The 72,089-nt window shown below is 43.3% G+C and overlaps 1 protein-coding gene across 3 annotated transcripts; it reads right to left on the bottom strand.

The window, feature by feature from the left end:
* Nucleotides 1–27,487: 27,487 nt before the first annotated feature.
* On the bottom strand, nt 27,488–58,172 carry ANP32E (acidic nuclear phosphoprotein 32 family member E). Of its 3 annotated transcripts, XM_056545428.1 has the most exons (8): nt 57,869–58,172; nt 39,074–39,223; nt 38,482–38,604; nt 32,558–32,720; nt 31,988–32,139; nt 29,792–29,861; nt 28,560–28,751; nt 27,488–28,483 (listed from the first exon to the last, which is right to left on the bottom strand). In XM_056545428.1, the coding sequence occupies exons 1-8, from the start codon at nt 57,920–57,922 to the stop codon at nt 28,407–28,409; spliced, it is 981 nt and encodes a 326-aa protein (XP_056401403.1). In that variant the 5' UTR covers nt 57,923–58,172; the 3' UTR covers nt 27,488–28,406. The 3 variants fall into 3 exon arrangements, with proteins under 3 accessions (XP_056401403.1, XP_056401402.1, XP_056401401.1); XM_056545427.1 differs by lacking the exon at nt 28,560–28,751 and having other exon boundaries at nt 27,489–28,480; nt 57,869–58,169; XM_056545426.1 differs by lacking the exon at nt 28,560–28,751 and having other exon boundaries at nt 27,490–28,483; nt 57,869–58,168.
* Nucleotides 58,173–72,089: the final 13,917 nt, after the last annotated feature.

Raw genomic sequence — 72,089 nt, 5'->3', positions numbered from 1 at the left:
AGTGACTCCACCCCTCATATTATATATACAGTATCTCCCATAAGTGAGTCCACCCCTCATATTATATATACAGTATCTCCCATAAGTGAGTCCACCCCTCACATTATATATACAGTATCTCCCATAAGTGAGTCCACCCCTCACATTTTATATACACAGTATCTCCCATAAGTGAGTCCACCCCTCACATTATATATACAGTATCTCCCATAAGTGAGTCCACCCCTCACATTATATATACAGTATCTGACATAAGTGAGTCCACCCCTCACATTATATATACAGTATCTCCCATAAGTGAGTCCACCCCTCACATTATATACAGTATCCCATAAGTGAGTCCACCCCTCACATTATATACAGTATCCCATAAGTGAGTTCACCCCTCACATTATATACAGTATCTCCCATAAGTGAGTCCACCCCTCACATTATATATACAATATCTCCCATAAGTGAGTCCACCCCTCACATTATATATACAATATCTCCCATAAGTGACTCCACCCCTCACATTATATACAGTATATCCCATAAGTGACTGCACCCCTCACATTATATACAGTATCTCCCATAAGTGACTCCACCCCTCACATTATATATACAGTATATCCCATAAGTGAGTCCACCCCTCACATTATATATACAGTATATCCCATAAGTGAGCCCACCCCTCACATTATATATACAGTATATCCCATAAGTGAGTCCACCCCTCACATTATATATACAATATCTCCCATAAGTGAGTCCACCCCTCACATTATATACAGTATATCCCATAAGTGACTGCACCCCTCACATTATATACAGTATCTCCCATAAGTGACTCCACCCCTCACATTATATATACAGTATCTGCCATAAGTGAGTCCACCCCTCACATTATATATACAGTATTTCCCATAAGTGAGTCCACCCCTCACATTATATATACAGTATATCCCATAAGTGACTCCACCCCTCACATTATATATACAATATCTCCCATAAGTGACTCCACCCCTCACATTATATATACAGTATATCCCATAAGTGACTGCACCCCTCACATTATATACAGTATCTCCCATAAGTGACTCCACCCCTCACATTATATACAGTATCTCCCATAAGTGAGTCCACCCCTCACATTATATATACAGTATATCCCATAAGTGAGTCCACCCCTCACATTATATATATACAGTATCTCCCATAAGTGAGTCCACCCCTCACATTATATATACAATATCTCCCATAAGTGACTCCACCCCTCACATTATATACAGTATATCCCATAAGTGACTGCACCCCTCACATTATATACAGTATCTCCCATAAGTGACTCCACCCCTCACATTATATACAGTATCTCCCATAAGTGAGTCCACCCCTCACATTATATACAGTATCTCCCATAAGTGACTCCACCCCTCACATTATATATACAGTATATCCCATAAGTGAGTCCACCCCTCACATTATATATATACAGTATCTCCCATAAGTGACTCCACCCCTCACATTATATATACAGTATATCCCATAAGTGAGTCCACCCCTCACATTATATATACAGTATCTCCCATAAGTGAGTCCACCCCTCACATTATATATACAGTATCTCCCGTAAGTGAGTCCACCCCTCACATTATATATACAGTATCTCCCATAAGTGAGTCCACCCCTCACATTATATATACAGTATATCCCATAAGTGAGTCCACCCCTCACATTATATATACAGTATCTCTCATAAGTGACTCCACCCCTCACATTATATATACAGTATCTCCCATAAGAGAGTCCACCCCTCACATTATATATACAGTATCTCCTATAAGTGATTCCACCCCTCACATTATATATACAGTATTTCCCATAAGTGAGTCCACCCCTCACATTATATACAGTATATCCCATAAGTGACTCCACCCCTCACATTATATACAGTATATCCCATAAGTGAGTCCACCCCTCACATTATATACAGTATCTCTCATAAGTGAGTCCACCCCTCACATTATATATACAGTATATCCCATAAGTGAGTCCACCCCTCACATTATATACAGTATCTCCCATAAGTGAGTCCACCCCATACATTATATATACAGTATCTCCCATAAGTGAGTCCACCCCTCACATTATATACAGTATATCCCATAAGTGAGTCCACCCCATACATTATATTTACAGTATCTCTCATAAGTGAGTCCACCCCTCACATTATATACAGTATCTCCCATAAGTGAGTCCACCCCATACATTATATATACAGTATATCCCATAAGTGAGTCCACCCCTCACATTATATATACAGTATATCCCATAAGTGAGTCCACCCCTCACATTATATACAGTATCTCTCATAAGTGAGTCCACCCCTCACATTATATACAGTATCTCCCATAAGTGAGTCCACCCCATACATTATATATACAGTATATCCCATAAGTGAGTCCACCCCTCACATTATATACAGTATATCCCATAAGTGAGTCCACCCCATACATTATATATACAGTATCTCTCATAAGTGAGTCCACCCGTCACATTATATACAGTATCTCCCATAAGTGAGTCCACCCCATACATTATATATACAGTATATCCCATAAGTGAGTCCACCCCTCACATTATATATACAGTATCTCCCATAAGTGAGTCCACCCCTCACATTATATATACAGTATCTCCTATAAGTGAGTCCACCCCTCACATTATATATACAGTATCTCCCATAAGTGAGTCCACCCCTCACATTATATATACAGTATATCCCATAAGTGAGTCCACCCCTCACATTATATATACAGTATATCCCATAAGTGAGTCCACCCCTCACATTATATACAGTATCTCCCATAAGTGAGTCCACCCCTCACATTATATACAGTATCTCCCATAAGTGACTCCACCCCTCACATTATATATACAGTATATCCCATAAGTGAGTCCACCCCTCACATTATATATACAGTATATCCCATAAGTGAGTCCACCCCTCACATTATATATACAGTATCTCCCATAAGTGACTCCACCCCTCACATTATATATACAGTATATCCCATAAGTGAGTCCACCCCTCACATTATATATACAGTATCTCCCATAAGTGACTCCACCCCTCACATTATATATACAGTATATCCCATAAGTGAGTCCACCCCTCACATTATATATACAGTATCTCCCATAAGTGAGTCCACCCCTCACATTATATACAGTATCTCCCATAAGTGAGTCCACCCCTCACATTATATATACAGTATCTCCCATAAGTGAGTCCACCCCTCACATTATATATACAGTATCTCCCATAAGTGAGTCCACCCCTCACATTATATACAGTATCTCCCATAAGTGACTCCACCCCTCACATTATATATACAGTATATCCCATAAGTGAGTCCACCCCTCACATTATATATACAGTATATCCCATAAGTGAGTCCACCCCTCACATTATATATACAGTATCTCCCATAAGTGAGTCCACCCCTCACATTATATATACAGTATCTCCCATAAGTGAGTCCACCCCTCACATTATATATACAGTATCTCCCATAAGAGACTCCACCCCTCACATTATATACAGTATATCCCATAAGTGAGTCCACCCCTCACATTATATATACAGTATCTCCCATAAGTGAGTCCACCCCTCACATTATATATACAGTATCTCCCATAAGTGAGTCCACCCCTCACATTATATATACAGTATCTCCCATAAGTGAGTCCACCCCTCACATTATATATACAGTATCTCCCATAAGTGAGTCCACCCCTCACATTATATACAGTATATCCCATAAGTGACTGCACCCCTCACATTATATACAGTATCTCCCATAAGTGACTCCACCACTCACATTACATATACAGTATCTCCCATAAGTGAGTCCACCCCTCATATTATATATACAGTATCTCCCATAAGTGAGTCCACCCCTCACATTATATATACAGTATATCCCATAAGTGAATCCACCCCTCACATTATATATACAGTATCTCCCATAAGTGAGTCCACCCCTCACATTATATATACAGTATCTCCCATAAGTGAGTCCACCCCTCACATTACATATACAGTATCTCCCATAAGTGAGTCCACCCCTCATATTATATATACAGTATCTCCCATAAGTGAGTCCACCCCTCACATTATATATACAGTATATCCCATAAGTGAATCCACCCCTCACATTATATATACAGTATCTCCCATAAGTGAGTCCACCCCTCACATTATATATACAGTATCTCCCATAAGTGAGTCCACCCCTCACATTATATACAGTATCTCCCATAAGTGAGTCCACCCCTCACATTATATATACAGTATATCCCATAAGTGAATCCACCCCTCACATTATATATACAGTATCTCCCATAAGTGAGTCCACCCCTCACATTATATATACAGTATCTCCCATAAGTGAGTCCACCCCTCACATTATATACAGTATCTCCCATAAGTGAGTCCACCCCTCACATTATATATACAGTATCTGACATAAGTGAGTCCACCCCTCACATTATAAACAGTATCTCCCATAAGTGAGTCCACCCCTCATATTATATATACAGTATCTCCCATAAGTGAGTCCACCCCTCATATTATATATACAGTATCTCCCATAAGTGAGTCCACCCCTCACATTATATATACAGTATCTCCCATAAGTGACTCCACCCCTCACATTATATATACAGTATATCCCATAAGTGATTCCACCCCTCACATTATATATACAGTATCTCCCATAAGTGAGTCCACCCCTCACATTTTATATACACAGTATCTCCCATAAGTGAGTCCACCCCTCACATTATATATACAGTATCTCCCATAAGTGAGTCCACCCCTCACATTATATACAGTATCTCCCATAAGTGAGTCCACCCCTCACATTATATACAGTATCTCCCATAAGTGACTCCACCCCTCACATTATATATACAGTATATCCCATAAGTGAGTCCACCCCTCACATTATATATACAGTATATCCCATAAGTGATTCCACCCCTCACATTATATATACAGTATATCCCATAAGTGAGTCCACCCCTCACATTATATATACAGTATCTCCCATAAGTGACTCCACCCCTCACATTATATATACAGTATATCCCATAAGTGAGTCCACCCCTCACATTATATATACAGTATATCCCATAAGTGAGTCCACCCCTCACATTATATATACAGTATCTCCCATAAGTGAGTCCACCCCTCACATTATATACAGTATCTCCCATAAGTGAGTCCACCCCTCACATTATATATACAGTATCTCCCATAAGTGAGTCCACCCCTCACATTATATATACAGTATCTCCCATAAGTGAGTCCACCCCTCACATTATATACAGTATCTCCCATAAGTGACTCCACCCCTCACATTATATATACAGTATATCCCATAAGTGAGTCCACCCCTCACATTATATATACAGTATCTCCCATAAGTGAGTCCACCCCTCACATTATATATACAGTATCTCCCATAAGTGAGTCCACCCCTCACATTATATATACAGTATCTCCCATAAGTGAGTCCACCCCTCACATTATATATACAGTATCTCCCATAAGTGAGTCCACCCCTCACATTATATACAGTATATCCCATAAGTGACTGCACCCCTCACATTATATACAGTATCTCCCATAAGTGACTCCACCACTCACATTACATATACAGTATCTCCCATAAGTGAGTCCACCCCTCATATTATATATACAGTATCTCCCATAAGTGAGTCCACCCCTCACATTATATATACAGTATATCCCATAAGTGAGTCCACCCCTCACATTATATATACAGTATCTCCCATAAGTGAGTCCACCCCTCACATTATATACAGTATATCCCATAAGTGAGTCCTCCCCTCACATTATATATACAGTATCTCCCATAAGTGACTCCACCCCTCCCATTATATATACAGTATCTCCCATAAGTGAGTCCACCCCTCACATTATATATACAGTATCTGACATAAGTGAGTCCACCCCTCACATTATATACAGTATCTCCCATAAGTGAGTCCACCCCTCACATTATATATACAGTATCTCCCATAAGTGAGTCCACCCCTCACATTATATACAGTATCTCCCATAAGTGACTCCACCCCTCACATTATATATACAGTATATCCCATAAGTGAGTCCACCCCTCACATTATATATACAGTATCTCCCATAAGTGAGTCCACCCCTCACATTATATATACAGTATCTCCCATAAGTGAGTCCACCCCTCACATTATATATACAGTATCTCCCATAAGTGAGTCCACCCCTCACATTATATATACAGTATCTCCCATAAGTGAGTCCACCCCTCACATTATATACAGTATATCCCATAAGTGACTGCACCCCTCACATTATATACAGTATCTCCCATAAGTGACTCCACCACTCACATTACATATACAGTATCTCCCATAAGTGAGTCCACCCCTCATATTATATATACAGTATCTCCCATAAGTGAGTCCACCCCTCACATTATATATACAGTATATCCCATAAGTGAGTCCACCCCTCACATTATATATACAGTATCTCCCATAAGTGAGTCCACCCCTCACATTATATACAGTATATCCCATAAGTGAGTCCTCCCCTCACATTATATATACAGTATCTCCCATAAGTGACTCCACCCCTCCCATTATATATACAGTATCTCCCATAAGTGAGTCCACCCCTCACATTATATATACAGTATCTGACATAAGTGAGTCCACCCCTCACATTATATACAGTATCTCCCATAAGTGAGTCCACCCCTCATATTATATATACAGTATCTCCCATAAGTGAGTCCACCCCTCATATTATATATACAGTATCTCCCATAAGTGAGTCCACCCCTCACATTATATATACAGTATCTCCCATAAGTGAGTCCACCCCTCATATTATATATACAGTATCTCCCATAAGTGAGTCCACCCCTCACATTATATACAGCATCTCCCATAAGTGACTCCACCCCTCACATTATATATACAGTATATCCCATAAGTGACTCCACCCCTCACATTATATACAGTATCTCCCATAAGTGAGTCCACCCCTCACATTATATATACAGTATCTCCCATAAGTGAGTCCACCCCTCACATTATATACAGTATCTCCCATAAGTGAGTCCACCCCTCACATTATATACAGTATATCCCATAAGTGAGTCCACCCCTTACATTATATATACAGTATCTCCCATAAGTGAGTCCACCCCTCACATTTTATATACACAGTATCTCCCATAAGTGACTCCACCCCTCACATTATATACAGTATATCCCATAAGTGACTCCACCCCTCATATTATATATACAGTATCTCCCATAAGTGAGTCCACCCCTCATATTATATATACAGTATCTCCCATAAGTGAGTCCACCCCTCACATTATATATACAGTATCTCCCATAAGTGAGTCCACCCCTCACATTTTATATACACAGTATCTCCCATAAGTGAGTCCACCCCTCACATTATATATACAGTATCTCCCATAAGTGAGTCCACCCCTCACATTATATATACAGTATCTGACATAAGTGAGTCCACCCCTCACATTATATATACAGTATCTCCCATAAGTGAGTCCACCCCTCACATTATATACAGTATCCCATAAGTGAGTCCACCCCTCACATTATATACAGTATCCCATAAGTGAGTTCACCCCTCACATTATATACAGTATCTCCCATAAGTGAGTCCACCCCTCACATTATATATACAATATCTCCCATAAGTGAGTCCACCCCTCACATTATATATACAATATCTCCCATAAGTGACTCCACCCCTCACATTATATACAGTATATCCCATAAGTGACTGCACCCCTCACATTATATACAGTATCTCCCATAAGTGACTCCACCCCTCACATTATATATACAGTATATCCCATAAGTGAGTCCACCCCTCACATTATATATACAGTATATCCCATAAGTGAGCCCACCCCTCACATTATATATACAGTATATCCCATAAGTGAGTCCACCCCTCACATTATATATACAATATCTCCCATAAGTGAGTCCACCCCTCACATTATATATACAATATCTCCCATAAGTGACTCCACCCCTCACATTATATATACAGTATATCCCATAAGTGACTGCACCCCTCACATTATATACAGTATCTCCCATAAGTGACTCCACCCCTCACATTATATACAGTATCTCCCATAAGTGAGTCCACCCCTCACATTATATATACAGTATATCCCATAAGTGAGTCCACCCCTCACATTATATATATACAGTATCTCCCATAAGTGAGTCCACCCCTCACATTATATATACAATATCTCCCATAAGTGACTCCACCCCTCACATTATATACAGTATATCCCATAAGTGACTGCACCCCTCACATTATATACAGTATCTCCCATAAGTGACTCCACCCCTCACATTATATACAGTATCTCCCATAAGTGAGTCCACCCCTCACATTATATACAGTATCTCCCATAAGTGACTCCACCCCTCACATTATATATACAGTATATCCCATAAGTGAGTCCACCCCTCACATTATATATATACAGTATCTCCCATAAGTGACTCCACCCCTCACATTATATATACAGTATATCCCATAAGTGAGTCCACCCCTCACATTATATATACAGTATCTCCCATAAGTGAGTCCACCCCTCACATTATATATACAGTATATCCCATAAGTGAGTCCACCCCTCACATTATATATATACAGTATCTCCCATAAGTGACTCCACCCCTCACATTATATATACAGTATATCCCATAAGTGAGTCCACCCCTCACATTACATATACAGTATATCCTATAAGTGAGTCCACCCCTCACATTATATATACAGTATCTCCCATAAGTGACTCCACCACTCACATTACATATACAGTATATCCCATAAGTGAGTCCACCCCTCACATTACATATACAGTATCTCCACTCCTCACATTTTTGTAAATATTTTATTTAATATTTTTATGTGACAACACTGACGAAATGAGACTCTGCTACAATGTAAAGTAGTAAGTGCACAGTCTTTAGGAAACAGACATATGAGTGCTGCCAGCATTGTTATGGAGGTTAAGGGGGGTCAGCCTGTCAGTGCTCAGACCGTGCACCACACACTGCATCAAACTGGTCTTCATGGCTGTCGTCCCAGAAGGAAGCCTCTTCTAAAGATGAAGCACAAGAAAGCCTGTGAACAGTTTGCTGAAGACAAGCAGACTAAGGACATGGATTACTAAAGCCATGTCCTGTGGTCTAATAAGACCAAGATACATTTATTTGGTTCAGATGGTGTCAATCGTGTGTGGAGGCGACCAGGTGAAGACTGCAAAGACAACTGTATCTTGCCTCAGGGTATGTTCACACTACGGAATTCCGTGGTGTGAACGTAACATTAGTGTTAATAGGTCTCCGCGAGACCCGTTCACACTGCGGAATATCAGCGGCGGACAATTCCGCCTCGGAAAAGGTTCCGCGCAATAACATGTTCATTCATTGCACGGAAGTCCGCGAGCACTGCATAGCTGTCAATGGTGACGGCGCAGTGCCGTGCGGTCCTACTGCCGCTGCCGGCTGCTAGTCTGAATCTCCGCTCGCTGAATTCAGTGAGCGGAGATTCCGTTCACACTCTGTAGTGTGAATATACCCTAAGCATGGTGGTGAGTTGTCATGGTCTTAGCCTGCATGACTGCTGCTGGTACTGGGGAGCTACAGTTTATTGAGGGAACCATGAATTCCAACATATACTGTGACATACTGAACCAGAGCATGATCCTCTCCCTTCAGAGACAGGGCCTTCATGATACCATCCCCAAACACACCTCCAAGATGACCACTGCCTTGTTATAGAAGCTAAGGATAAATGTGTTGGACTGGACAAGCATGTCCCTACTGGTCATCTGTGGGGCATCCTCAAACAGAAGATGGGGGAGTGCAAGGTCTCTAATATCCACCACTTCCATTATGTTGTCAGGGAGAAGTGGAAGAGGTCTCCAGTGGAAACCTGTGAAGCTCTGGTGGACTCCATGTCCAAGGCTTAAAGGGGTTCTCCGGTGCTTAAACATCTTATCCCCTATCCAAAGGATAGGGGATAAGATGCCTCATCGCGGGAGTCCCGCTGCTGGGGACCCCCGGGATCATGCACGCGGCACCCCGTTTGTAATCAATCCCCGGAGCGTGTTCGCTCCGGGACTGATTACCGGCGACTACAGGGCAGGCGGCATGTGACGTCATGCCTGCGCTGGTGTGTGACGTTACGCTCCACCCCTCAATGCAAGCCCCTTCCCATAGGCTTGCATTGAGGGGTGGAGCGTGACATCACACGCCGACGCAGGCGTGACGTCACACGCCGCCTGCCCTGTAGTCGCCGGTAATCAGTCCCGGAGCGAGCACGCTCCGGGGACTGATTACAAACGGGGTGCCGCGTGCATGATCCCGGGGGTCCCCAGTGGCGGGACTCCCGCGATCAGGCATCTTATCCCCTATCCTTTAGATAGGGGATAAGATGTTTAAGCACTGGAGAACCCCTTTAAACGGGCCCTGTCAGGTGCAATAACTTTTGATATGTTATACAGTAAAGCATGCAAAAATATGTTTTGCAATTGGTTTTATCAGAAAATTTTCAGCATTTCATACTGAAAAAGTCAATCAGAAAAAAAGTGGCCACTAGGGGTCCTGCTGCCTCCTCGGACACATACCAGTCCTGATGTCGATGCCCAGTGGTCATCGACATGTCATGGACACCATGAGTGATTTACAGGGCTGCAGGCAGGTCCAGAGCTGCTGTGCTTGCCCTGGCTGTCTGTGAGTCAGAGAAGAGTGAGGGGGAGGAGTCATCAAAGTGAGGAGAAGAGAGGGACATGCCCCATGCCTCTGCATGGACAGAAACCTCATTGAGCAATGATTGTAAATAAAAGGTAATTCTGAGAGAAATATAGGTCGTAGACACAAAAATGTACATGATCAGGATGAGTTACTGAGCAACATATAACAGTTTTTTTTTTTTTTTGGAGGGGGATCTGACAGGTACACTTTAAAGGAAATCTATCACCAGTGTCAGATGACAACGGTACTGTCCTTGTCCCGTTCCGTGCAGGGGATCTCCGGTAACCTTCCCTGTTAGCTTCAGCCTCGGGCACCTGTCTTTGGGCATGGGCAGAGCTTAGTGATGTCACCGCTGCTGTTCCCAGGACCTGGGACCCAGCAGAGAGCAGCAGCTGTGATGTTACTAAACTCCACTAATGCCCCAAGCCGCTGCTGCTCTCTGCTGGGTCCCGCTGCTGGAGAACAGCAGCGATGATGTCACTAAGCTCCGCCCACACCCCAAGCCGTTAAATTTTGGCTACCGTTACATTCCTAATTATACCTATTCATGTCCTTAAAGGAGTACTCTGGTGGAAAACTTTTTTTTTTTAAATCAACTGGTGCCAGAAAGTTAAACAGATTTGTAAATTACTTACTTAAAAAATCTTAATCCTTCTAGTACTTATTAGCTGCTGAATACTACAGATGAAATGATTTTCTTTTTGGAACACTGTGCTCTCTGCTGACATCTCTGTCCATTTTAGGAACTGTCCAGGGTAGAAGAAAATCCCTAGCAAACATATGCTGCTCTGGACAGTTCCTAAAATGGGCAGAGATGTCAGCAGAGAGCATTGTGGTCATGATGTCAGCAGAGAGCTCTGTGTTCCAAAAAGAAAAGAATTTCCTCTGTAGTATTCAGCAGCTAATAAGTACTAGAAGGATTGAGATTTTTTAATAGAAGTAATTTACAAATCTGTTTAACTTCCTGGCACCAGTTGATTTAAAAAAAAAAAAATAAAGTTTTCCACCGGAGTACCCCTTTAAGTTTCTTACCTCTTCAATACTTTACATCTGTCATGTTGCATATATGAACATTTCAAGTCCCAGAATCTTTTTTTCCCAGTGAAATGACCTAGATGCTTTAATTAGTTCAGTTATTTGGATGGAACCAATGGGAGAAGGAAACAAATTAACTGAGGCTCTAGAATAAAATCCCAAATTGAAGTTCAGCTGCACAATATAATGAAGCCGTGATGTGCTGGGGGAAATTAATTTCCTGTGTGACACAGAACTTTGCTGATATCATAAGATCTCTTTTGATGCACCTACAAGCCACACTGAACATTGAATGCTACTAAACATTACATTAGGATTGGAATAATGATCTAGATATGTTTTTGCAAAACCAATATTTTATTAGTGCAACAGGGAGCATGAGGATCAAGGTGTTTCTGGTGACTTGATAGATTACATTCACTTGAACTGTATATAGACGTCCCTAGATTTGTGCACAGAGTGATTTCCCTTGCTGGTGTTATCTTGGAGATAAGTGAAGCAGAGAATCATTTATATTCTGAATTTATTGTAGACCACTACACATACTTGTTACCTTAGCTCTATTTACTACAAGTTCATTAACACTCCATAACTGACAAAAACAGCAGCAGCACAGCAAGGAAAGGCTTATAGTAAGCACCAAATTGCTGCTGATTTTGAGTTCATTAACACTCCGTAACTGACAAAAACAGCAGCAGCACAGCAAGGAAAGGCTTATAGTAAGCACCAAATTGCTGCTGATTTTGAGTTCATTAACACTCCATAACTGACAAAAACAGCAGCAGCACAGCAAGGAAAGGCTTATAGTAAGCACCAAATTGCTGCTGATTTTGAGTTCATTAACACTCCATAACTGACAAAAACAGCAGCAGCACAGCAAGGAAAGGTTTATAGTAAGCACCAAATTGCTGCTGATTTTGATAATGACAGCCTGCAGACTAAAAGGAAGGGGCAGGGATATAACGTTCAGGAGGCGGCACTATGTATGGCGGAATAAGTAAGCTGCCCCAGAACTTTATGCATGTTCAGAAAGGGAAGCCTTGATTTACCTTTCAGGCAGAGTGTTAACCCTCTAGAGGAGGCATGTTCTCGCTTTCTCACTAGCTAAGCCCAGCCGTTACTGCCTGTGTTCCATTTTGATCTTTCTGCAGCTAGAGATGGAATTCCCCTCACAACAGAAAGTAGACAGCAAATTGCAAAGAAGGGAGACACCTAGTGGCCTAGACATCAGAGCTTTTTTTTTTCTGGGGAAAAGGGTCATATTTGGTAAATAAAGTGATTTACATATGTTAGAAAGCACAAAGGCTAAGAAGGAGAGGGGGCTTGCTGAAATGACCATTTAATATCATTCCCTTCTCCTCCATATCTGATATGGCTGCTTGGACTGATAACCCAGATTGGTAATGAGAGTTGTAATTAAAAAAACATTTTTTATGTATGACATCTAAGGCACATCCATGCTACAGAATAAATGTCTGATATCAGAGGAATGGAAGTACCCTGATCTCTTGTTCTGTTTACCAGAAGAGATGATAGTTCAGAGGTGGTCATGTATGTGTCTGTGGTGTCCCGGTACTGGACCTGGTCCCGTACCTTAGTCGTGGGTCCCCATAGTCAGAGTTCCTCCGTGCCGATAGGGCTTTCTTGGTGGATTAACCTCTAGTCGCCTCCTAATGTCATTAAAACTGTATATATTTAATATATTTTATTATAGTGTAATTAATGTACAGGACCTTAGGTCATGTGATATTTAATAATTCTGTTATGCTAAGGTTAAGGACCTTTGGGTCATGTGATGTACCATAATGCTTTGTACTAGGACTGACAGGTTTGTGGAACCAGTAAGCTTTGATCCTGCCCCTTGAGATATAAGGGCGCTGTTAGCCAATGATCGCTCTCTTGTTTCCTGATCATCTCTAGAGAAAGCACAACTCCGTACAATTCTGCAAGAGAACTTAGGCCTGAAGCCTACCAATTCTGCATCCTACCAAATCCTACATGACTACTGAACCTAAACATACCCCTAAATTCAGTGGAACAGCGTACAAAAGGAATTAAAGCTTATTTCCTACAAAGTCCCAGCCAACCTGTGAGGAGCCTAAATCCCGGTCCTCTTGTAAAGACTGTTGTTAATTGCATCCTGCATAAAATCTGCAGTAAAGTTATTTCAAGTTTATTACAATTCCGGCTGTGGACAATTCTTTATTCCTCCCTATCGCTCTTGGGACGGGTGACGGTAGGACATATAGATACAGAGGAAGCCCTCACCCTGGCGTCACGACAATCAAGAGTTAAACCTATACTCAGCAACACTACATTGCAACACCCCTGTTCAACCCTACACCCCCCAAGCTACCACATGTCTATACCACTAGTCCATGTAAAGTTTAACACATGTGTGAGTTTGTGTAACTCCCTTTAGCTACAATGGAGGCAGACACACATATATGTATCTCCTCCGCTCCGGAGTGCTGAATGGGGTGGAGGTGGGGGTGTTCGGCTGTGATGTTCTGGGCAAGTGACTATGAGGCCTTTCACCCAGAAAAATGTGTACATCCCTTCTCTCTATTAAACAAAATAAGGTTACTCTCCAAAGAAAAAGTACCATAATTTGCTTAAAAAAAATGCCCACTGTATAAAGAATAATGTGTAGCGTTTATATTTGAACTTATGTATCAGCACAATATATATGTATAATCCACTGCTGTGGGAACCTATTGTATCCTCAATGGGTATTTATTCCTGTTCCCTGATAGGGAAGGTTAATGATACATTTCTGTCGTCGTTCCTAACTATCTAGCACCATCTACTGTACATTTACAATAATTGCTACTGTATATTTCCAAGAGCCAGGAAACTTTGCTCCAAACCAACTGGATGAATTCGTATTAAGCTCACACCTATACCTGTCCCATTTTCCGGTAACAGGTGCTAAAGTATAGAGAAAAAACATATAAGACATATATTTAGCAAGGTCTACAATGAGAGAAGTAGTCATTAAAGGGGTACTCCAGAGGGAAAAAAAAGGTTTTCAAATCAACTGGTGCCAGAAAGTTTCAGATTTGTAAGGATGCATTCACACTAAGTTTTGTCCATACGGGTACCGGATCCATATGGGTCATGGGAAAACCGGACACTCCCGTATCCCAGCCGGACCCGGCCCCCATCTGATTCATTTGAATGAACCGACCGTGGTCAAATAGTGACACTGGCCAACTCTTTTTTGCCCATATCCGGTTTTCTGGACTGACTGAAAACCGCAGCATACCATGGTTTTCAGTCCGGCCAGAAAACCGCATTAAAAGGCAAAAATGAGCTGACCAGAGACACAATTTGACTCTGGTCGGCTTATTAAAATGGTGGCCGGGTCCGACTGAGATAAGGGAGCGCCCGGTTTTCTCATCCCCAGCCGGATCCGGTCCCCGTATGGACAAAACATAGTGTGAACCCAGCATTAATTACTTCTGCTTAAAATATCAGCTGCTGTATGCTACAGAGGAAGTTGTTTTATTTTTTTCCAGTCTGATCACAGTGCTCTCTGTTGCCACCTCTGTCCATATTAGGAACTGTCCAGAACAGAAGCAAATCCCCATAGCAAACCTCTCCTGCTCCGGACAGTTCCTGATATTGACAGAGGTGTCAGCAGAGAGCACTGTGGTCAGACTGAAAAGAACTACACAACTTCCTGTGTAGTATACAGCAGCTGATAAGTACTGGTAGGATTAAGGCTTAATTTTTAAATAAAAGTCATTTACAAATCTGTATAACTTTCTGGTACTTTGTTCCCCTCTGGAGTACCCCTTTCATTTCATTATCTGTAGATGTATTGTCCAAGTGCTCTCACTAAGTGAATAATAGCTGAATATGTTTGGATTATCATTCTTCAGCAACAAGGCCAGGTTCAGACATGGACGTCAAGAATCTACAACAATTAACAGGATAATAAGTGTGAAAGGGAATTTCAAAATCAAGAAAGAATCTACTCAGATTACAGGACAAGGGGCAGATTTTTAACTCCATATCACTTTAACTACATTCACACTACAGAATACAGCTGCATAAATCTAACATCAATGTGAATGGCTTGTCTATAGACCCAGTCACACTGGGGAATTTACCGGCTGGGTGGAAATCTGCATGGACTGCATTGCCATCAATGGTGACGACGCAGGTCAGTGATTTTCCAGAGCCTATTGATTTCAGAGGTAGCCACTGCAGGTGGATATTCCGTAGTGTGAATGTAGCCTAACTATGGCACTGGTTTCACGCTTTGTAGTGCGCCCTCAATATGCCGCATTTACTGTATCTTCTGTTGACACTTTTGATGAAAAACTGTACGCAGAACATTGAGGGGTAGTAATACCCACTGATGTTTATAAAGTTATAGTGCCTTCTAGTATTGTTAGTCTCATTCTGACATGACAGATTCATTGCAGATTTTTCGTTTGAATTCTGCACCAAAAATCCATGTCAGAATACAGTTACAATGTTGTGGCTATAAACTCAACCTTTTTTTTTTTCTGGTCCATTCATCAGTATGGAAATCATTACCATAGCCCTACATGTTATCTAGATAACATATAGATGGGCCAATATTTGACTTCAAAGGTTGTGATGGGCTCCCTTACCTAACAGGGATGGGGAGCAGTCTTTAGAGGGTCGGCAAAGTGCATCCTCAATTGCTGCTCTGTTCAAATAGGGGACTCAAGACCCTTGTGATCAGCAGTGATCATACATTTATAACCTACTAGCTGAGTACCCGGCATTGCCCTGTTTTTCCTACCTAATCCTTGTGGGGGAGGAAAAGCAGCAAACAAGGAAGCTTTTGGTACAGATCCCCTTCTCATATTCCTACCCCAAATCCCCTCCTCATATTCCAACCTCATATCCCATCCTCACATCCCGCCCACATATCCCGACTTCTTATACCGAGGTCATATTCCGTACCTCATATCCCGTCCTCATGTCCCATCCTCATATCCTGACCTCATATTGTGACCTAATATTCCGTCCACATATCCCTTCCTCGTATCCATTCCCATATCCCGTCCCCATATCCTGTTCCCATATCAGATCCTCATACCCCATCCCCATATCCTGTCCTCATATCTAATCTTTATATCCCGTCCTCAGGTTAGGCTGAGTTGTGATGAAGATATTGTAGGACCTAAAATTGAAGGGGGCGTAGCTTTGTGGGAGTGGGCGTGATTTGCAAGCCAGACCGATACACAAAAAGGGTAGAAAATAAACTTGTGAACCGGGAGTCATTCTGGATACATAAGCTAGTAACTTTGGCTCCTCAGGGTTTAAAGGAGACCATTGAAAACGCATGATAGTATGTATTTTTAAACCGTGTGTTTTCCTCTTTATGCACCTGTATATGCGTCAGTCTGTATTTATTTAATCCCGAGCTCTTGATGGAGTCTTTTTACTGTATGGCCATTCTTGTTGTATTTCTGATGTGTTATATGCTACATATATGCTTAATTCTTTTAACATAGATTTTATATTATTCTTTCTTTTTTATAATATAGCGAGTGGTATTTTTTACTATGATATACTCACTGTGTAAGATGCCAGGGTGTTGCTAGCGTTCTTCAATTATGTTGTAATTAAAGGGGTATTCCAGGCCAAAATTTTTTTTTAGATAACAACTGGCTCCGGAAAGTTAAACAGATTTGTAAATTACTTCTATTAAAAAATCTTAATCCTTCCAATAGTTATTAGCTTCTGAAGTTGAGTTGCTGTTTTCTGTCTAACTGCTCTCTGATGACTCACGTCCCAGAAGCTGTGCAGTTCCTATGGGGATATTCTCCCATCATGCACAGCTCCCGGGATGTGACATCATCATTGAGCAGTTAGACAGAAAACTTCAGAAGCTAATAACTATTGGAAGGATTAAGATTTTTTAATGGAAGTAATTTACAAATCTGTTTAACTTTCCAGAGCCAGTTGATATATATATATATATATATATCCTTGTGCTGGCAGTGTGCTGCTGCATTCTTCTGTTGCTGTATATCTAGCCTAGTAGCGTGCACCTGTAGGCCAGGTCCATATAATAGTTTGGTATCAACTAAAGTGCTGGCTGACTTATTCTTTGTCTGTATTGCACATACGGGGGAGTGGCTACCTCCATGTTGGCCTTGCACCCCACCCACCTCTATCAGGTGTGTATATAAGGTGTCTTGGATGTTCCAGACCCTGCCATGCTTACTGAATTGTTCACACAGAGGCATATTCACAGTGTAGGGTCCGTCCCAATGAGGCCACCTTATCGCGGTGGGATGGTCCAAGCTATTTGACCGCCGGCGGAGACAAATTTGCGAGCTAAGTGCCTCACTATTTCATAGTTTCACATTTGCATCTATTACACCATAGCTGTATAGCTCTCCATGTTTTAACTGCATCTTCATGTTTCACCTATATCCTTGTGCTGGCAGTGTGCTGCTGCATTCTTCTGTTGCTATATATATATATATATATATATATATATATATATAAAGGTTTTGCCTGGAATACCCCTTTAACTTTCTATGTAAGGGTTAAGCCCATCTGGTTTATAACCAAGTGTGCTTGATCTCTTTGACATGCCTGATGAAGCTGCGAATGCGCAGCGAAACTTGTTGCATTCTGGACCATTAAAGCTACTTACCTGAAGGATTGGTGTCCTGCTTCTCCTGTTCTGGCCAGCGCCGAGTTCTTGTAACTCCTTGAAGTCTTCTCTAGCCATAGACTTGTATGGGACTTTAAACAGAAACCAAGACCCTCACAAATGGGGGTGAGTAAGGGTTAAATCACCTATCCTATGTTTGTTGTTGACATATAAGTAACATGTGTACCAAGTTTCATGTTAATATCCATTTGGACGTGATGCTGGAGCATACACACACATATACAAACACTGGGGGACATTTATTATTGGCTTTACACCACTTCAATGTTCTAAATGTCCCTGCAAATTTTGCGCGATTGCATTTTCGGTAGAACATCTTTCAAAGTTATCTACTGTTTGGTGCACCGTACACCACTTTATGCAGTGGAGCTGTATTTATTATTTGTGCAAATTACATTTAGTGTTTTTTTTTTTTTTTTTTTTGGTGCAAAGCCTACTTTTTATGTGCAAACCTACACCACCTAATAGGACACGAACAAAAGTGTCAGATGCCAGAGCACAAAGCTTAAACCAATTTCTGCAGTCCACTGGTTTCTATAATTGCACAAAATTTATAGAGAGAGAGAGAGAGAGAGAGGGAGAGAGGTGGAGAGAGAGAGGGAGAGAGGGGGAGAGAGAGAGGGAGAGAGAGGGGGAGAGAGAGAGGGAGAGAGAGGGAGAGAGAGAGAGAGAGAGAGAGAGAGGGAGAGAGAGAGGGAGAGAGGGAGAGAGGGAGAGAGGGAGAGAGGGAGAGAGAGAGAGAGAGAGAGAGAGAGAGAGAGAGAGAGAGAGAGAGAGAGAGAGAGATTCTCTGGATAGGCAATAAATATTTGGGGTCCAATCCTGTTAATTCAGACCTATACGATCAGCAGGGGCTGAGGACCCTTTACAGCAGTGCCCATCACAGCACCATCTCGCCCATGACACTGTATATGGCACAGACACCGCTACATCCACATGGATAGAAATGGCACTTTGTTGGTCACTGCAGTGAAAGCACAGCTGCTGCCTTAGATCTCCTCTAAAACAAAGCTACAGTATGTTCACACACAGGCTTTACAGATTCATTTTAAGCTGTTAACAGCTGAGAAAAAGACCAAAAAACAGATAGAAAAACTGTAAGAAACTGCTAAAAATAAGGCTCAAAAAACAATGTGGGAATATAGCCCAAATCTATAAATACACAATCTAAATTCATAGTGTGATATTTGGGATATTACACATTGTATCAGTAATCGAGACCTCTTTGGTGATATAATAGCTTTTATCCAATAGAAAAGAGAGCCCAGCTCTGATGGGCCTGTGTGACTATATGAAAGGCAGATATGGCTAGACCAGATTGGCCGTCTTCTTGTGACCCTAATAGCAGCTGCTGGGGCTGAGATGATACATGACACTGGCATATGGCTGCACCTCTCCTCCTTCCAGTCCCTAAGTCTTAAAAACTTTCCCCTATGTACTATTCAGTGTATTGGTTTTCCGGCTACATGTGGATGGGGTTTTCAAATGGTATTGCAATTTGTGTGGAATAGTAGCTAAATGTTGGTCTTTGGGACAGCTTTAAAGGAAAACTGTCAGCCAGTTCACCCACACTAAACCCAATACACTGGGATATAGTGTGGGTGAACAGGAGTCCATACACGGGTCACTTACTTTTTTAGGTTTTCTTGCCGCCGATTTGTCGCCTGCCAAAGTTCCGTAATTTTGTCCTTCATTTGCGCTCTGAAGGCATGTCCCCCACCGGCAGCCTTGCTTTGGGTTCCGGAGGAAGGGGCCCTAGCCCTCCCCCCTTGTTTGCATATTAATTTTCCCCCTGAGCGCAGCACTCTGTCTGCAGAGCGCATGCACTGAACATTTTACCCAGCTCTGGCTTCCTGATGACTGAGAGTTGTGCGTCGGTAGTACCTCTTTCTGAAGTCTTGTTACTCCCGCCTTACGGGTGTAGCGAGGGACTGGCACATGCGCAGTTATGCTGTGCAGAACGCTCTCCCGGCGCACAGCTCTCACGTCATCAGGATGCCAGAGCCGGGTAAAATCTTCGGCAAATGAAGGCCAAAATTACGGAACTTTAGCGAACGACAAGTCGGCAGCAAGAAAACCTAAAAAAGTATTTTTTTGGTTCTATAGCAGTGGCTTACCTTCTCCTTTCTCTAGTGCCAAAGCATGAACACTCAGCCGAGGCGAGCGTCCATATGAACAGAAGTGATTTGTGGTTTGGGCTGAAATGGCACCTCTTTATAAGGAAGTAACTAATAATCTATAAAAACTGACTGTATGGCCTCTTTCACACCAGGAAGAAGGGACTCAACACCAGCCATGTCTTATACAAGGCCCTGTAAGGTGACCATAAGGTGTTAAATCTTTGTTGGTGGATTCGTCATATCTTGAAAGGATTTTTATTTGTCTAAGGCTAGGTCTACACTGTGTTACCACCTCTCATAAGATGTATCCTCTAGGTATCCTGCCAAAAACTAGATGCCAACTTAGCGGATGCCATTTATGGATGCCGAATGGAGTAACCGCTCAGGCTGCATGCTGACTTTGTTCGGCTATTGAAATGAAATGCAGTGTGAGCCTAGCCTAATTCTTTGCTTATCCCTGGATAAGTGATTCTAGTGTCTGTCAGAGAAAGCCTGACAAAGAGGGGGTCCCGCCCTTCGAAACGCGTTGTTTCATTTTCATGCTTTTAATAAATATTTTTTAAGTCCATTTTGGTCGGTTAATTACCCCAATCCAGGCGCTTTACCTTCTGGAGGAGAGCGCTACTAGAGACACCTTTTCTTTTGGGAGAATTCTTCTCCCTGATCTGCTGATTCTAGTGTCTGCCACTTATCCTCTACTCCCTTGAATACGCACAGTAAGGCCCCATTCACACTATAGAAATTCTGCCCGGGTCCTTGTGTTGTGAATGGCAGAACACTTTCTTCAAGCTTTAAAAGATTTATCTATCTAATAGTAATAACTGTCTTTGTTGCCCAATGCAACCAATCACAGCTCAGCTTTTATATATTATCAGGACCTGATAAAAAGAAAGCTGAACTTTGGTTGTTATGGGAAGCTAAGATAGTTTTACTTTTACACCGCTTGATAAATATCCTCTATGTTTTACTATTCATCAGATTTAAATGTCAGTAAATACAATAGGAGTTGGTGGAAATTTTAGATCTTGATATTTTTAAAAAGTAATGGTGGTATTTTTACTTGCACTTTTTTCAAGGCTGTGGATGTTAACTGTTAGAGTATAACAGTTCTCATTACCCTAAGTGGCTAAAAAATATCCCTTATAGACGATATTTACGCATTAGGAAAAATTGTACAAGATATCCAGATTTTTTTGCACAGTCCAAATTGCTAAAGGATCGGTTCCTTGCAAAGGGTTATCCGTAATACATTTTATGGGATGAATATAATAAAATAAAAGACAAAAAACAGGTGGAATGAACTACTATTAATAAAAAAAAATATACCAAGGAGCGATACAAATCAGGGTGATTTAAACATAATTTTATTACAAACTACAGTATAATGGGGAAGCCCCTGAAATTAGAAAAATTTAAAAAAATAATATATATATTTTTTTTTATTTAGCAACGATACGGTCCTCAATGACATTCTCCCAATACAATCACGACTCCCATTTAGGAGATCTCTAAATTTGCGTAATCTCCTCGTCCGAGTAGATTGAAAACATCTACAATAACACAGGATATTAATGTAAGTACTTTAGAGGGTATTACCAATAATGGAACTAGGAGTTGCGGTAAATCTAGGTGCTTATGTTGTTCCCTGATTGGCAGCGGGGCTTCTACATTTACTTCTTACCAAACCCATGACACATATCAAATTAAAGAAAGTAATAGTTGTGACAGTCAATTTGCAGTTTACTTACTACAGTGTAAGAGTAATTTACAATATGTTGGCTGCACTGTTCAGACAGTGCGCATGAATACCCATAGATCTAACATACATAGAGGATACCTATTGCATAGCATCTTCCATCATTTTTCAGTTGTTCAAAATCAAAATCCGGCATCATTAAAGGGGTCCTCCGGTGGAAAACATTTTATTTTTAATGAATTGGTGCCAGAAAGTTAAACAGATTTGTAAATTACTTCAATTAAAAAAATCTTTACCCTTCCAGTACTTATTAGCAGCTGTATGCTACAGAGGGAATTCTTTTCTTTTTTAATTTCTTTTTTTTGTCTTGTCCACAGTGCTCTCTGCTGACACCTGAAGCCCGTATCAGGAACTGTCGATTTTTAATGGTTTTATTATTGGGTCGTTATAACGGATCTTTAAAACGGACATTTCTATAGTGTGAAAGCAGCCTTAGCTCAGACAGGTAGGGCCACAATTACCGTAGAAATTGCTCCACCACAGTTAAGTACACAATCCTATGTGGAAGTCACATTGAGGCCTGTTACACTTCAATAATAAATTGGGACCAGAATTTGTCCCTGTCAGTTTAAAACATTTGATATACCAAAGAGACCTGTTCAAGGGGTTTTCCAGAATTAGAAAAACATGTGATTTCTTTAAAAAAAAAACAGCACCCTCTGTCCTCGTGTGTATAGTATTGTAGCTCAGATCCATTGAAGTAATTGGGACCACATTGTAATAACACAACCTGACAGGAGAGGTGGTTTTTGGAAGAAATTAGCTCAGTTTTTCTGGATAACCTCCAAGTCTTGATCAGTCAGGTGTTCAGATCTCTACCAGCCATAAGATAAAAGCAGTGAAGCATGCAGCTGAGCGTTTCTCTCCCTGGCTAAAGGGTGTACTCCGCTGCAAGCGTTTGAAAGAAACTGTTCCAAACACTGGAGCCAGCAGCTCGTGATGTCATGCCCCCTCCCATAGACTTGCATTGAGGGGGCAAGGTGTGACATCATGAGGGGGCGTGACTGACATCACGAGCTCCCGGCGCCAGCTTTCGGAACAGTTTGTTCCCAACCATGAGCAGTTGAGAACCCCTTTAACTATAGGAGACTGACACTGCAGCAAGACAGGGAGCTGATTAAAACTTTTGACATGTAAAGTTTGTTTTCCCCCACATAGCAGGGACCTTAAAAACGATGACATGAATGATTAAAGGGGTACTTTGGTGGAATTTTTTTTTTTTTATATCAATTGCCTCCAGAAAGTTAAACAGTGATAAATATAGACAAAAGACTCCCTCCAGCTCACTGTGTAAACCGTGCATCACCTTCTTTAATTCCCATACACCTGGTCCCCTTCATAGCTTAGACACGTGGGCTGCTTCAAATGTGGCCACAGTCGGAGTTCCTGCTGCAGAGTGGTGCGCCCTGCTGGCCCCTTCGTGCCGTATGTGACTGGAGAGACTTTTTCTATCAAACAGTATATTAACTAACACGTTACGTGATTTATCTCCTGTCGTATACAGCATGCAGGTTACAGTACGTGGGATGTACCACATACACTCTTTAAACACGTATTCACACACACTTCTCTGATAATGTTCATTTTCATTCCAGAAATGTTTCTGCGGTATCTCAGCATTGTGCAGAGATACATGAAGGTGATTTTGCATCCATCAATTTAACAGCCATTGAGTGAGCGAGCCTGCCAGCCCGGGGCGGAGACCATAGACAAACTACTTAAGAGGTCTTTAGGATTATAAAATTATCTACACGTACTCCGCTCAGTCTGAACAGGCGATGTGATTCTGCACTATTGACAAATTTTTTTTGTATTTTTTTATGTACCTGTGTTTTCTGTTCAGTTTTCAGGGTCTTATATTTCAATCAGATTGTAATTAAATATGCTTATGTATGATTTTTCCCTCTCAATTTTTTTAAATGAGGCATATTAATGAAATATTATTCATGTGTACCACTAGAGTAATGATTTTTCTAGTATTCTTTTATTATATACTCTGATATTGTTAGGTATTATGACTGTTTTTCTCTTACCAGTATATGCCCCATTGTTGTGTGTTTGATAGACTTTTTATAATTGTGATTTTTTTCCATGTAATTAATTTATTTTAATGTTGATGTGGTTGTAATGGGTTAACATGTGAACCTTCTGGGTGCATCATTTGCCCCTGTAGGGATCACGTGCTTTGCTCCACTTAAGAGCAGCTTGTCTACATTAATCTCATGTACGATTAACCGTGCACATTGGCACTTGAAACGCGTCACTAATCCTGTAGTGTACCGGCTTTTAAAGAATAACGTTTTCTACATTATTTGCACAACCCTGTGCTGGACGTTCCTAGTCTTTTACTATATTCCTCTATGGGTCACACATCATATCCAGCTTGTGTTCCAGTGTCCTCTCTACTTGTGGCAACATGCAATTCCCTTCAGCAATGCTCTGTGTACTCCAGGTGTATAATCATGATTGTGTGTGTGGGCGCATGTATAGAATATTTAATATAAATATATTATATATACACACACACACACACACACACACACACACACACTGCACCTTCTCAGTTGCCCACCACTCTTGAATAAAGCCTGTGTGCTGAAACGCATCTGAGGTGTGGTGGGTAACCGCACTTGTATTTCATAAGTTTTATATCTCTTATCTTTTTCTTATGGGCTGGCTGTGAGCTTTTTTGTTACCAACTATTTATATCTTTGTACCTGCCCCCAGTCAGAACTTGTAACCTATAATTGTTTACTTATCTTTTCTGTGCATCATTTACTATAGGCCACTGTAGCGCTAACATTTATGCACATGTAACTAGATCTAGATTTATACTATATGATAGAGATATATATATATACATACACACACATTTTGTTCAGTGTGTTACCCCCTCCCCATATCCCACCTTTCCTGTCTGCCTTTTAATGTGTCTGGATTGTTTATCTATTAAATAAAGTACAAATATTTTACTATAGGGTCCCATGTGGTTTGTCTTGAATAGGGTTTTTGTACCACTGGACCTCTCTATTTTTGTCTATTTACCTTGTATGTAACCCTCTTTAGTGGTGAATGTTGTCAAGTAGGGATGAGCGAAGTTACAGTGATTCGATTAGTCATGAACCTCCCGGCTCGGCAGTTGATGACTTTAGCCTGCATATATATTAGTTCAGCTTTCAGGTGCTCTGGTGAGCTGGAAAAGATGGATACAGTCCTAGGAGAGTCTCCAGCCCACTGGAGAACCTGAAAGCTGAACTAATTTATGCAGGATAAAGTCAGCAACTGCCGAGCCGCGAGGTTCATGACGAATCTAATCACTGTAACTTTGCTCAACTCTATTGTCAAGACACGCCAAAAGTATAGATGGCATCTGTTCTCAGTGCTGAGACGATCAGCAATTGTACCATCTACATGTCAGCATTAACACATAATAAATTTCATTTCAACGGTATCCTATGGTACGTGTGATTCCATAAGGAGTAACAGTACCTAGGGGGATTTTTGTTTTTCCTATGGAGATTGTCTTCGGACGGACTCTGCGTCCCTATGGCTCAGCAACACTCCTGGATATCACTGCACCTTACTACCAACTGTGTTTGGGTTACATGTGCTTTTAATCGTGCTCCAGGTGAGCAGATTACACCGATTACACTGGGGTAATGCATTAGGCGCCCTTGTGTGGTGGTCTCTTTTTTCCCCTTGTGTTTATCTGCAATTGTGACTTAAAGATGGACGAATTGTGCACCTCACTTCCTGGCTGTCATTCAAGTCAGACTCATTTACCATAGACTGAACAGTGAATGATTTGGACAGAGCAGCCAATAAGTGAAGAGTGCTACTGGGTTATAAAGGGTTATATAGCTTGCGATCATGGTGGGTCTCAAGACCTGGTATGATGTAACCTTTTGATGTGTGTAGACGCCAAAAGTTTTATAATGACCGTGACGCTTTAAGCTGGCAATGCCTATTGCAGATGCAGAAGTAGAGGATTTCTCCTGTCAGTTGTCATCCACCCAGACACAGGATAGCTTGTAGGTTCAGAAATTGGGGAGTCCTATATATATGGCCAAACATGGATGCGAATGATTATTTAGGTGCAGTGTCCCTATGACAACCCTGATTCTAACAGTAATTGTACACTTACTGTCTGGAGAACCAGGCCTCATCTGTCTAAATGTTTACTGCGAGATTTAAACAAAAAACAAAACAAAAACAAAAAAACAAAGGTAAAAAGGACTCCAAGCTTAGACTAGGTAACACTGTTATGGCTTTATTCAAAAACAAAGTCGCACATTTAAGAGAATTCAGAAGTAACTGATCACACTATATACATACTGCCATAAAAGAGTATTTCAAATAGGACAAATCCCTCTGTAAATATAAAACCCACCCTTATATATTTGCACAAAAAAAATAAAAATAAAAAAAATTAACTTATCTGAAAGGCTGATGTAATGACTAGAAATTTTTGTCACCATGATGCATTAAAATGACTTACATGTTACAACATAAGTTATGAGGGGGGTTGATATCTGTGCTACACAAGGTCTAAGCATATGTCAACTATGCATCTGAGCACTAACAAAAGAGGATAAGCTTTCAAAGCTAAAGAGTCAATCACCAGTAAAGTCAACCATTAAAGTGGTGGCCATCCTGTTTTCCACAAAGTTGTGAATGGCAAAGAAATGCATCACTACAAAATCAGAAAGATTTGCCATTGAAGAACCTTGCAGAAGATGACAACTTTTCTGGTGATTTTCTTAATTTAAGTGGCTGAATGATTTATTTGGTTGGAACACAGGTACAGTCTGCAAATTCCTGCTAAATCTTAAAGGGGTACTCCGCTGCTCAGCGTTTGGAACAAACTGTTCCGAACACTGGCACTGGGAGCTTGTGACGTCATAGCCACAGCCCGCCCCCTCAATGCAAGTCTATGGGAGGGGGAGTGACGGTTGTCATGCCTCCTCCCATAGACTTGCATTGAGGGGGCGCGGGCATGGCTACGAAGTCATGAGCTCCCAGTGCCAGGGTTCGGAACAGTTTGTTCCAAACGTTGAGCAGTGGAGCACCCCTTTAAACTGTGTTATAGACCACCCCGTCACTATCTTTATACCCACTGAATAGCATCATAATGGGATTTGAGAGCCAGTAAAGTGGTGTCTGGGAAATATTATATGCCCCAGATTATTCAGTGATTGCCAATGCAAGTGCTCGTTTTTGAACTTCCCTCCAGCACCCACTAACTAGTCAAAACACTTCAGTACAGAATTACAGGTAAGATTCCATGTAACATGTATCTAACATGTTAAACAATATTTTTGGTACCAATTTCTGTATTAGTTGTCCCCAGGAAGCATTCCCACTCTTGCCACCAAAACACAGCAGACAGGAACAATCCATTAGCTGATAGCCCTCCGCTAGAGCAACAGGCCCGGTCTCACATCTACCAGAACCCACCTCCAGTTATAAAACATCTTGTACATATTTCATAAAAATTAGCGCACGTTTTACTTAAGCTGCAGTTACTGCTCGCTGTATTGCATTAAGCTTTTGACAGTCTTCATACTTTGCCTTACAGGAAAAACAAAAAAGGGGTCACTTCACATCTGAATACAGATTTAAAACCCGTTCGCTCCTAAAAGCCTGCCAATTGCTATGGGAAAGCTTTCTGGGTCACAAAGTTCATGACAAAGGGGGTCAGAAGGAAGTTTCTAGATAAGATTGCTGCTATTAAAGGATCATAAGGTTTTATTTGGAATGATAAAAAGGGCACAAAAATCGTAAAACCACACCTTTTCCTATAAAAAAGTTACATGTTAAATTCTGTAGGGACATCTATTGTACATGTAGAGACATACAGATCTGCATTATCATTCTAGCATCAACCCCAGGGCTCAGAAAAGACTGGTCCAAGCCTCCCACACATAATGTTTCAATCTTCATCCTCATCTCCTTCATCTTCTGCATCTCGTTTTCTTTTCTCTCCCCGTTCAACTGGCTCCTCCTCTTCTGTGGAGAAAAAAAAAAAGTTAAAATAAATAAAATAATGTATAAATATATACATATATATGATATATACACACACCGATCAGCCGTCGCCGGTTCAATGGTTGTCCTTCCTCTGACCAGTTTTGGTAGGTGCTAACCACTGCATACCGGGAACACCCCACAAGACCTGCCGTTTTAGAGATGCTTTCACCCAGTCGCATAGCCATCACAATTTGGCCCTTCTCAAAGTCGGTCAAGTCGCTCAGATCCTTACGCTTGCCCATTTTTCCTGCTTCCAAAACATCAACTGACTGTTCACTTGCTGCCACAGTAACGAGATAATCAATGTTATTCACGTCACCTGTCAGTGGTTTTAATCTTACGGCTGATCGGTGTATATATAATTATCTGTCATCTTTGCCCAGTATAACAAATGAACTTAAAAACCCTTTAAGCATTCATCCCTCCATCTGCTGAATATCATTTACCAGTTTCCGTGCAAGTTTTACCAAGGAAGCTATAAGGGTACCCATCTGTAAAAGCAGGTGCTGAAATCCCAAACAGCTTGTAAAATGAAGGGGCAGAAGTGATCAGTTTAGCACTGTGCCGTTTTGTTTATGACCAGCTTTGCCATCGGAACAGAGCAAGTACCATAAAGACACAGGAAATTGTCACCAGTGTCTCCTGCACTAATTGTCGTTACAGACAGGTAGTGCAGGTGACACTGGTACTTACCTTGTCCCATTCAGTGCTGTGGCTCTCTGGCAATCCTCTTCTGCATCTTCAGCTCCAGGCCAGACATTGAGCATGGGCGGAGCTTAGTGATGTCACCGCTGCTGTTTGCTAGCAGCAGAACCCAGCAGAGGTGATGTCACTAAGCTACGCCCATGCTCCAAGTCTGCCCCGGAGCGGAAGATACCAAAGAGGATTGCTGGAGAACTACAGCATGGAACGACACAAGGTAAGTACTGTTGTCATCAGTATCACCTGCACTACCTGTCTGTACCGACAAGTTAGTGCAGGTGACATTGATGACAGATTTCCTTTTAAACACTGGACGCTCAGGTCTCAGGAGAGGAAACCAAGAAAAACCAAGACCACAGAACTGCTCTATTAAGGACTTTATGATGGGTGTCAGCTCCTGGGTCCTCACCAATCGAGACACGATATGAGACATTTAGAAGTGATAGGTACCCTTTAAGTTTGGTTTAGAGAGGACTGCTTCAACACAGCAGAAGCCTCCGTGGCTGCAGACTCAGTTCAGTACCCAGAGTACCACAAAAACTAATCAATGGTCAACTGATGAATATGGAAGTTTTTAATGCATACCTTCTTCTTCCTCCTCCTCCTCTTCTCCATCACCACCATCTTCAACATAATCATCATCATCTTCTTCATCCTAAACAGAATAGTAAATGTAAAACATTACACTTTTCTGCTTTTACAGTGACTGTCTGTTGCAAATTAAACTTAGAAAAAAAATAGTTTAACAACCAGGACACATCAGAATCCCACTTCAATGTTGTTGCCATAACCCATTGACACAGGTTCCCGCTGCCACCGGTCTTTAACCCTTTTAGATGCCTGATCAATGCCAAATCACAGTAGATCAGAGGGGCTCATGGAACCCCAAGGTTCTGTAAGCTAAAACAGTGGAGGAGGTTCCCCTTACCTGTCACCTGCCGCTGATTCACTGATTCAGCCTATATGAATGGATTGCCGATCACACTGTGTAATGCTATGCCATAGACATAGCATTATACAGTAAATGCAATCTAATGACTACATATCAAAGTCCCCTAAGGGGACAAAGTGTAAAACAAAAGGTTTTAAAATTATATAAAACTCCCTCCCCTAATAAAAAATTTAAATGACCCATTCACATTTGGTACTGCTGAATGCATAATCATCCAAACTACTAAAATATAATGTTTATGATCCTGCACAGTAAACAGCATAAAAATATCAAACCAAAAACACTTTTTAATCACCTCATATCAGAAAAAAGTAAAATAAAAAGCAATCAAAAAGTCAAATCAAAGCAAAAATGGTACAGCTGAAAACTACTGATCACGGCCCCCAAAATTAGCCCGCATACATCTCTGTATATGGAAAAATAAAAGTTATAGGAGTAAGAAAAGGACAATTTTATGCACATGAATTTTGCTAAAACAAAGTTTGCATTTTTTTAAAAATTAGTACAATAGAAAAACTATAAAAATTGGGTATCATTTTAAATCACATTGACCTACAGAAGATAATGTGTAAGTTTTACCATAAAGTGCACTGTGTAAAAACCAAACCCTCTAAAAGTTGCAAAATTGCAGTTTTCTTTTAAGTTTAAATATAAATTTGGTTTCATGGTACATCTTATGGTAAAATGAAAGATTACAAAGTACAATTGGTCTCACAAAAAAACAAGCCCTTATGTAGGTGAAAGAAAAGAAAAGTTGGGGATTTTAAAAGGAGAGGAGGGGAAAAAAAGATTGGCCTGTCCTTAAGGTCAAAATGGGCTGCCCTCAAGGGGTTAAAGGGTGGTTAGTTTTCTTTTTGGTTTTTATTAGTATCGAATACTAGGTCATACACACACTGATCAGCTGCGGATCTGAAGTTGCCGATCTGCAGTTGTAAAGTCAGCAGTTGTGGATCTGCAGCAGCATAATTTACAAGGCAATTCTTATGTATTTTTAGTTGACATGTCAAAGTGATTGCCATGTAAAAGCTGCAACTGCAGAGGTACATCTGTGCATCTTTTTCTACATGGCCTAGCTCCAAGCATATGCCCTAAAATTATACTATGTTAATCTGTTTCATTAGTGTATTCAGGGCACCCACCTGATAACTACAAGCTTCAGGGCAGAGTTATGATAATTTATAAAAGGGGCACGGTTCAGAGACGAGCCAGGGAACCCCAAATGCGCCTAGAACTAATTTGCCTATAAAGATTTATGGCATATCCTGTGACTGGTGCCACAAAAGATAAAAAAAAATAATGATTTACAACTAGTATTCTTAAGTCCCAAGAAAGACTGTTGGCAGAAAAAAAACCACTTTGTCCATCCAGTCTTCCCTTATGATTTACTTTATTTTTATCTTAAAGATGGTGCTTACCCCAGTCATGTTAACATGCAGTTAGTGATGATTTGCCATCACTTTTGCCAGTAGTTTGTTCCAACCATCACATCTACTATTGCTTTATGTCTCATCTCCAGTTCAAATATTCTGCATTCGCATCATGTTTGCAGCCTACGGCTGCCTGGTCCAGCTGGGGGATGGGAAAGCCAGTCACTCCCGCACCCGAAACCTATTCACTTTAATGAGCTGACCAGAGTCAAATAGTGGCTCCGGTCGGCTCATTTTTGTCCCGTATCCGGGTTTGTGACAGGACCTAAAACCGGATACAGGGAACACATGAGCCGACCAGAGCCACCATTTGCTGCAGGCTGCAAACATGATGTGAATGCAGCCCAACATGTATACAAATGTGTACCATTTTAACAGTTGTTTGAAAGATGCACAACTTACATGAATTTCTTCTTTCATCAAGTATGAGAGTCCCACTTCTTCCTCTTCCTCTCCTAAATCAGACTCTCCTTCCTCCTCATCTTCCTCTTCAAACTCCCCTGGAGGACCAGCTTCATCATCCTCATCCTCAGGATACTCGTATTCCTCACATTCTGCAAAACAAATATTTAAAATTATTAGAATGCACATTGGCCCAGATTAACTAAAATGAATTCTTAGACTGTGTAAACAGACTTGTAAGATGTGTTAGTTTCCAACACTGTCTCAGGCTAAATGATAAATCTGGAGGCAATATAGTCTAAGAAATATGCACTAAAATGTTGGTGCATTTAAGACATGTGGCTTTTTAAATAAAGAACCAAAAAGGAACTGCCTTTTGTTGGAACTGGCGAAAGTGTCTAAGTCAATTACGCCAAGTGTTTACTAAATCGACTAAGCCATAAAAAGCAGAGGCACTCAGTAAAAAATGTATACTGTGTAGCATATATGTTGAGGCTCTGGGTGTTTTTGTATGAATAGCACAATACTTGGATACAAGTTTCCTACACAGTGGTATGGAGGACTACAAACCTTCATCATCCTCTTCAGAGTCAGGTGCTTCATTATCTTCCTGATCAAATCCATCTAGGTATGTGATCTGTGGAAGTTTCCGGAATATGTTGTCTCTGTAGTCTTCTAGATTGGTTATCTCACAGTTGAAGAGGTCCAAGCTCTTCAGATTTTTTAAATTTGTCTGAAAAAAAAAAGAATGCTCTTTTTGAAGGCAATCTAGACAAAGGGCAAACCGGTTATCTGCATTTTTATCTTAAGATCCATAACTTGTTATGAATTTATTTAAAGTTGTATTCCAGTCTCCTGGGCTGCAGTAAACAGGGAAACAGGCAGATATTCATACACACTATTCATACACAGCAGACATTGCCATTTATGGGGACGGCAATGTCTGCGGTAGGGATCGACCGATTATCGGTATGGCCGATATTATCGGCCGACAATCACGATTTTGGGCATTATCGGTATCGGCAATTATCTTGCCGATAAGCCGATAATGCCCCGCCGCACCGCACCCCCGACCCACAGTGATGCTAGGCGGTTGGATTTTTTCCCATACCGCTATACCGGTCGGGCCCCTCCCCACCCTCCGAGTCAATAAAAAAATTAAACTTACCCGTAATGGGGGTGGTCCAGGCCATCCTTCCTTCATGTGGTGTCCGGGGGCGTTTCGGGTGGAGGGTGGTCCGGTCCGGGCTGTCCTTCTCCCACGGTCTTCTCCACTCCGGGCAGGCTCCGGCCTAGTACGCTGCATAGACGCCGCTATGCCGTGACGTCAGGTGCGTCGCTGCACACGGGCGTCACTGCGCAGCGACGTCTATGCAGCGTACTAGGCCGGAGCCTGCCCGGAGTGGGGAAGATGACCGCCGGAGAAGAAGGACAGCCCGGACCGGACCACCCTCCACCCGGAACGCCCCCGAACACTACAGGAAAGATGGATGGATGGCCCGGACCACCCTGACAGGTAGGGGAGAGAAGCGGGTGGTGGCGGCGGCGGTCTATGGCCCCACAAAAGCCACTGCAGATCATTGATTTAAAGCGCCTGCTTTAAATCAATGATCTGCAGCGGTGTCGCAGGGGGTTAAATAGCCGATAACTTATATTCCGGTATAAGTTATCGGCTATCGGCCCTAACCTGCACCGATTATCGGTATCGGCCCTAAAAAACGATATCGGTCGATCCCTAGTCTGCGGGGTCCTAGCACCAACAAGAGCTGGCCACGCTTGGAAGCCTTGGACGGAAGTTTTCCGACTGGACCTTCTCAAGTGTGAACCCGGCCTTTTTTTTAATTTCTTATGCAGATAAGCAACAGTCTACAGTATCTGACAAACTATTGCTGTAGTCCAATAACAGAAATTAAGGGGAGTATAAGGCTAAGCTCACATCTGCGTCCGAACAGATTGAGCACAATGGACAGAGTTGCACGATGGACATCAGCGGATGTGGAGAAGGCCTAACTGGACCAAGTAAAGCATTTCTTTTAACCCCTTAAGAACTCAGCCCATTTTGGCCTTAAAGGGGTACTCCACCCCTAGACATCTTATTCCCTATTCAAAGGATAGGAGATATGTCTGATCGTGGGGGTCCCGCCACTAGGAACCCCCACGATCTCTCCTGCAGCAGCCTGTGTCATCTTTGGATAGGGGATAAGATGTCTAGGGGCAGAGTACCCCTTTAAGGAACCAGCCAATTTTTATTTTTGCACTTTTTGTTTTTCCTCCTCCCGCTTTCAATTTTGCACCTACAAACCCATATAAGGGCTTGTTTTTTTGCATCACCAGTTGTATTTTGTGATGACCACTTATCTGCTGCGGAACAGAAAACAAAAAAAAATTATTTGTGGGGTAAATAAAAAAACAAAACACTATTTTGTAATTTTGGGGGCTTCCGTTTTTTACACAGTGGACTTCAGTAAAAATTACGCCTTATCTTTATTCTGTAGATCCATACGGTTAAAATGTAGATTTTATTTTACTACTTTAACCCCTTAATTAAGAGCGCCGTAAATGTACGTCCTGGTAAGGTGGTACTTAACGCACCAGGACGTACATTTACGTCCTAAGCATAACCGCGAGCATCGGAGCAATGCCCGGATCATGCGTGGTAGGTCCCGGCTGCTGATTGCAGCATGGGAACCGCCCGTAATGGCGGACATCCGCGATTCCCCGGATGTCCACCATTAACCCCTCAGATGCCGTGATCAATACAGATCACGGCATCTGCAGCATCACAGTCACTAAATGGATGATCGGATCATTCGTAGCGCTGCCGCGGTGATCCGATCATCCAGCATGGCAGACGGAGGTCCCCTCACCTGCCTCCGCTGCCTTCCCGGCATCTTCTGCTCTGATCTGCCTTCCCACAGACCAGAGCAGAAGATGACCGATTACACTGATCAGTGCTGTGTAATATACATAGCACTGAACAGGATTAGCAATCAAGTGATTGCTATAAATTGTCCCCTATATTAAAGTGTAAAAATAAAAGTAAAAGCAAAATCTTCAGGGTGGCTGGCGTTACCTAATCCCTGGCTGTACTATATCGCCTCGCAACTTCATCAGTTAAGAGGGTGGGCGAAGACGTCTTTATTGGGGCCTACAGGACGTTTATTTATGACTAAACATGGAGTGAGAGTGCCACTACACATTCTTGAAATTGGAGCCCTGACCAGACCCCCGGACTCTTCTCCCACTACCCTGCTCCTCTGCAAGCTCTGGGGCAATACGCGTAAGTTACTGGGTCTTACGAACTCTTTACCACTTACACCACTGTGGCGTAACCCGAGCTTGCAGGTTTTCTACTCTTTTGTGGATGCTGGCTACTGGGAGAGGAGGGGATTGTGTGAACTGGGGCAGCTGGCTGTGCAGGGGTAGTTAGATCTTTTGAGGATTTGCAGGAGGAGTTTGCTTTACCGCGCTTCTCATTTTATCGATACCTGCAACTCAGTCATGTGTATGAAACTCAGAATCGGCTACGGCTGCTGGAGGTACAGTCTAACAGGGTCCTAGAATCCGTGGTTACGAAAAAGGAGTCTGCAGGTATTATTTCTTGGCTATACGGTGAATTGTTAAGCCTCTACCATGAGCGTTTCCCCTTGACTGTCCGTGCTAAGTGGGAGAGAGATCTTGGTGGGTTGAGTGACGAGGAATGGTCTATAGTGCTTTCTCTTACCCAGTCTTTATCTGTCAGAGTCTAATAGACTATCACAATTATTCTTTTTGCATAGGGTGTACAAAATCCCACTGTTCCTACATAACATTGGTGTTCGGTCTGACTCTTCTTGCCCCAGGTGTGGTGAGTTGGAGGCTCATTTGTTACATATGATGTGGGCTTGCCCTGTCTTACATGCATATTGGAATGATGTGATTCAACTTATTAATACTATTTACGGGGTATTGTTGGATAAAACACCTAAGGTTTGCTTACTTTGTCTTATTGGTTGTGATCAGGAACCCTCCTTGAAAGAAGTGGGAATTTTACGTGTGTTATATCAGGCAAGGAAACTTATAGCGCAGTTCTGGATCAGACCGTCTCCTCCGGGAGTAGCTGATCTTGTCAAAAGAATAACGCAAATAGTGCGCTTGGAGAAAAGGATATATGTTAAGCATAAGCTAGAAAGGAAGTTTGATGGTATCTGGGGACCCTGGGTAAACCACTTTGACCCCCCCGTCGGATGATTCCTAGATGACTGTTCATCCTCAGTATGTCTGACGTATTATGAATGGCATGCATGCTGGTGATTTGTGGATGTGGCTCTATTCTTTCTTGTACTCACATCTTTCTTCATACCCTCTTTTGGTGGTTTTGTTGGAGCGCCTGTAGGTACCGCTTTTGGTAGTTCTGAGTGTGTGATGCGAGGGAGACTGGCCTTCGGGACAGAAGATTCCTAAACCTTTGGTTTACTACAAGTGCATTTTGTGCTGTAAAGGGGTAGAGACGGAAGGTTTCTTTGTGGGGTGGGTGGGTTTATTGTCTATGTTTTAAAATGTTTGCATTAATAAAAACTCAGATTAAAAAAAAAATAAAAAAAAAAGGGGAAAAAACCCCTCCCCCAATAAAACGTAAATTGTCCAATTTTCCCTATTTCACCCCCAAAAAGTGTTAAAAATGTTTTTATATACATATGTTATCGCCGCGTGCGTAAATATCTGAACTATTAAAATTAAATGTTCATGATACCGTACGGTGAACGGCGTGAACGCAAAAAAAAAGTCCAAAATAGATCCTTTTTTATAACATTTTATTCCCCCAAAAATTTAGAAAAATTGATTAAAAGTTCTATATAAGCAAATATGGTATCAAAAAGTACAGATCACGGCGTAAAAAATTTGCCCTCATACCACCGCTTATATGGAAAAATGAAAAAGTTATAGGTCTTCAAAATAGGGGGATTTTAAACATATTAATTTGGTTAAAAAGTTTGTGATTTTTTTCAGCGCAACAGTAATAAAAAAGTATGACCCAAAGAATAAAGAACCTATCATTTTTACTGTAAATTGTACGGCGTGAAAACAAAACCTTCCAAAATTTGCAAAATTGTGGTTTTCTTTTTTATTTCATCACACAAATAGTATTTTTTTGGTTGCGCTATACATTTAATGGTAAAGTGAGCGATGGCATTACAACAGACAACTGGCCGCGCAAAAAACAAGCCCTCATACTAGTCTGTGGATGAAAATATAAAAGTGTTATGATTTTTTGAAGGCTAGGAGGAATAAAACGAAAAAACTAAAAAATGTTATTGTCTGCGTCCTTAAGGCCCAAATGGGCTGCGTCCTTAAGGGGTTATAATTATAACTACTAATTAGTATGTTTAAAATTGTGTAAACTTTTTTTCACTGTTTCGCATACGGGGCTATATGAGGGCTCATTTTTTTTGTGCTGTGGTCCGTAGTTTATTTAGGTATTGTTGCTTTGATGTAATTTTTTGATCGCTTTTTATAAAAAAATTTTGTGGTATATGATGTGACCAAAGGTGCACAATTTTGGACTTTGGTACTTTTACTTCTATGTCATAATCCGTACGGTTTAACTAACCTTATATTTTAGTAGTTTGAACATTTAATCACGCAACGATACCACGTTTATTTTTGATTAAATAAAAAAAAATTTTAAAACCATTATTAGGAAAGGGGTTTATTCTCATTTATTATCCTTTTTAAACGTAAGTTTTTTATTTTAAATTATTTTTTTAACACTACTTTTTTTTGTCTCCATAGGGGGCAATATACTTTCAATTGCATACACTGTTCAATGCTAAGCTTTGGCTCAGCATTGATCAGCGTTATTGGTGCTTTTGCTGCTCCAGCCTGCCATGGCTAGCTGGAAGCATCAGATCACAGATCGGACAGGTAATTGCCCTCCCGCCGTCCACTCAGCTTATTGGGACATTGCGATTTCCCCACGATGGTCCAGATCAGCTCCACCGAGCTGCCGGGATAGCTTTCTTAACATTTCCGACAAAGTCTGACTGCCGGACATCAGCCAGATTAGCGATGTCTGGCATTAACCTTGGGTCCTGGCTGCTGATAACAGGGACCCACGGGGTACGAGGCGCGTTTAGCTCATAAGCACGCTTCAAACCACGGTAACTGGACCAGGGTGTACAGGTACACCCTGCATCCAGTAAGCACCAGGGCGCATGGGCGTACTCATATGCCCTGCGTCCTTAACAGGTTAAAATATTTTTATATATTTAACTTCATTTAGTATAATAAGAGTATAAGTTTGGTTAAACAAAAACACCAACTAGTAAAACATCACACAGAAAACATCATTCATACCACTGCATTTTTAGAGTGCGTATTACAGACAAAAATACCAGGTCGGAGGTCAGGTCTAACATCCTAAACTTATAGCATTATAGATCCCTACGTTGCTCTTAGTTTGGGTCACTGGAACCAGTCAGGCCGTATGAATGAGAAATAAGACTGCTACTTACAAGGGCTTCCACTGTGCTCAAATCCTTAATCTTGTTACCACTCAGGTTCAGGTAAGTAAGATTAGGACACCTTTCCGCTAATACTTCAAGTCCTCCAGAGATACTGTTATCGCTCAGCTCCAACTAGAAGGAGACAAAAAGAAAAAAAGAAAAACAAACTAAGTATTTTATGCAGGGAAATCTACTACACTGTTAAGTCTCATAGGTGTCTGCTAATGAAAGTGGTGATGGGACGATGGGAAAAAGACTGGGCATGTGGAATATTAACAGTCCAACCACTCGTTCTGTCTGAGATAGGAAGCTGAAAACGAAATTAAAAAAGGTGTGTCCGGCATACAAGGGATTTTCAGGGAAAACAGTGGCCTATAGGAAAGATACTTGAATCAGGCTAAGCTAAAGCATCATTATCTGGGCTCACATGGATTGGACCACCATTGAAAAATATTTAAGGCAAAAGGGCTCAAACTCACTGCTATATTAAGAGTTTGTATGAAATTGCAGCAGTAACACTACACGGACTTATGGGTTTTTATAAGGCCTTCTAGGAAATAGGGCATTTTACATCAAAGAGATGTACTTCTGAGACTCTTACCTTTCTGAGTTTTGTCAACTGTGGGAGTTTTGCCAGAGAAGACAGTTCTATGTTCGCCATACTGAGAAATTCCAGCTCTTTGAAACTATCGCTTAAGCCCTCTATCTCTCCATCACCTGACCGGCAATTGTCAAGAACCAACTCCGTCACCTATTAAGAAAACATGACATTTTACACATTATTGGCTCACATGGCATACCCTGGAATCCTATCCCACTCAATTGCCTACTGGCTCAAAAAGTTGGCTTATAGTATTATAGGGTACCCATTGACATTTAGGGGTGACCATGTAATACCCTTATAGCTACTGTAGAGAGCATTTTACTTTTAGGCAGGATCAAGAAGATATTGCAGTAATTAAAATCTAAACGTAGACAGAACACAAGTGTTAAGGTAGCCAAGCAAGAGAGTTGCCAGCCAGCTCGTGATCCCCACATACACGCATAAACAAAGTTTTGGGGGAGCGGTATGTCACTGCCAGATTCCTTTTAAGAGCAGCTTCCTCCCCAAAACAAATTAGTCAGACAGTTAAATTTACAAATCAGGGGATAGCACGTTAGATGAGGGTCTTAAAGGGGTTTTCTGTAGGGATGAACCGATTATCAGATATTATCGGCCGATATTCACGATTTTGTTAGTTATAGATATCGGCATCTAACCTTGCAGATAATGCGTCTTGCCCGCGACACCTGGGCCTGTAGAACGGTGCTGCTGGCTGCTGTTTTGCATCTCCCACACAGCCACGGCAGCCCTGTAGGAGAACCGCAGTGGATGCCTGGGAGAGGACCTCTGAACACCGGCATGGCGCTGCTGCGCTTAGACGTGAGGTCACGTCACCGTGGGGGTGTACAGGGCCCCGCTTTAAAATGGGCAAAAATTAAAATGCACAGAATATCGGTATAAGTTATCGGCTGGAAAGTTCACAGGTCATCGGTATCTGCTCTAAAAAAAAAAAACAATATCGGTCGATCCCTAGTTTTTTGGTCTTTGAAAATTGATATCCAATCCTCTGGATCTGTGAGTCTGATTCACACTGATCACAACAGGTCAGCAGTTTTATGAAAGGCTGAGTTTCTAGTATCTAAAAGGACAAAAGAATCTTTGGATTAAAAAGAAGTTCAGTTACTCATTAGCAGACCCATAATACATAATGTATGCAGATATTTAGGATGGTCAAAGCTTGAAGAAAAGCAGCTATCATGACCGAATATCAACAGGAAATCCCTGGCTTGATTTGCTCACCAAACATTACTGGATGTTGAAGCATCTCTGCCTCCTGCCCCAGATGACTGCTAAGTAAACTCGACCTGCTCAGCATTTATTAGCAGCATCAAGCAAACATGTACAAAGACTTAATACAAGTGTGAAGGCCTAACACGTATCTGAGCACTGGTAATGAAAGCTACACTAGGTGGTAGGGCTATGAGATCAGAGGAACCACCTCCTGCAAAGGCGTTTCAGTAAGAAGTGTATTTTGTATCAAGTGACCTACATCCTGAAACATCTGCTGAGAGCAACAAGTCACTTATGTTAGTGGACGCTGACAGCAGGCAAGCGGGGGCTGCAAGATGATCACTTGAACAGCAGTTGTCCAACAAATGGGGGCATTATTAGAAGATTAAACTACCTGAAGCATGCTTTTAAGAAATCCCCCATCAGGGATAACAAAACTTCACCAACATGACCTGCAAGAGAAGCTCAACAAGGTGCATTACTGGCGATATACTGGAGATTATTTAAAGACTGGCAATTTAAGAATTCTTAAGAATTGAGAATTCATTTCTAAATGATAGTAATTATGTTTTTTTTGTTTTTTAAAGAAAAGACAAATCTAAGAAAAGGGGGTATGGATTTTTTATCACCATTTCATAACTTGTTTATACAGCCTTCACATGTGTGATCCAGTACCAAGTTTAATAGACCCCCTCTTTTTTTTTGTAAGCAAAATAGTAGATGCTTCTCTAATACAAAGGCATACAAATTTGCTGCTTAACATGTTACACTATAAGACAGTCTATCCCAACCAGGGTGCCTCCAGGTGTTGCAAAACTACAACTCCCAGCATGCCTGGACAGCCAAAGGTTACCAAAGGCTGTCCAGAAATGCTGGGATTTGTAGTTTTGCAACATCTGGAAGCACCCTGGTTGGGAAACGCTGCTATGAGAGATATGGTCTTTAACTAGTGCAGAACTACAACTCAAAGCATGTTGCTACCCTATTGCTGACAAGGAGGAGTTGTAGTTCCACAACATGTAAAGTATCGCAGGTTGAAGAACACTGCTATGGAGGAAAGCTAACAAAACAACTTGAATTCTGTCTAGTCATAGCAAACATAACAACCAAAGACTGGCCCAAAAGGGGAGGAGAAGAGATGTCAGCAGGAAGGGTTTGATTAGACATTGACACAACCGCACCTCCAGGGCGCACACTTCTCTGCCAGCACCAGTCACCGCCGCCTGTGTGTAAGAGCTGTACTCAATCACCTTATCTGTGTGTAGCCATTAAACTGGACTCTGCTGGCAGTGATGGTTCCTTAGACACATCAAAAAACATGAAAGCAAAACATTTTGTATCTCACATGTAAACTTATGCATCGTGTTTGCTACAATTACTCAGACTTCAAAACTTTGCACATTAGTAACAAATCTTATCACAGTGAAAAGCGATGCTATTCTAAATGCTTTGCTTAATACGGCATGAAAGTGGGTTTAATGACAACTTCAATGATGATATCTAGAGATGAGCGAACTTACAGTAAATTTGATTCGTCACGAACTTCTCAGCTCAGCGGTTGCTGACTTTTCCTGCATAAATTAGTTCAGCTTTCCGGTGGGCTGGAAAAGGTGGATACAGTCCTAGGAAAGAGTCTCCTAGGACTGTATCCACCTTTTTCAGCCCACGGGAGCACCTGAAGGCTGAACTAATCTATGCAGGAAAAGTCAGCGACCTCTGAGCCGAGAAGTTCGTGACGAATCGAATTTACTGTAAGTTCGCTCATCTCTAATGATATCCTTATATATATAGCGGATATCATAACCTGCAATTTTTGATACAGCAAAACTGCACAGCGACTAGTAGAGCGATCTTGGGGAAATCAAATTCCCAAAGGTTTTCTTGGGGCAGGTGAACAAAAATGGAGACCACTTATTTTTTACTAGGCCCGAGCAAAATTTTACGATACCAGAAAACAACCTTTAACCTCTTAAGGACCAAGCCCTTTTATAGACCTTAAGGAGCAGGCCAATTTTATTTTTGCGTCTTTTTCCTCCTCGCCTTCTAAAATCCATAACGCTTATATTTCCATCTACAGAACCATATAAGTGCTTTTTTTTACATGACCAATTGTACTTTGTAAAGAAACCTCATTTTACCCCAAAAAAATGTACGGCGAACCCAAGTTATTTTTTTAGGGAGTAAATTTAAATGAAAACCACAATTTTGCACACTTTGGAGGGTTTTGTTTTTACACTGTACACTTTATGGTAAAAATTACGCTCTTTATTCTCCGAGTCAATACGATTAAAATGATACCCATGGCCCATTTTGACCACCTATAACTTACATTTTTCTATATACAAGACAGTATGAAGGCTCCTTTTTTGCACCGTCATCTGTCCTTTTTATTGTTACCACATTTGCATATATAAAACTTTTAGATCACTTTTTATAAAAAAAAAATTAGAAGTGACAAAGAAAGCAGCATTTTTGGACTTTATTTTTTACGTTTACAACGTTCACCGTATGGGATCATTAACATTATATTTTGGACATTTACGCACATGGCAATACAAAATTTTTATTTTAAAAAAATTACGCTTTTTGGGGCTAAAATGGGGAAAAAATTTTTTTGGGGGGAGGGGATTTCTCACTTTTTACAAAAAAAAATTTTTCCCACTTTTTATGCCCCCATAGAGGACTATCAATAGCAATCAGTTGATAGCTAATACTGTTCAGGGCTATGCATAGGTGATCAGTAGTCTGCACAATCTCAGCCCAGAGCAGAAGACACCGGGAGACAGTCGGAGGCAGGTGAGGGGATCTTCGGCCGCCATTACACATGATCGGATCCCCGCGGCAGCGCTGCGGGCGATCCGATCATTTATTTTAACATGCGCATTGTCGCAGATGCTGTGATCTGTATTGATCACTGCATTTGAGGGGTTAATGGCAGACATCGGGACCTGCAGTGTATGACGCGAGCACCACTCCGATGCTCGCAGTCATACACAGGACATAAAAGTACCCCCGCACCAGGACCTACATTTACGTCCGTTGTTATTAAGGGGTTAAAGGATAATAAATAAAGAGGCTATCCACTTTCTACAATTCATGTTGCCTTCTTAAGGCTTTCACTGATTACTACAGGACATCTTGTTGCTGAGACTCCCAGCAATCAACCATAGTTCGGTTTCACACAGGCGAAGCATGACGCATATTTGCTTCCATATTACAGCCACAGGTGCAGTCAGCCATGTACATTGGGCCATAATACAGATTCAAACATGTGTCCATAATAAGACTGTGAAACTGGCCATAATCTAAGAAACAATGAAGAATGTGATCAATTCTATTGCAGCTTCACTACTAGAAAAGTAGTGACATGTCAGGAGTTTAGACTGGTGGGGGAACTCTGCACCCAGACCGTCATTCACTTAACCCATTGGGGATGGAGGGTTTTTCCCTCCTTAACTTAAGAATCATAACCCTTTCAATTTTGCACCTAAAAATCCATATGAGGGCTTTTTTTTCGTGCCACCAATTCTTTGTAATGACAGTCATTTTACCCAAAAAACTACAGTGAAACGAAAAAAATAATTGTGCGACAAAATTGAAGAAAAGACGCCATTTTGTAAATTTTGGGGGCTTCCATTTCTATGCAGTAAATTTTTCGGTAAAAAAAATAAAAAAAAAAGACACCTTATCATTAGTCTGTAGGTCCATACGATAAAAATGATACCCTACTTATATAGGTTTAATTTTGTCGTACATCTGGAAAAAAAATCATAACTACATGCAGGAAAACGTAAAAGTTTAAAATTGTCAAAAAATAATATGCTATTTTGGACTTTGGATTTTTTTGCGTGCACGCCATTGACAGTGCGGTTTAATTAAAGATATTTTATAATTTGGACATTTCCGCATGCAGCTATATCACATATGGTTATTTTTATTAACAGTTTTTTTTTTTATGGGAAAAGGAAGGTGATTCAAACTTTTATTAGGGAAGGGGTTAAACGATCTTTATTCACTTCACTTTTTTTTTGCAACGTTATAGCTCCCATAGGGGGCGATACACTGCACACACTGATCTTTTACATTGATCAATAGTTTCTCATAGGAAACCATTGATCAATGATTCTGCCACTTGACTGCTCATGCCTGGATCTCAGGCACTGAGCAGTCATTCGGTGATCGGACAGCGAGGAGGAAGGTAGGAGACCTACCTGCTGTCCTACAGCGGTGATCCCGAACAGCCCCCTGAGCTAACCGGCATGAGTGTACTTTCAGTTTAGACGTGGCGTTCAACTTTGAACGCCACGTCTAAAGGGTTAATAGCAGTGCCGTGCGCTATTTGCCACGGTCCCGGCCGTTGCTAGGTGCCGGGCCCGTCACGCTATGATACGATACGCGTGGCCCTGCGTTATAGACAGGGAGTGGGCGGAGAGCGTACTGGTGCGCCCTCCGTCCCCAACAGGTTAAAGACCAAAACCCATTTTCCCTTAAGGAACATAGCATATTTAGCAAATCTGATCACTGTCACTTTAAGCATTGATAACTCTGGGATGCTTTTACTTTTCATTCTGATACAGAGTGTTTTTTCATGCATTCTACTTTATGATAGTGGTAAATTTTTGGCGATACTTGCATCATTTCTTGGTGAAAAAAATCAAAAATTTGATAAAAAATTTGCATCTGCTTATAAGGAAAATGGACATCTCAAATAAATTATATATTGGTTCACATATACAATGTCTACTTTGTGTTTGCATCAGAGGGCTTCAAAATTCAGCAGCAATTTTCCAATTTTTCATGGACCAGTTCAGTTTTGAAGTGGATTTGATTAAAAATACCCCATAAATGACCCCATTATAAAAACTGCACCCCTCAAAGTATTCAAAAGGACATTCAGAAAGGGTGTTAAACCTTTAGGTGTTTCACAGCAAAAGCAGCAAAGTGAAGGAGAAAATTCAAAATCTCCATTTTTTACACTAACGTTCTTGTAGACCCAGTTTTTTTTTTTTTTACTTTTACAAGGGGTAAAAGGAGAAAGACCCCCAAAATGTGTAACAAAATTTCTCTCGAGTAAGGAAATACCCCATGTGTGGATGTAAAGTGCTCTGCGGGTGCACTACAATGCTCAGAAGAGAAGGAGCCACATTTGGCTTTTTGAAAGCAAATTTTGCTGAAATGGCTTTTGGGGGGCATGTCGCATTGGGAAGCACCTATGTTGATTAACTGTTTCGCAACCAGTGTGCCTTCAGCTGTTGCAAAACTACAACTCAGCATGCACTTACAGCTGAAGGGCATGCTGGGACTTGTAGTTATGCAAAAGCTGGAGGAACAATACTGCAACTCCCAGCATGCCTTTTGGTAGGTTGTGCATGCTGGGGGTTGTAGTTCTGCAATTGCTGGAGGCACACTTTTTCATAGAAAAAATGTTCGTCCAGCTGTTGCATAGCTACAACCCCCAGCATGCACAAACTACCGAAAGGCATGCTGGGAGTTGTAGTTGTGCCTTCTGCTGTTGCATTACAATAACTCCCAGCATGTGTGCATGCTGGGAGTTGTTGCTAAGCAACAGCAGGTGGTCAGCCTTACCTCCTGCACTCTGCGGATCTGCCTGCCGCCGCCGTCTCCACTCCGGGGGCCCTGATCCTGCCACCAATGGCGGGGATCAAGGGCCCACCAGCATCAGGTGAGCACTCCTGGCACCCACCATCGCCCTGCGGAATAGGGGCGGGTACCGTTAGGGACACCCCCACAGCAGGAGTCCTGATTCGTCGGCAGTAAACTGCTGACAAATCAAAACAATCAGGAGGTGCTTACCTCCTGCACTCCTGCTGCTAAAGAGTGATAGGTGCAGTCTCGGACACCAGGAACCCCATTGACCCGGAATCACTGCAAATCACCGATCTGAATTGATCTGGTCTCAGGACCCCCCCCCCAGGGGTTTGTACGGGGTGCCTGTTGAATGATTTCAGCCGGGCGGGGACTTTAATTCCTACGGGCATACAGGTATGCCCTATGTCCATAACTACCATTAAATTAGCAGGCTGAAGCTTATATACCGAGTGCTGTGCCTGGGTTTCCATGTGCTGGGTACAGATTAATAGAAAGCCTCTAAGTGGAAATGAACAAGCACAGTGCTCAGCAGAGAGGTTGTCTGCTTGTTTTACCGACTGGTAGGGGGTCTTACACTTCAAAAGTGTCTTAAAATCTTAGATACCCTTTTAAAAGGTGTCAATTTTACCTCAGACAGCTGTCAGCAGAATGTTTATTTAGCCAACAGCTGAGCCTCCCAACTCCCCCATATACATTAATGTATCGCCAAGAACGCATGTATTTTCAATAAGAAGAATAGAATAAGCCACTGCCAGACAGCTCTGGCTGATGCTCCTTTTATAGGAATAAAGGATTGGACATTTTGAAATCTAACACTTTCCCATGATATCTGGCACTAGGGGAAGAGTCAGAACTCCCAAAAATTCTGAGAATGTCCATGGGCACCTTAAAATAGGTGCCAATTTGATATGTGTGATATTAGAAAATTGTCTTAAGGGCTAAGGACTGATGAACCCCAATCTTGATTTCACATGAACATTTTACATGCGCATTTTCACATCTTTATTACAGATGCAAGACCAAGCTTGACTACATTTCTGACTACAGCTATCAGTTCTGGTCAGACTGCGATGTTCATCCATAATACAGGTGCAAAAACGTGCATATAATACATACATTTAAAACTGACCTAAAGGGGTACTCTGGGGAAAAGGGAATAGGGAAAAGGATGGAATAAGTGTCTGATGACATGGGATCGCACTGCTGCCCCCCCCCCCCCCCGCTATACTTACAAGTACCAAGTCACTCCGGCCCCAAACTTTGGACACAAGCAGGAGGGCTGAGCGGGTCGTCATCACTGCTCATATCAGCGAACAGACTTATTTTCTATCATGTCGATAAAGGATTTCAAATTGCTAAACTCAACTCCAACTTAATATAATATACCAAAAAGCTAACTAGGGGGCAACTATGCTTAAGACTGGATAGGCCAAGCGTTAATATTTATTGCTACGTTGTGGAAAGGATACATATAGGAGTTCGCAGGGAAAACCTATAAATATATTAGCAACTGCAGATAAAACAAGTCTCATACATTAAACTTGCTACCACTAAATGAATGACATGTGGACAGCCTGCACACACAAACGCAGAGGAAAGAGGACATCATCACTCCAGGGCCCTCCACTGGGATCTCTGGACCAGACCCATCCCTTACCTCTGGGACAGTTATACCAGACCTTGCTGCTCCCGATTGGCGACCATCATCTATCTCCTACCCATTTGTTACCAGGCTACGTACGCACAAGACAGTTACTTTTGAGTGGGAACTACACTTTACCAAGGACCCATCTATCACCTATCCACAAGATTAAGCACCAATAATTGAGCTGCCCAGATCTCCGTCACCTTTACCATACTACAATTGAAGAATACCTACTGTACGCACTCTTCTATACATGTGATGACGCATAGCTACCATATGTAAGGTCTCCAATGACCCCTCCCTAAGTATTCTCTGCTAATCCCTCTAGCAATACAGTAGCGAAACGCGTTGGATTGTTGTGGTTTCATCTGAAGTGCTTATGTACATCTCTATGCTATACAGACAACTGCTTATGTCTGATATCTGAATACTGTGTTACACCCCTGGTTATTCTCCACGGGTTCTCTCTATACTGTATCTACCACATGTTTGCTAATTTTTGCAAATTATCAGTGCACTACATGCTGGACCCCTTGCCATAAGGGCCACTTTCCTGCTGATTCTAAGTGATACATGATCAAATGTAAGTCCCCTCTCTAGCCTACGGTATACCAGGAGGTTCCGGTGTAGGCCCAGGTCACTAGGACAGGGGACCTACAGTTTCGCCAGGCAGGGCCTACAGATAGGGATAAGACCAGTTATCCCCTTCTGATCTCTTTTGCATAAGTATTGATTTGTCCATACTATGTAAATACTTCTGGCTTGAACCACTTTATTCACTATTCTAGTGTTTTCTAATATATTGCATATAAAATATGTTGTTCTTGATTTCTACCACTCAATGAAGCATAAGTCACAAACTTTTGATATTCAGCTCTGTCAAAAGTATAGATGTGCCGGGTTTTAGTCCTGAGACCTGCTGCGATTGTGAGTTATAATCAGGTGATACATAGTAGAGTGCTTCATTCTCAGGACTGAGACCCGGTGCTATCAACTTTTGACATGACCAGAAAACATGTAAAAAGGTTTAAATAGGTGACAGTAACTTTAAGTGATACAGCTATTGTTACTTGAAGTTTTAAAGTTTCAGTAATTTAAATTGGATTTCTTAATATCCAACAGTTGGATCACCACTATTATAGGGGTACTAGGGTGCTTTTCATTATTAAACCTCAGTGCCAGGGATGAAAAACAAAACAAAAAACTAACCCACCTTCCTGTGTTCCCCCATTGCGCCAATATCGATGTCCCGTTCTCTGGTCCTTGTCTTCCGCTTACTGAAAGATGGTGAGCCACATTGAGCTCCGCTTATCACTGGCCGCAGCGGGACATTGCATTGGCCGGTGATACGCTGAGTGCAGGGTGACTCACCGTCCTGCAGGAAGCGGAAGAAAAACTTTACAAAATAAGTATGCTGAAAATTACCATATTTTGACTTAACTTTCTATAACTATTCGTATACAAGACTGTATGAGAGCTAATTTTTTGCGCCATGACCTGTGGTTTTTTTGTACCACTTGTGTATGACTAATACCTTTTTAAGAAAAGTTCAAAAAGCAGCAATTTTTTTTATTTTTTATTTTACACGTTTCACCATACGGGATCATAAACTTTTTTTTAACACTTGGTGGAGTACAATAGGAAAAAGGCGTGACTTCACTTTTTATCGGAGGAGGGGCATCTTCTGCTACAGAGAAGGGAACCACATGACAGCAGGAAGCAGATATGGAGACCCTGTCCGCCATCTTATATGATCGATCCCCACAGTCGTGCACAAGCAAACCAGTCAGCCATTTAAGGCACCGCATTGCCGCAGATGTTGTGATCGGTATCAATCACGGCATCTGACGGCTTAATGGCGAACATTAGCGCGATCACTGTTGTCCGCCATTACCAGTGGGTCACTGGCTGCTGATAGCAGCCAGGATCTTGCGCAGATAAAGCGAGCAGAGCTCCTACACTGCACACCCTGAAGACAGGACTGTCCTATCTCTTTAGAGTACACCACAAGAAGCCCCATGGAGAACATTATGGAGTGGTACTGAGTAGTTCAAGCTATATATCAAGCCATGGGAAAATCTAATATCTAAAGAAATACTCCAGTGGAAAACTTTAAATCAACTGGTGCCAGAAAGTTAACAGATTTTAAAAATTGTAATTCTTCCAGTACTACTTAGCTACTGTATGCTCCAGGGGAAGTTCTTTTCTTTTAGAATTTCTTTTCTGTCTGACTACAGTGCTCTCTACTGACATCTCTGTCCATGTCAGGAACTCTCCAGAGTAGGAGCAAATTCCCATAGCAATCCTATCCTGCTCTGGACAGTTCAAAAAATGTCAGCAAGGTGTCAGCAGAGAGCACTGTGGTCAGACAAATGAAATTCAAAAAGAAAAGAACTTCCCCTGGATAATACAACAGCTAAGTAGTACTGAATTTTTAAATAGAAGTAATTAACAAATCTGTAAAACTTTAGCACCAGTTGATTTAAAAAAAAAAAATGTCCACTGTGTACCCCTCTTTACATTCTCTTTCTGTCTATACTCTGAACGCACACTCACTCCCATCTCATTTTTCATCTCACCGTTTGACTCTGGTCGGCTCATTAAAGTAAATTGATTTCAGCACTAGTCCGGCTGGGGTACGGGAGAGCCCGGTTTGCCCCTCCGCCAGCCAGATACGGCACTTGTAAAAACGAGGTGTGAATGCAGCCTTAGCAGCATGTAACTGATATTTCAGTGATCTGCTAGTGTGTCTTTTAAACTAAATCAATGTAAGCTTTTTTTTATTTTATTTTTTTTAAGTGAAAGTTTAGCAGGGAGGAGAAAGGAAAAAAAAAAGTTGTACTATCTTAACACTTTCTTGTATCAGTCTATAAATCTATGGTCTTAAATAAAGCTAATTTGCACCAGCTTTAAAGAAAAACTGTCAGCCAGTTCACCCACACTAAACCCAATATACTGGGTGATAGTGTGGGTGTACTGGAGTCCATAAAGCATTCACTTTAGTGTGTACAGTGATGTGGAATTTCTATCGCGCCGGGCAGGTGAATTTTCAAGGCCCTTAGCTCTGCTTCGGGCAAGCAGGGCCAGACATGAAAATCCCAGACAAGCACTTAGTCACTCAGGGGTGTATGGCACGGGTTCTGGACTCGTGCCCGCTCCATACTCTGCAGTCCCCAGCTGTTCTCAGCAGCTGGGGGCCGCCGCTAATAGCCAGGATGCGGCGATCGCCGCGGCTGGCTATTAACCCTTTAGATCACCGCTGTCAAAACTGACAGCGGCGTCTAAAGGGACATGTGAATGCTTCCTGGTGGGCTAGATCGCCCCCCCCCCCCGCCTGATCGCAGGATGGGTGGGGGGGGGGGGGGGCGGATCCACTATAGAGGTAGCTGAAGAGCTTACCTCTGCTTCCCTGGTGGCTCTGTCATCGATAGAGCCTGGCTGGACTAGGCTGTATCAATGGATCGAAGATCACACAGATCAATAGAACTCTATTGATCTGTATGAGGAATCTAATGATTCCTCCTAAAAGTCCCCTAAGGGACTAAAAGCGTAAAAAAAAAAAATATATGTTTTAAGTTTAAAAGACACATTAACCCCATAATAAAAGTTCAAATCACTCCCTTGTCCTATATAAAAACATGCAAACATAAAAATGTTGTATCACTGTGTGCCGATTGTATGAACTATTAAAATATACAGTGGTCCCTCAACAAACGATGGTAATTCGTTCCAAACGAGTCATCGTTTGTCAAATCCATCATATGTTGAAGGATTCGTACAATGTTAAGTATGGGAAGCTGTACTCCCCTGTCCCCGCCGCTCGCGATGGTGTCCCCCGCCGCTCGCGATGGTGTCCCCCGCCGCTCGCGATGGTGTCCCCCGCCGCAAGGCCTTACTGGGCCTGCGTACCGACGTCATCACGCCGATGTGTACGCCATTCCTATTGGATGATGTGCGCAGCAGCGTATTGACGTCATCGGAGAGGGCCGAGAAGACACCGGAAGACCAGCGCTGGACCCGGAGGGCACCCCGGAGCATCGTGGAGGGGTAAGTAATACTAAGCTGCTATCCAGCAGCAGCTTAAGCATTTGGCGCTGCCAGATAGCACTTAATGCGATGGCCACGACATAAAAAAGCATTGTATGTCGATGCTGACATCGACATGCGATGGCCTCAGAGGCCATCGTATGTCGATTTGATCATATGTCGGGGGTCACTGTAACTATGTATCCCGTTGGGTAAATGACGTAAATGTAAAAAAAAATACCAAACCACCGAATTGCAATTTTTATAATATCCCAGAAAAAAAAGTTAAAAGCGATTAAAAAGTCAGATCAATACCAAAATTGTACCAATACAAAAAAACAGATTATGGCGCAAAAAAATAGCCCCCATACAGCCTGTAAGTGAAATTTTTTTTTAAAAAACGACAATTTTTTTTTTTTTAAAGTTCCGATTTTTTTTTAAATTAGTAAAACATGATGGAAACTATACCAATCTGGTATTTCTGTAATCAGGCCCTGCTTAAGTATCAAAATAACATGTTTGCTCAACCACAAGGTAAATGGTGTAAAAAATAAAACCACCAAATTTGCTAAATTATCTTTTACTATTTCAATTTCACCTCACCATTTTTTGTTTCAGAGCATATGTTATGGAAAAATTAAAAGTTATCATTATAGTAGTTCGTTATGGCTATTATAGGGCGGGGAGGAAAAAAAACGAGTGTAAAAGTAGACAAGTAGATTTTGCGCCATTTTAGTCCCGTGGACAAAGTAGCTTTATATTTTATTTAATTTCCACACACCTGGTGTGCCCTGGCCGCTGAGTTCTCCCCCGCTAAGGTTTGATTTGTCCTTCCAGTAGCGCTTTGAAGGCGGTCCCCCAGCGTCCATATCTCTTTGGTCCCGGTGGAAGAGGTCTAAGCCCGCCCCAGTAGTTCGCATATTCATTTTCTTTAACTCGATGTCCTAGCGATGAAGTCACATGCCCCTGGAGCGCAGCGCTGTCTGCAGAGCGCCTGAAGTTTTTATGTGGCTCTCACATCTTGACGTGAGAGCTGTGCGTTCGGAGAGTGATCTGCGCAGTGTGGAGTTGGACGTGGAGTTGAAGGCTTAGGCCCCTTCCTCCAGGACCCAAAGAGATATGGACGCTGGGGGATCGCCGTCAAAGTGCTACTGCAGACATGACAAACGGAACTTTAGCGGAGGAGAACTCAGCGGCCAGGGCACACACTAAAGTTAACGCTTTATAGACTCCAGTTCACCCACACTGTCACCCTGTATATTGAGTTTAGTGTGGGTGAACTGGCTGACAGTTTTACTTTTAAAACAAGAACAAAAAACGCGGTTTACAGAGCGAAAATCATACCCAGTAGCTGTAGCCATTTTCTGCATAGACTGACATGCTGAGTGGACTTTTATTTGCAGCTTGTCACTAAGGGTGCATTCACACGGTCATCTGTCCCCTTTTTTTTAATCCCCGTTGTGTTTCCTTTTTGCAGGCTGTAAATGGATTCCAAACTGTTTTAAAAAAAAATCCCATTCATGTCAATGGGATTTTTTTTTTTTTACAATCCGTTTGCACCTGTCTGCACTCATTTCCGTTTTTTTTAAGGCAGAGAAAAACGGCACATGCAGTATTTTTTCTTCCATCCAAAAAACAGAAGAAAAAATGGATACAATAAATTTAACATTGAAGTCTATGGAAAACGGATGAGCCTTTAACCCCTTAAGGACTCAGGGTTTTTCCGTTTTTGCACTTTCGTTTTTTCCTCCTTACCTTTAAAAAATCATAACCCTTTCAATTTTCCACCTAAAAATCCATATTATGGCTTATTTTTTGCGTCGCCAATTCTACTTTGCAGTGACATTAGTCATTTTACCCAAAAATGCACGGCGAAACGGAAAAAAAAATCATTGTGCGACAAAATCGAAAAAAAAAACGCCATTTTGTAACTTTTGGGGGCTTCCGTTTCTACACAGTGCATATTTCGGTAAAAATTATACCTTATCATTATTCTGTAGGTCCATACGGTTAAAATGATACCCTACTTATATAGGTTTGATTTTGTCGCACTTCTGGAAAAAATCATAACTACATGCAGGAAAATTTATACATTTAAAAATGTCATCTTCTGACCCCTATAACTTTTTTATTTTTCCACGTACGGGGCGGTATGAGGACTAATTTTTTGCGCCGTGATCTGAAGTTTTTATTGGTATGATTTTTGTTTTGATCTGACTTTTTGATCACTTTTTATTCATTTTTTAATGTTATAAAAAGTTACCAAAATACGCTTTTTTGGACTTGGAATTTTTTTGCGCGTACGCCATTGACCGTACGGCTTAATTAATGATATATTTTTATAGTTCGGACATTTACGCACGCGGCGATACAACATATGTTTATTTTTATTTTTTTTTACACTGTTTTATTTTTCTTATGGGAAAAGGGGGGTGATTCAAACTTTTATTAGGGAAGGGGTTAAATGACCTTTATTAACACTTTTTTTTTTTACTTTTTTTTGCAGTGTTATAGGTCCCATAGGAACCTATAACACTGCACACACTGATCTCCTATGCTGATCACTGGCGTGTATTAACACGCCTGTGATCAGTGTTATCGGCGCTTGACTGCTCCTGCCTGGATCTCAGGCACGGAGCAGTCATTCGTCGATCGGACACCGAGGAGGCAGGTAAGAGTCCTCCCGGTGTCCGATCAGCTGTTCGGGACGCCGCGATTTGACCGCGGCGGTCCCGAACAGCCCGACTGAGCAGCCGGGATACTTTCAGTTTCACTTTAGAAGCGGCGGTCAGCTTTGACCGCCGCTTCCAAAGGGTTAATACCGCACATCGCCGCGATCGGCGATGTGTGGTATTAGCCGCGGGTCCCGGCCGTTGATTAGCGCCGGGACCCACGCGATATGATGCGGGATCGCGGCGCGATCCCGCTTCATATCGCGGGAGCCGGCGCAGGACGTAAATATACGTCCTGCGTCGTTAAGGGGTTAATGTCATCTGTTTGCATCCGTTTTTTCCCCAAAAAATTGGATCCGTTTTTACTTTTTTTTGTTTATTAACTGAACAAAAACGTATCCAAACAGATAACATCCGTTTCATCCATTATTGTCCGTTTTTTTAAAGTCTGTTTTTATTTTTGAAGGGAAAAGAATGGAATGGGTCTAGACGGCCGTGTGAATGCAGCCTTATGCTGGGTATTTGTAGAGGAGTATAATCACTTTAGAATTTGTAGCAAATTCCACATGTAACAAAAGTTTTCTGCTGGGAAAAAAATAAAATAAAAAGCACATACCATTATGGACCAAGCAGCCTGTAATTTAAATAGATGGCAAATAATTCTTGAGTGTGCTTTGTAAAATTTTAGGCAACTTTAAAACTGTACAAATACTCTAGTACAGTAGTCCCTCAAGTTACAATATTAATTGGTTCCAGGACGACCATTGTATGTTGAAACCATTGTATGTTGAGACCAGAACTCTATGGAAACCTAGTAATTGGTTCTGAAGCCCCAAAATGTCATCCACAAATAGGAAAAGGTGAGGATTAAAGAGAAATAAGTAGATAACTAATACAGATAAAGCAAATCCTTACATATAAAAGTAAGAAAGATCTGCTGGGAGCTGTAAATTACGGTGTATGTCAGTGTTTCCCAACCAGGGTGCCTCCAGCTATTGCAAAACTACAACTCCCAGCATGCCCGGACAGCCGTTGGCTGTCCGGGCATGCTGGGAGTTGCAGTTTTGCAACAGCTGGAGGCACCCTGGTTGAGAAACAATGGTTTATGTAGAGGACAAGAGCTTCTTCAGGGTCCTATACAGTACACACAGTGTCACAAATGGAGCCGCCCTTACATGGTGTCAAAAGGAGCAGCTAACCCTGGCACGGGTAAGGAGTAGTACAGAACTTGTAGTTCCTCCCTGTACCGTAGGGGGCGCTACCAGACATTCAGTGCTTGTACTTCAGTAATAGAGGTGATTTCCCAGTAAAATGCCAGTTCTGATTGGTCAGTTCCTTTAGTTGTGACAAGTTTCACAGATCTGGACTATCCTTAGCATTGTATGTCGAGTCTGGTTTCAAGTTACAATGGTCCAGAAAAGACCAATGTATGTTGAAACTATTGTATGTTGAGGCCATTGTAAATTGAGGGATCACCGTATGTAGTTTAAAATGCAAATGGGTTGTGGATGATGATTCCCTTTAGCTCCTAATAATTCAATGTCAGCAACCGAGCTGTTGTAATACAATAACCTACAGGAAGTCCTCCTTACAGCAGTGTTTCCCAACCAGGTTGCCTCCAGCTGTTGCAAAACAAACTCCCAGCATGCCTGGACAGCCAAATACTGGGAGTTGTAGTTTTGCAACAGCTGGAGGCACCCTGGTTGGGAAACACTGCCTTACAGGCTGGAGAGCCACGGGTTAGGCAGCATGATCTTCTGTCATGTAGACCTCTACACATGTGGACCAGCAGCCTCCCAGCAAATGTTTTTTATTCTAAAGACAAACTAGTGCCCATTCACAACCCCCAAGCCCTTCTCAAAATTCCTTCCTAGCATCATGAGATTCAGGGCATGGTGATGCAAATTCAACTGCCCCCGGCAACATTGTCTGCTTCTAAAAGAAAAAAAATTCTAGGTGTGAAAGGTGTGGTTCATTTGCATACCAAATCATATGATTATTAGGGGGGCGTGGCCGACAATGCATATACATATGTATACGATATTCAAATACTTCAAAGACATAGAAAGTATTAGAGATGAGCGAACTTACAGTAAATTCGATTCGTCACAAACTTCTCGGCTCGGCAGTTGATTACTTATCCTGCATAAATTAGTTCAGCTTTCAGGTGCTCCGGTGGGCTGGAAAAAGGTGGATACAGTCCTAGGAGACTCTTTCCTAGGACTGTATCCACCTTTTCCAGCCCACCGGAGCACCGGAAAGCTGAACTCATTTACGCAGGATAAGTCATCAACTGCCGAGCCGAAAAGTTTGTGACGAATCTAATTTACTGTAAGTTCGCTCATCTCTAGAAAGTATCCAAACATAATGCTGTCGCTCTGTTATTTGACATACAAAAAACAACAATAATATACATTAATTTGGCCATTTCATGCTGGAGTTAAGCACCGGATTACTGGAGGTTCTGGATAAGGAGGTGCTGGAGATGGAATACTCCGCATACGCCAATATAAGATCTCAACTTTTCTGATTCTTTGAATCAAGATCATTATTGAGCACGGACAAAGCGTTACATTTCAGACCAATATAGTCTCTAAATGCTTCACCAATTCCGCCCCCTCCCAAAAAAAACTGCGGCAAAGACTGTTTAAACCCTCCTGTCCCTTTAATAAAGTCACAGGAAACAAAGCTAACAACATGTGTGGCATGGCTAGGTAAACAGATGGGGGGCACATTAGATAAGAGATGGACTATGGGAACAAAAATACTAAAAAGAGAAAAAAAAAAAACGAAAAACATTATCTCTCCCCCCCCCCCCCCCCCCATTAACAGTTAAGGGGATGCACTTGACTTTTATGGGGGAAACCATATACAAGTCGTGTACAATTTCTATGGGGTGTGACAGCTGCGGATCAGGTCAAATCCCCAAAATAGGAAAGGTTGGTGGGATGCATGAGGGCGCTGGTTGTACAAAATGTGCATAAAAATAAATAAATGAAAATAAAATTATATATATATATATATATATATATATATATATATATATATATACACACACACACACACATATATAGATGTATGATCGAATAGTAAACCGTTTCTCAACCAGTGTGCCTCCAGCTGTTGCATGACTACAACTCCCAGCATGCCCGGACAGCCTTCGGCTGTCCGGGCATGCTGGGAGTTGTAGTCTTGCAACAGCTGGAGGCACACTGGTTGAGAAACTACTATAGTACGCATATTTATATGACCACACTACATGGTTTCACATCCAGCTCTTTAGATCATTTGGAGGTTTTCTTAACCACATGTTCCCTCCCTGACAGAGCTGCCCGGGACCCCCCTAATCCTAGGACCCCCTGTTCTCCAGTTCCAGGGGCCCTGAGCAGCCATGAGGTGGGGCTGCCCCTCTCCCCTCCCTCCATCTCCACCATATGAAAACTTTAGCCGCCACCGCAGGCAGGTAGTGAGTGAGCGGCTCTACCAAGGAAGGCAGCCCTGACAAGATGGGAGGGAAACCCCGCTCACCCCGCTCTACACGAGAATGGAGTCACCCTTGAAGCGGGGATGTGAGGTGCTGTGACCCCCCCCACCCTCAGGTGTTCTCACCTCATTCGGGGACCTGTTCCTCAACTCCAGGGTGATGCGCTTCTTCATCTCCATTTTTCCCGGGCCAACCTTCAGCGGAGGGTCACGTCGGTGAAGAAGAAGAAAAAAACTTTACAGCGGGAAACTAAACCGGCGACACAAGGGAAAGCCGAAAACGTGAGGAGAGAAAGCGATAAGGCGACACACGGCGCTCCGTTCCAGGCCCCCCTGACCCCTCTCAGCAGGGCTCCCTTCTCTCTCAATGGCCGCTCACCAATTGAGACTCCATTACACGGTACAGGCATCCCCTCACATAGGCAACGCCCCTACTCGCATTCCATTGGTCGGCGGCGGCGTGGTCTGCGCGGCTATTGGTCCAGACGGATGTCGTTCGAAAAACTAGCGCGTGGTCCCGCCCTTCGAAGTCGCCCATTGGCTGGACGTGTGAGCGCAGTTAATTGCGATTGGCTGCCGCGAACGTCAGTCCGTGCGGATGAACCGCTTGTCGTTTTGACCCAGGCGTCGTGTCTTTGTGTTGTCGACGCTTTCGCGCCCTATTCCCTATTTTAGGTCACGGAACCATAGTGTGAGGCAGGCGGCGTTATTGTGATGGGGGAATTAATTGTAGCGTCTGGGGAAAGCGAACCCTCATGGTAGACAGAAAAATACAGTTGATTTAAAAAAAAATAAAAGAGCGAATTTATTAACAATTTTGGTTATTTGTGGGATTTTAGTTATTTGTGAAAAAAGAAAAGTTAACGCTTATTCACAGGCGTAAATGATATAGTAAAAATTTTAAGCTAGGGCTACACAATTGGTCACATGACATAAAGATCACACTGTCTCGTTATGTTAGCGAATGGTGTTATGTTGCGATTCGGGGGGGGGGGGGGGAGCAAAATGTTTAGTTTTAAAAAAGCACTCCTGGAAGAGTTTAATTTCTTATATAGCGCAGCATAGGATATTCTTAGAACATAATGTGGAGGTTCTTGTCACGATGCCGGCTGGCAGGTAGTGGATCCTCTGTGCCAGAGAGGGATTGGCGTGGACCGTGCTAGTGGACCGGTTCTAAGCCACTACTGGTTTTCACCAGAGCCCGCCGCAAAGCGGGATGGTCTTGCTGCGGCGGTAGTGACCAGGTCGTATCCACTAGCAACGGCTCACCTCTCTGGCTGCTGAAGATAGGCGCGGTACAAGGGAGTAGACAGAAGCAAGGTCGGACGTAGCAGAAGGTCGGGGCAGGCAGCAAGGATCGTAGTCAGGGGCAACGGCAGAAGGTCTGGAAACACAGGCAAGGAACACACAAGGAACGCTTTCACTGGCACTAAGGCAACAAGATCCGGCAAGGGAGTGCAGGGGAAGTGAGGTGATATAGGGAAGTGCACAGGTGAACACACTAATTGGAACCACTGCGCCAATCAGCGGCGCAGTGGCCCTTTAAATCGCAGAGACCCGGCGCGCGCGCGCCCTAGGGAGCGGGGCCGCGCGCGCCGGGACAGAACAGACGGAGAGCGAGTCAGGTAGGGGAGCCGGGGTGCGCATCGCGAGCGGGCGCTACCCGCATCGCGAATCGCATCCCGGCTGGCAGCGGAATCGCAGCGCCCCGGGTCAGAGGACGTGACCGGAGCGCTGCCGCGGGGAGAGTGAAGCGAGCGCTCCGGGGAGGAGCGGGGACCCGGAGCGCTCGGCGTAACAGTACCCCCCCCCTTGGGTCTCCCCCTCTTCTTAGAGCCTGAGAACCTGAGGAGCAGACTTTTGTCTAGGATGTTGTCCTCAGGTTCCCAGGATCTCTCTTCAGGACCACAACCCTCCCAGTCCACTAAAAAAAAATTTTTCCCTCTGACCTTTTTGGCAGCTAAAATTTCTTTGACCGAGAAGATGTCCGAGGAGCCGGAAACAGGAGTGGGAGGAACAGATTTGGGAGAAAAACGGTTGAGGATGAGTGGTTTGAGAAGAGAGACGTGAAAGGCATTAGGGATACGAAGAGAGGGAGGAAGAAGAAGTTTATAAGAGACAGGATTAATTTGACACAAAATTTTGAAAGGACCAAGATAGCGTGGTCCCAACTTGTAGCTAGGGACACGGAAGCGGACATATTTAGCGGAGAGCCATACCTTGTCTCCAGGGGAAAAAACGGGGGGAGCTCTTCTTTTCTTATCCGCGAACTTCTTCATGCGTGATGAAGCCTGTAAGAGAGAATTTTGGGTCTCTCTCCATATGATGGAAAGGTCACGAGAAATTTCATCCACAGCGGGCAGACCAGAGGGCAAGGGAGTAGGGAGGGGGGGAAGAGGGTGACGGCCGTACACCACGAAAAATGGGGATTTGGAGGAAGACTCAGAGACCCTGAAGTTATACGAGAATTCGGCCCATGGGAGGAGATCTGCCCAGTCATCCTGGCGGGAGGAAACAAAATGTCGCAAATAATCACCCAAGATCTGGTTAATCCTTTCTACTTGTCCATTGGACTGGGGATGATATGCAGAAGAAAAATTTAATTTAATCTTGAGTTGTTTACAGAGAGCCCTCCAGAATTTAGACACGAATTGGACGCCTCTATCCGAGACAATCTGCGTAGGCAACCCGTGAAGACGAAAAATGTGTACAAAAAATTGTTTAGCCAACTGAGGCGCAGAAGGAAGACCAGGAAGAGGGATGAAATGTGCCATTTTGGAGAATCGATCAACGACCACCCAAATAACAGTGTTGCCACGGGAAGGGGGTAAATCAGTAATAAAATCCATACCAATCAGAGACCAAGGCTGTTCGGGGACAGGCAGAGGATGAAGAAAACCAGCGGGCTTCTGGCGAGGAGTCTTATCCCGGGCACAGATAGTGCAGGCTCGCACAAAGTCCACAACATCCGTCTCCAGAGTCGGCCACCAATAGAAGCGGGAGATGAGTTGCACAGATTTCTTGATACCCGCATGACCTGCGAGATGGGAGGAGTGACCCCATTTGAGGATTCCGAGGCGTTGGCGAGGAGAAACAAAGGTCTTTCCTGGAGGAGTCTGCCTGATGGAGGCAGGAGAAGTGGAGATCAGGCAGTCAGGTGGAATGATGTGTTGCGGAGAGAGTTCAACTTCTGAGGCATCCGAGGAACGAGAGAGAGCATCGGCCCTAATGTTCTTATCGGCAGGACGAAAGTGAATCTCAAAATTAAATCGGGCAAAGAACAGAGACCACCGGGCCTGGCGAGGATTCAGCCGTTGGGCAGACTGGAGGTAGGAGAGGTTCTTGTGGTCGGTGTAGATAATAACAGGAGAACTTGATCCCTCCAGCAGATGCCTCCATTCCTCAAGTGCTAATTTAATGGCTAGAAGCTCTCGATCCCCGATGGAGTAGTTCCTCTCCGCTGGAGAGAAGGTCCTAGAGAAAAAACCACAAGTGACAGCATGCCCGGAAGAATTTTTTTGTAGAAGAACAGCTCCAGCTCCCACTGAGGAGGCATCAACCTCCAATAGGAAGGGTTTGGAAGGGTCAGGTCTGGAGAGGACGGGAGCCGAAGAAAAGGCAGACTTGAGTCGTTTAAAGGCGTCTTCTGCTTGAGGAGGCCAGGACTTGGGATCAGCATTTTTTTTGGTTAAAGCCACGATAGGAGCCACAATGGTAGAAAAATGTGGAATAAATTGCCTGTAATAATTGGCGAACCCCAAAAAGCGTTGGATAGCACGGAGTCCGGAGGGGCGTGGCCAATCTAAGACGGCAGAGAGTTTGTCTGGATCCATCTGTAGTCCCTGGCCAGAGACCAAATATCCTAGAAAAGGAAGAGATTGGCATTCAAACAGACATTTCTCAATTTTGGCATAGAGTTGATTGTCACGAAGTCTCTGAAGAACCATACGGACATGCTGGCGGTGTTCTTCTAGATTGGCAGAAAAAATTAGGATATCGTCCAGATATACAACAACACAGGAGTATAACAGATCACGAAAAATTTCATTGACAAAGTCTTGGAAGACGGCAGGGGCGTTGCACAGTCCAAAGGGCATGACCAGATACTCAAAGTGTCCATCTCTGGTGTTAAATGCCGTTTTCCACTCGTCCCCCTCTCTGATGCGGATGAGGTTATAGGCGCCTCTTAAGTCCAATTTAGTGAAGATGTGGGCACCTTGGAGGCGATCAAAGAGTTCAGAGATGAGGGGTAAGGGGTAGCGGTTCTTAACCGTGATTTTATTAAGACCGCGGTAGTCAATGCACGGACGTAGGGAGCCATCTTTTTTGGACACAAAGAAAAATCCGGCTCCGGCAGGAGAGGAGGATTTACGGATAAAGCCCTTTTTTAGATTCTCCTGGACGTATTCGGACATGGCAAGAGTCTCTGGGGCAGAGAGAGGATAAATTCTGCCCCGGGGTGGAGTAGTGCCCGGGAGGAGGTCGATAGGGCAATCATAAGGCCTGTGAGGAGGTAGAGTCTCAGCTTGTTTTTTGCAGAAAACATCCGCGAAGTCCATATAGGCCTTAGGGAGACCGGTTACTGGAGGAACCACAGAGTTACGGCAAGGGTTACTGGGAACCGGTTTTAGACAGTTCTTGGAACAAGAGGACCCCCAACACTTGATCTCCCCAGTGGACCAATCCAGGGTAGGGGAATGAAGTTGAAGCCAGGGAAGTCCAAGGAGAATTTCCGAGGTGCAATTGGGGAGGACCAAAAGTTCAATCCTCTCATGATGAGATCCGATGCTCATAAGAAGGGGCTCCGTGCGGAAACGTATGGTACAGTCCAATCTTTCATTATTTACACAATTGATGTAGAGGGGTCTGGCGAGACTGGTCACCGGGATGTTGAACTTGTTGACGAGAGAGGCCAAAATAAAATTTCCTGCAGATCCAGAGTCCAAGAAGGCCACTGTAGAGAAGGAGAAGGCAGAGGCAGACATCCGCACAGGCACAGTAAGACGTGGAGAAGCAGAGTAGACATCAAGGACTGTCTCACCTTTGTGCGGAGTCAGCGTACGTCTTTCCAGGCGGGGAGGACGGATAGGACAATCTCTCAGGAAGTGTTCGGTACTAGCACAGTACAGGCAGAGGTTCTCCATACGGCGTCGTGTCCTCTCTTGAGGTGTCAGGCGAGACCGGTCGACCTGCATAGCCTCCACGGCGGGAGGCACAGGAACAGATTGCAGGGGACCAGAGGAGAGAGGAGCCGAGGAGAAGAAACGCCTCGTGCGAACAGAGTCCATATCTTGGCGGAGTTCCTGACGCCTTTCGGAAAAACGCATGTCAATGCGAGTGGCTAGGTGAATAAGTTCATGTAGATTAGCAGGAATTTCTCGTGCGGCCAGAACATCTTTAATGTTGCTGGATAGGCCTTTTTTGAAGGTCGCGCAGAGGGCCTCATTATTCCAGGACAATTCTGAAGCAAGAGTACGGAATTGTACGGCATACTCGCCAACGGAAGAATTACCCTGGACCAGGTTCAACAGGGCAGTCTCAGCAGAAGAGGCTCGGGCAGGTTCCTCAAAGACACTTCGGATTTCCGAGAAGAAGGAGTGTACAGAGGCAGTGACGGGGTCATTGCGGTCCCAGAGCGGTGTGGCCCATGACAGGGCTTTTCCGGACAGAAGGCTGACTACGAAAGCCACCTTAGACCTTTCAGTGGGAAACAGGTCCGACATCATCTCCAGATGCAGGGAACATTGGGAAAGAAAGCCACGGCAAAACTTAGAGTCCCCATCAAATTTATCCGGCAAGGATAAGCGTATCCCAGGAGCGGCCACTCGCTGCGGAGGAGGTGCAGGAGCTGGCGGAGGAGATGACTGCTGAAGCTGTGGTAGTAACTGTTGTAGCATAACGGTCAGTTGAGACAGCTGTTGGCCTTGTTGCGCTATCTGTTGTGACTGCTGGGCGACCACCGTGGTGAGGTCAGCGACAACTGGCAGAGGAACTTCAGCGGGATCCATGGCCGGATCTACTGTCACGATGCCGGCTGGCAGGTAGTGGATCCTCTGTGCCAGAGAGGGATTGGCGTGGACCGTGCTAGTGGACCGGTTCTAAGCCACTACTGGTTTTCACCAGAGCCCGCCGCAAAGCGGGATGGTCTTGCTGCGGCGGTAGTGACCAGGTCGTATCCACTAGCAACGGCTCACCTCTCTGGCTGCTGAAGATAGGCGCGGTACAAGGGAGTAGACAGAAGCAAGGTCGGACGTAGCAGAAGGTCGGGGCAGGCAGCAAGGATCGTAGTCAGGGGCAACGGCAGAAGGTCTGGAAACACAGGCAAGGAACACACAAGGAACGCTTTCACTGGCACTAAGGCAACAAGATCCGGCAAGGGAGTGCAGGGGAAGTGAGGTGATATAGGGAAGTGCACAGGTGAACACACTAATTGGAACCACTGCGCCAATCAGCGGCGCAGTGGCCCTTTAAATCGCAGAGACCCGGCGCGCGCGCGCCCTAGGGAGCGGGGCCGCGCGCGCCGGGACAGAACAGACGGAGAGCGAGTCAGGTAGGGGAGCCGGGGTGCGCATCGCGAGCGGGCGCTACCCGCATCGCGAATCGCATCCCGGCTGGCAGCGGAATCGCAGCGCCCCGGGTCAGAGGACGTGACCGGAGCGCTGCCGCGGGGAGAGTGAAGCGAGCGCTCCGGGGAGGAGCGGGGACCCGGAGCGCTCGGCGTAACAGTTCTTGTGTATGCCTTGTGCTTACCGTTTGTATCTAATGTGGCAGGCGTGGGTTTTCAGAAGTGTGTTTGTGATTTAGAACGGAAATTACTTTATAATGCTGCTTACATTTCCCATGATTCCTCTGGCTTTGTAGAGAGAGTGGGTGGAGTGAATTCACTGGAATTTACCTAATGAGACCAACCTAATCACCCGGCTACACTCCAGCAACTAAACTCATAAATAGGTTAAGGTCAGTTCGCACTATGCGCAGCTTCCATGCATTTTGTTATTCAGTGTTCATTATACAGAAATATTGCCATGAAGTGTATTGAAGATTTTAAGTCGTTTGGCTGTGCTCGTTTTTTCCGGGGCAAACTCGTGATAAAAACTGGAGAAAAAAAACATAACAAGAAACACAATGGCCCTCATTTACTATTCTAAACCCGACTTCTTTTGTCGGGGTTTTTTTTGACGCATCTTTGTCTGCGCCATGTCGCAGACCGTGCGCCAGTCTGCGACACGATGCCACATTGTTTCCCGACGGACCCGATGTGGATTCTCCCAAACCCGAAAAAGGGGCGTAACCCGACATTTCTGAGCTTTCCCACGTATTTATAAAGGTTTCCAACCCGAATTTGTTGAATTGTTGTGGGTTTTTTCCCAACAACTCAGAGGAGTTGGAAACCAAAACCTACAAAACCCACGTGCGACAAACAGGATGCGACATAATAATAAATATCAGGGGGAAAAAAGCAATGGGGTAAGAAAGCAACATAGACTTACAACCCGATTTTCTAAGTAAATGAGGGCCTATATCTTGATCCCATAGAAATAGCATCAGCAGTTTACTTATCAGAGAGCGTAGGGGTCTGTGATTTGGAACTATTTAATAGGTAATGATTTCACCTTGTAGTTCACAGGAAGGCAGCTTACTCAGGACTTGACTTGCTTTTTACACATCAAGCACAGCGATTTTCCGAGGGTCAGACTGGTGATCACGTGACCTGGTTTTGCAGAGGCCTTGTTAAGAATGAAAGAAGCGAGCTGATTGGTTTCTATGGGCAACTGGGCAACTTTGCCTCTCTACAGGTTTTGATAAATCTTCCCCCATGTGCGTAAATGTCCGAACTATAAAAATATAATATTAATTAAATTGCATGGTCAATAGCGTACACGTAAAAAGTCCAAAATTGGTAGTTTTTGGTCACCTCATATACCATAAAAAAAAAAAATTAAAAGCGATCAAAAAGTCTCATCAAAACAAAAATGGTACCGATAAACTACAGACCATGGCACAAAAAAATGAGCCCTCATATAGCCCTGTATGCGGAAAAATAAAGTTATACAGGTCAGAAGAGGACAATTTTCAGCATACAAATTTTGGTGATGTTAAAAAAAAAATTTAATTAGTAAAATAAAATAAAACCTATATAAATTGGATATCCTTGTAATTGTGTGGACCTACAGAATAAAGATAGGTCCACACTTTTTTTCCGAAAAGTGCACCACGTAGAAACAGAAGCCCCCAAAAATTACAAAATGGCTTTTTTTTAAATTTCACCCCACAAATAATTTTTATTTATTATACTGTAGATTTTGTTACAAGTTATGTCATTACAAAGTACAATTGGAGGAGCAAAAAAAAAAAAACAATCCCTTAAAAAAGTCTGTAGGTGCAAAGTTGAAAGAGATATGGTTTTTAGAAGTGGAGGAGGAAAAAACAAAAGTCCAAAATAGAAAATTGGCTTTGTCCTGATTGCCAAAAGGGGCTTAGTCCTTTAGGGGTTAGAATGGGGACAAATTGGCACCATCATACGCACACCAATCAGTGTGGTTCAGCTACCGCACTTGTAGCCAATGGATTGAACATCAGAATAAATCCTTGCACCACTCGTAGTCTAGTCAAGATGACTAGATCCAAATGCACTAGAAACACAGACAATAGTTAACTTCAAGATAGAGCACTTGGTCATAATTGGACTTCAGCGTAGTTCTAAGCGCTGCAAGTGAACGGAGCTCTTCCAGTTCTCACTGCATCTGTTAAAGGAAATCTTTCATCAGTATCACTCGCACTAACCTGTTATACAGGCTTGTAGTGCGGATGACACTGATCAAAATGATATGTACCTCGCCCGATCGGCCGCTGCTTTCCACCGTTATTCTTCTGTTCATGGTATGCTAATGAGCTGCTTGGGGATTGGGCAGAGCTATGCTCGTTTTCCCGGGTACGGTGACCTCACTACAGCTGAATCGGCACTCCGCCCAGCTTATCAATATTCATATTCCCCCTCCCTGCTCTATTTCTCTCACACACAGTGGCACCGCTATGTCAGAGAGAGAGAGAGAGTGAGCAGACAGGGGAAATATAATTATTGATGTGCCGGGCGGAGCACCGACTCTGCACCCATGCCCCAAGCAGCTCATTAGCATACTATGAAAAAGCTAAATAACTGCAGAATGCAGCAATGGATTGGGACAAGGTAAATATCATTTTGATCAGTGTCACCCGCACTAAAAGCCTAAAATTACACATTGGCCCTGATTTATCAAAATGTATGGGAGAAAAACTGGAGAGAATTTGCCCCAAGCAACTAATCACAGCTTAGCTAACGAGCTCTGGTAAAGTGAAAGCTGAGCTGTGATTGGATGCTGTTGGCAAAAACTCTCCAGTTTTTCTCCCACACATCTTGATAAATCAGACCCATTGGCCCTGATTTACCACGAGCGGAGTGTAGTTTTCTTTGTGGGTTTTAGTTCCCTAGAGGTATATTTTCACGATATTTACTAATGTTTCCCTACATTTAGCTTTTTTTCAGGTTTTCTCTGTAAAATGGAGAGTTGGTCGGATTTTTTTCCAATTCTGGCGCAAAATCTGGTGCAAATTCTGGTGCAGAATCTGGCGCACAACCCGAAAAAACATGCCGGGTTTGCAATAGTAAATCGGGCCATTATCTTTATCCTGTAGGTCCATACGATTACAACAATACCTAACTTATATACAGTAGGATTTATTTTGATTAACTTATTTTGAAAATAACTTTTTGTATGAAAATTAGTATGTTTAAAATTGTTCTCTTCTGACTATAACTCTCTATAACTTTAAAATGTTTCCGTATATGTGAGGGCTCATTTTCTGTGATATGTCGTATTTATCAGTACCATATTTGTTTTTATGGGACTGTATGATCACTTTTTATAAAATTTTTAATGACATATATAGTGACCAAAAATTTGCAATTCTGGCATATTTTTTTTACATATTCACCATTGACCATGTGTCAATCACTTGTCACGATTCGGCTGGCTGGTGGTGGATCCTCTGTGCCAGAGAGGGATTGGCGTGGACCGTGTCGGTGGACCGGTTCTAAGTTGCTACTGGTATTCACCAGAGCCCGCCGCAAAGCGGGATGGTCTTGCAGCGGCGGTAGCAACCAGGTCGTATCCACCGGCAACGGCTCAACCTCTGACTGCTGAGATAAGCGCGGTACAAGGGAGTAGACAAGAGCAAGGTCGGACGTAGCAGAAGGTCAGGGCAGGCAGCAAGGATCGTAGTCAGGGGCAACGGCAGGAGGTCTGGAACACAGGCTAGGAACACACAAGGAAACGCTTTCACTGGCACAATGGCAACAAGATCCGGCGAGGGAGTGCAGGGGAAGTGAGGTATAAGTAGGGAGTGCACAGGTGAATGTACTGATTAGACCTGCTGCGCCAATCAGTGGCGCAGTGGCCCTTTAAATCGCAGAGACCCGGCGCGCGCGCGCCCTAAGGAGCGGGGCCGCGCGCGCCGGGACAGCACAGACGGGGAACGGGTCAGGTACGGGAACCGAGATGCGCATCGCGAGCGGGCGCGTCCCGCATCGCGAATCGCATCCCGCCTCGGAGCAATATTGCAGCGCACCCGGTCGGCAGGTCTGACCCGGGCGCTGTGAATGAGAGAACGCTGCGAGCACTCCGGGGACGAGCGGGGACCCGGAGCGCTCGGAGTAACAGTACCCCCCCCTTGGGTCTCCCCCTCTTCTTGGAGCCTGAGAACCTGAGGATAAGACTTTTGTCCAGGATGTTGTCCTCAGGTTCCCAAGATCTCTCCTCTGGGCCGCAATTCTCCCAGTCAACCAAAAAGAATCTTTTATCTCTGACCGTCTTGGATGCTAGAATCTCCTTCACCGAAAAGAAGTCAGATGACCCGGAAACTGGAGTGGGAGAAACAACTTTGGGAGAGAAGCGGTTAAGGATGAGTGGTTTAAGGAGAGAGACATGGAAGGCATTGGGAATACGGAGAGAAGGAGGAAGAAGGAGTTTGTAAGAGACAGGGTTGATCTGGCACTTGACTTTGAAAGGACCAAGATAACGTGGTCCCAGTTTATAACTGGGGACACGAAAGGGGACATACTTAGCGGAGAGCCATACCTTGTCTCCGGGAGCAAAAATGGGGGGAGTTCTTCTTTTCTTATCAGCATATTTTTTCATCCGGGATGAATCCTGTAAAAGAGAATTTTGGGTTTCTTTCCATATGATGGAGAGATCACGAGTCACTTCATCAACAGCGGGCAAACCAGAGGGCATGGGAGTGGGGAGGGGGGGAAGAGGGTGACGGCCGTACACCACGAAGAATGGGGATTTAGCAGAGGATTCGGAGACTCTGAAATTGTACGAGAATTCGGCCCATGGTAGAAGATCAGCCCAGTCATCCTGGCAGGAGGAAACAAAATGTCGCAAATAGTCACCCAGGACCTGATTAATTCTTTCTACTTGCCCATTGGATTGGGGATAATAAGAAGAAGAGAAGTTTAATTTGATCTTGAGCTGATTACAGAGGGCCCTCCAGAATTTAGACACAAATTGAACGCCTCTATCCGAGACGATATGCGTGGGCAACCCGTGAAGGCGAAAAATGTGTATAAAAAATTGCTTCGCCAACTGAGGCGCCGAAGGAAGTCCTGGAAGAGGAATAAAATGTGCCATCTTGGAGAATCGATCAACGACCACCCAAACAACTGTGTTGCCATAGGATAAAGGTAAGTCAGTAATAAAGTCCATACCAATCTGTGACCAAGGCTGTTCAGGAACAGGCAGAGGATGAAGGAGACCAGCAGGCTTCTGGCGAGGGGTCTTATCCCGGGCACAGACAGTACAAGCCCGCAGGAAATCAACGACATCAGTCTCCAGAGTAGGCCACCAAAAAAATCGAGAGATGAGTTGGATGGATTTTTTGATGCCAGCATGGCCTGCGAGGTGGGAGGAGTGTCCCCACTTGAGAATCCTGAGGCGCTGGCGTGGAGAAACGAAGGTCTTCCCTGGAGGGGTTTGTCTGATGGAGGCTGGAGAAGTGGAGATCAGACAGTCCGGAGGAATGATGTGTTGCGGGGAGGCTTCCACTTCAGAGGCATCTGAAGAACGAGAGAGGGCATCGGCCCTAATGTTCTTGTCAGCAGGGCGAAAATGAATTTCAAAGTTAAAACGGGCAAAGAACAACGACCACCTAGCCTGGCGAGGGTTCAGCCGTTGGGCAGACTGGAGATAAGAGAGATTCTTGTGGTCAGTGTATATAATAACTGGATATTTGGATCCCTCCAGCAGGTGCCTCCATTCCTCAAGCGACAATTTTATGGCCAGTAGTTCTCGATCACCAATGGAGTAGTTTTTCTCCGCCGGAGAGAAGGTCCTAGAAAAGAAACCACAAGTAACTGCATGCCCGGAAGAATTTTTTTGTAGAAGAACTGCTCCAGCTCCCACCGAGGAGGCGTCTACCTCCAATAAGAATGGTTTAGATGGGTCAGGTCTGGAGAGTACGGGAGCAGAAGAAAAGGCAGTCTTGAGATGTTTAAATGCGTCTTCCGCTTGAGGAGACCAGGACTTAGGATTGGCGTTTTTCTTGGTTAGAGCCACAATAGGAGCCACAATAGTAGAAAAGTGTGGAATAAATTGTCTGTAATAATTGGCGAACCCCAAAAAACGTTGGATAGCACGGAGTCCGGAGGGGCGTGGCCAATCCAATACGGCAGATAGTTTATCTGGGTCCATTTGTAGTCCCTGGCCAGAGACTAAGTATCCTAGGAAAGGAAGAGACTGACATTCAAAGAGACATTTTTCCATTTTGGCATATAATTGATTGTCCCGAAGTCTCTGTAGAACCATGCGGACATGCTGGCGGTGTTCTTCTAGGTTAGCAGAAAAAATCAGAATATCGTCTAGGTAAACCACAACACAGGTATATAGAAGATCACGAAAAATGTCATTTATAAAGTCTTGGAAGACGGCAGGGGCGTTGCAAAGGCCAAAGGGCATAACCAGATATTCAAAGTGTCCATCTCTGGTGTTAAATGCAGTCTTCCATTCGTCCCCCTCCCTGATGCGGATGAGATTATAAGCACCTCTTAAGTCCAGCTTGGTAAAGATGTGGGCGCCTCGTAGGCGGTCAAAGAGTTCCGAGATAAGAAGTAGGGGGTAGCGGTTTTTTACAGTGATTTTATTAAGTCCGCGGTAATCAATGCAAGGGCGTAGGGAGCCGTCTTTTTTGGAAACAAAAAAAAATCCAGCTCCGGCAGGGGAGGAGGACTTGCGGATAAACCCCTTTTTTAAGTTCTCTTGGATGTACTCCGACATGGCTTGAGTTTCCGGAGCAGACAGGGGATAGATTCTGCCCCAAGGTGGAGTAGTACCCGGGAGGAGGTCAATAGGACAGTCATAAGGCCTGTGAGGAGGCAAAGTCTCTGCTTGTTTATTGCAAAAAACATCAGCATAATCCAGATAGGCCTTGTGAAGACCAGATACCGGGGGGAACCACAGGGTCTTGACTGAGAGTACAGGGAGCCGGTTTAAGACAGTCCTTGTGGCAAGAAGTACCCCAGTTCTTGATTTCCCCTGTGGTCCAATCAAGGGTTGGGGAATGGCGTTGAAGCCACGGTAATCCAAGAAGAATTTCTGAAGTGCAGTTAGAGAGGACCAAAAATTTAATTTTTTCGTGATGGGGTCTGATGCACATTAAGAGAGGTTCCGTGCGGTAACGCACGGTACAGTCCAATCTTTCATTATTAACAGAGTTGATGTAGAGGGGTCTGGCGAGACTGGTCACCGGGATGTTGAACCTGTTGATGAGAGAGGCCAAAATAAAATTTCCTGCAGATCCGGAATCTAAGAAGGCCATAGCTGAGAAGGAGAAGGTAGAAGAAGAAATCCGCACAGCCACAGTAATACGTGGAGAAGCAGAGTTCACATCAAGAGCTGTCTCACCTTTGTGTGGAGTCAGCGTGCGTCTTTCCAGGCGAGGAGGACGGATAGGACAATCCTTCAAGAAATGTTCGGTACCGGCACAGTACAGGCAAAGGTTCTCCATGCGGCGTCATGTCCTCTCTTGAGGTGACAAGCGAGACCGGTCAACTTGCATAGCCTCCACGGCGGAAGGCAAAGGAACGGATTGCAGTGGACCAGAGGAGAGAGGAGCCGGGGAGAGAAACCGCCTCGTGCGAACAAAGTCCATATCCTGGCGGAGCTCCTGACACCTTTCGGAAAAACGCATGTCAATGCGGGTGACAAGATGAATAAGTTCATGCAGGTTAGCAGGAATTTCTTGTGCGGCCAGCACATATTTAATGTTACTGGATAGGCCTTTTTTAAAGGTCGCGCAGAGGGCCTCGTTATTC

Source organism: Hyla sarda, chromosome 11 (genome assembly GCF_029499605.1).
Source record: "Hyla sarda isolate aHylSar1 chromosome 11, aHylSar1.hap1, whole genome shotgun sequence".
Classification (NCBI taxonomy): Eukaryota; Metazoa; Chordata; class Amphibia; order Anura; family Hylidae; genus Hyla; species Hyla sarda.
Note: the sequence above shows the minus strand (reverse complement) of the source record. Positions and strands in the feature narration are given on the sequence as shown.

Coding starts and splice junctions, on each gene's coding strand:
- ANP32E (XM_056545428.1), bottom strand. CDS start 57,922: ATGGAGATGAAGAAGCGCATCACCCTGGAGTTGAGGAACAGGTCCCCG. Junction 39,224..57,868: donor GGAACAGGTCCCCGAATGAG/GTGAGAACACCT, acceptor TTTTCTTAATAG/GTGACGGAGTTGGTTCTTGA. Junction 28,752..29,791: donor GGAGGAGGAGGAAGAAGAAG/GTATGCATTAAA, acceptor TTTTGGAAGCAG/GAAAAATGGGCAAGCGTAAG.